Source organism: Bombina bombina, chromosome 5 (genome assembly GCF_027579735.1).
Source record: "Bombina bombina isolate aBomBom1 chromosome 5, aBomBom1.pri, whole genome shotgun sequence".
Classification (NCBI taxonomy): Eukaryota; Metazoa; Chordata; class Amphibia; order Anura; family Bombinatoridae; genus Bombina; species Bombina bombina.
The window spans coordinates 326,093,969-326,166,057 of NC_069503.1; positions in this window are offsets into that span (position 1 = coordinate 326,093,969).

Sequence of the window (72,089 nt, forward strand, 5' to 3'; positions counted from 1 at the left end):
ATTAAGGTCATGCTTAAATTCTGCATGTCCAAGGTTGTATATGAGTCTTTAAAAAAGTTTTACTGGTCTACTTGGACTTTGGAGGGGGTATTTTGTTTGCTGCACATTGGTAACAAGCTGCAACATAGTCTTTCACGTCTTGGGACATGTTTGGCCCTCACACATGGGACATCAAATGTTGCTGTGTCCTTTCATTCCCAGGATAACCAGACAACTTGCTATTAGGAGCCCACTGAAGAATTGATTTTCTTAAACATTGTGGGAAAATGGTTTACTTTGAGGTAAGTCACTATTGAATTGTATTTGGGATTGGACTGTCTTTAGTTGCTGCATGATAGATGTAAAAAGGGTGGCTACTATCTTTCATGGTGGTATTTTAAAGTTGGAAGTCTGGCCTTTAATCTCCTAATGAGAATATTGTGTTGATAGAGCTTTGGCCTTTTTATTCTTAGAACGAGGCAGGTAAGACAGAATAAAGTCGAACTTGGAGAAGAATAAGGACCAGTGGGCTTGTCTAGCATTAAGGGGACAGTAATTGTAAAAAGAGAATGTAACATAATTCTGCACATAGCAGTTGAAAAAAAGCTTTTGATAAATTGTCATTAGTAATTTGCAAATCCAAGAAATCGATCCAAGAAATATACGCCTAGATTTAGACTTTGGCGTTAGCCATCAAAAGCAGCATTAAGGAGTCCTAACACTGCTTTTTAACGCCCGCTGGTATTTAGAGTCAGGCAGGAAAGGGTCTACCGCTTACTTTCTTTCCACAACTCGAGGCTACCGCAGATCCCCTTACGTCAATTGCGTATCCTATCTTTTCTATGGGATTTGTCTAACGCTGGTATTACGAGTCTTGGAAGAAGTGAGCAGTAGAGCCTCTACCGACAAGACTCCTACCGTCAAAAAAAGTCAGTAGTTAAGAGCTTTATGGGCTAACGCGGGAACATAAAGCTCTTAACTACCGTGCTACAAAGTAGATTAACACACATAAACTACCTATGAACCCCTAAACCAAGCCCCCCCACATCGCAAACCCTATAATAAATCTTTTTTAACCCCTAATCTGCCACTCCGGACACCGCCGCAACCTACATTATAGCTATGAACCCCTAATCTGCTGTCCCTAACATCGCCGACACCTATATTATATTTATTACCCCCTAATCTGTCCCCCCCAATGTCGCCGACACCTACCTACACTTATTAACCCCTAATCTGCCGCTCCGGACACCGCCGCAACCTACATTATTGCTATGAACCCCTAATCTGCTGTCCCTAACATCGCCGACACCTATATTATATTTATTACCCCCTAATCTGCCCCCCCCAACGTCGCCGCCACCTACCTACACTTATTAACCCCTAATCTGCCGACCGGACCTCGCCGCCACTATAATAAATGTATTAAGTTAACCCCTAAACCGCCGCACTCCCGCCTCGCAAACACTATAATAAATTTTATTAACCCCTAATCTGCCCTCCCTAATATCGCCGCCACCTACCTACAATTATTAACTATAATTAAATAAATGATTCCTATTTAAAACTAAATACCTATAAAATAAACCCAAATATAGCTACAATATAACTATTAGTTACATTGTAGCTATTTTAGGATTTATATTTATTTTACAGGCAACTTTGTATTTATTTTAACTAGGTACAATAGCTATTAAATAGTTAATAACTATTTAATAGCTGCCTAGTTAAAATAATTACAAAATTACCTGTAAAATAAATCGTAACCTAAGTTACAAATACACCACCAGTGTACAACAGTACACTATCAATAAATTAATTAAATAGATTACCTACAATTAGCTAAACTAAAATACAATTAAATAAACTAATCTATAATACAAAAAAAAAAACACTAAATTACAGAAAATAATTTTTTTTTACAAGAAGTTTAAATTAATTACACCTAATCTAAGCCCCCTAATAAAATAAAAAAGCCCCCCAAAATAATAAAATGCCCTACTCTATTCTAAATTACAAAATAATCAGCTTTTTTACCAGCCCTTAAAAGGGCTTTTTGTGGGGCATTGCCCCAAAGTAATCAGCTCTTTTACCTGTAAATAAAAATACAACCCCCCCCAACATTGAAACCCACCACCCACATACCCCTACTCTAACCCACCCAAACCCCCCTTAAATAAACCTAACCCTAACCCCCTGAAAATCTCCCTACCTTGAGTCGTCTTCACCCAGCCGAGCCAAAATTCTTCATCCAAGCGGAGCAAGAAGAGGTCCTCCATCTGGTAGAAGTCTTCATCCAAGCAGGGCAAGAAGAGGTCCTCCATCCGGTAGAAGTCTTCATCCAAGCGGGGTCTTCTATCTTCATCCATCTGGAGCGGAGCGGAACCATCTTCCATACAGCCGACGCAGAGCCATCCTCTTCAACCGACGGACTAACGACGAATGACAGTTCCTTTAAGGGACGTCATCCAAGATGGCATCCCTTGAATTCTGATTGGCTGATAGGATTCTATCAGCCAATTGGAATTAAGGTAAGAAAAATCTGATTGGCTGATTCAATCAGCCAATCAGATTGAAGTTCAATCCGATTGGCTGATCCAATCAGCCAATCGGATTGACCTTGCATTCTATTGGCTGTTCTGATCAGCCAATAGAATGCAAGGTCAATCCGATTGGCTGATTGGATCAGCCAATCGGATTGAACTTCAATCTGATTGGCTGATTGAATCAGCCAATCAGATTTTTCTTACCTTAATTCCGATTGGCTGATAGAATCCTATCAGCCAAATCGAAATTCGAGGGACACCATCTTGGATGATGTCCCTTAAAGGAACCGTCATTCGTCGTTAGTAAGTCGGTTGAAGAGAATTGCTCCGCGTCGGCTGTATGGAAGATGGCTCTGCTCCCCTCCGGATGGATGAAGATAGAAGACCCCGCTTGGATGAAGACTTCTACTGGATGGAGGACCTCTTCTTGCCCCGCTTGGATGAAGACTTCTACCGGATGGAGGACCTCTTCTTGCTCCGCTTGGATGAAGAATTCGGCTCGGCTGGGTGAAGACGACTCAAGGTAGGGAGATTTTCAGGGGGTTAGTGTTAGGTTTATGTAAGGGGGGTTTGGGTGAGTTAGAGTAGGGGTATATGGGTGGTGGGTTTTAATGTTGGGGGGGTTGTATTTTTATTTACAGGTAAAAGAGCTGATTACTTTGGGGCAATACCCCGCAAAAAGCCCTTTTAAGGGCTGGTAAAAGAGCTGATTACTTTGTAATTTAGAATAGTTTAGGGCATTTTATTATTTTGGGGGGCTTTTTATTTTATTAGGGGGCTTAGATTAGGTGTAATTAGTTTAAACTTCTTGTAATTTTTTTTATTTTCTGTAATTTAGTGTTTGTTTTTTTTGTATTATAGATTAGTTTATTTATTTGTATTTTAGTTTAGCTAATTGTAGGTAATTTATTTAAATTATTTATTTATAATGTAGTGTTAGGTGTATTTGTAACTTTGGTTAGGATTTATTTTACAGGTAATTTTGTAATTATTTTAACTAGGTAGCTATTAAATAGTTATTAACTATTTAATAGCTATTGTACCTAGTTAAAATAAATACAAAGTTGCCTGTAAAATAAATATGAATCCTAAAATAGCTACAATGTAACTATTAGTTATATTGTAGCTATATTTGGGTTTATTTTATAGGTAAGTATTTAGTTTAAAATAGGAATAATTTATTTAATGATAGTAAATTTACTTAGATTAAATTAATTTAGGGGTTAATAACTTTATTATAGTAGCAGCGACGTTGGGGGCGCCAGATTAGGGGTTAATAATTGTAGGTAGGTGTCAGCGATATTAGGGAGGGCAGATTAGGGGTTAATAAAATTTATTATAGTGTTTGCAAGTCGGGAGTGCGGCGGTTTAGGGGTTAATACATTTATTATAGTGGTGGTGAGGTCCGGTCGGCAGATTATGGGTTAATAAGTGTAGGTAGGTGGCAGCGACGTTGGGGGGGGGGGCAGATTAGGGGGTAATAAATATAATATAGGTGTTGGCGATGTTGGGGGCAGTAGATTAGGGGTTCATAGGGATAATGTAGGTTGCGGCGGTGTCCGGAGCGGCAGATTAGGGGTTAATAATATAATGTAGGTGTCAGCGATAGTGGGGGCGGCAGATTAGGGGTTAATAAGTGTAAGGTTAGGGGTGTTTAGACTCTGGGTTCATGTTAGGGTGTTAGGTGTAGACTTAGAGAGTGTTTCCCCATAGGAAACAATGGGGCTGCGTTAGGAGCTGAACTCTGCTTTTTTGCAGGTGTTAGGTTTTTGCAGCCAGCTCAGCCTCATTGTTTCCTCTGGGGATATCGTGCACAAGCACGTTTTTCCAGCTTTCCGCTACAGTAGGCAACGCTGGTATTGAGGGTTGAAGTGGAGCTAAATTATGCTCAACGCTCCCTTTTCTGAGGCTAACGCAGCCATTCAGACAACTCTAAATACTAGCGTTGTCTTAAGGGTGCGCTTGAAAAAAAAGGAGCATTAGCACCGCGGGTCTTTACTGACAAAATTCTAAATCTAGGCGATAATGTAGCCAAGAAAAGGTATTGTGGTTTGGTGAAACAAGCACTTCTCTAATTTTGTTTTTTCTCAAGTGCTGTAGGACTAATTTTACATGCTGAATATGCAGTCACAGTATATGATTGCAAATTTATTTAGATAGTTTCTGAATATGTTCTTGATGAACTATTGGAATATTCAAAATGCCCAAATCAGGTGTTAAAATAAAGGTTGTCTTCCATTCATCCACTTTCTTGATACAAGATTAAAGGCTTCTCTTAAATTTAATTTGGTGAAAACAGTCGTGCCCTGTAAGTTATTTAAAAGGCTCTAAGATTAACAGTAAGGGGTAAGAGTCCTTTATGGTAATTTGGTTAAGAAATTCCACCATCCATTTTCTCAATAAAAAAAAAAGGGAGAATGAAGGTGTGATGTATCCTCGGTCAAGATTTTCTTTTATGTAGGCATAAAATGCTTTGAGTTCTGATTGAGAGATGGAAAAGGTTTTACCTTAAAGTGAAGGTAAACTTTGGTGAATGAAAGCCCGGTTTTTAAAAATACTATTAAAAACAGGTGCACTTGCATTCATCAAAGTTTAGAAAGCAGCCGTTTTGTTTAAAAACGTACTTTTCTTCTTTTCACAGCCAGAGCAGCTTCCCCTACCCAGAGATCCTCTCTTCACACGTCAGCAATGACTAATCCAGCTTCCTCCAATCATGGCTTTCCCCCCAGGGGAGTCTTTGCCTGAGGTCATGCCGTGATTGGAGGAAGCCGGATTAGTCATTGCTGACGTGTGAAGAGAGGATCTCTGGGTGGGGGAAGCTGTTCTGGCTGTGAAAAGAAGAAAGGTAAGTTTTTAAACAAAATGGCTGCTTTCTAAACTTTGATGAATGAAAGTGCACCTGTTTTTAATAGTATTTTTAAAAACCGGGCTTTCATTCATCAAAGTTTACCTTCACTTTAAGGTATGATAGCCCCTGGATACAAATTGATAGCATAATTAAATCCAAGATGAGGGGGTAATACCTCAGCATTCCTCCAAATACTCCAGATAGAATGAAGGTGGTCCTGGGGTTACTGAGACAATTGAGATGATTGGGGATTTGTATTTAGTGGGTTTAAAAAATGAAGTTAATTCAGTGAACCAGGAGAAGGAGGGTTCATGTATTTGCAGCCAGTGCAGTACTAGGATGATTGGAATGTGGGGTGATGTGACAAGATTGAACTGTAATGTTTCAACATGAAGAATCTTCACATGTGTAATAAGAGGTACTGTATGGAATGTGATAAGACCAGATCCCAATGGTTGTCTACTGATAGTGATTATACACCTTGCATAGTTCTTCTGTCATTAAGGTTAGCAAAAGACAAATTCATAAATATATACAAAAAGAGAGAAGTGCTCAACCTGGGAACAAACATTAGCATAATAGTTTGTTTAGTCAGGATCCGACTTATATACTACAGGAAAGTTCTAATATGTGAAAGGCACATGTTGACATGTGGAGCAAAAGAGGCTGCTCCTAGGGTGGTAACTAGCCATAGAACAAGCTATTATGATATTGTTCATTCCAGGTTGAGCTCTGCTCTCTTTTTGTATATGCAAATTATGACCTTGAGGGAATTATCACTCATGGTTATGCAGGAAACCAGGTGTGGACCCTTTGTTCAGTGTGCCTAGAGATATATGGCTGCACCTCACTTACGAGGCCCACACTAGGCCGAAATTAATGTCTGGGGTTTTTCTGTTTCTCTCGTTCAGAGAGGGATTCCCTGGTATTTCGGGACTGCACTGTTTAGTCTGGTGGTTCAGACTGATATACTACAGGAAAGTTCTTCTCTGTGAGAGGCCCATGTTGAGCAAAAAGAGGCTGCTCCTAGGGTGGTAACTAGCCATAGATTAAGCTATTTTGCTATTGTTTGTTCCCATGTTGAGAACCTCTCTATTTTTGTAGATCCATAAATATGCCTGCATCTCCAGAATTTATAAGGGCTTGCTAGTCAATGTTTGTTCCATTAATTGACAAAAAAAATGGGTACAAAAATCTTGGCTTTATTGAAGGCTGTGGCCCATAGTTATCAAGTCTGTCGGACCTGATCCGACAGTGCGGATCAGGTCCGACAGACCTCGTTTAATATGGCGAGCAAAACGCTCGCCGTATTCAGCATTGAACCAGCAGCTCACAAGAGCTGCTGGTGCAACACCGCCCGCTGCAGACTCGCGGCCAATAGGCCGCCAGCAGGGGGGTGTCAATCAACCCGATCGTACTCAATCGGGTTGATTTCCGGCTATATCTGTCCGCCTGCTCAGAGCAGGCGGACAGGTTATGGAGCAGCGGTCTTTGTGACCGCTGCTTCATAACAGCTGTTTCTGGTGAGCCTGAAACACGGGTCATCAAGCTCCATTCGGAGCTTGATACATATGCCCCTGTTTCTGGATTCAGGCTTAATTCTTCCCCTTTGAACAGAATTAAGCCCTGGCTTTTCCCAAACCAAGGCCTAGTTTCCATTGAGGTGGTAAAGTTTTTCTACAATTTACCACCTCAATTAAAACTAGGCCCAAGTTGAACAATCCTTTTGAAGATTAACTTTTTGACCGCAGTATAGACATAGTCCTAAATTGCGGCTTCTAGGCTTTTCAGTCTCAGGCAAATAGACCATTCCCACCTCCATGGGTTCATCAGTATCAGAAGTAGAACGTAAGGTTGGTGGAGGGTTAAATCTTGCTGCCCTTCTGACTGCAGGCCTTTGAGCCCTCCTGGTTCTATCTTTTTTCCATTAGATATTCCAAATGATATGTGTCATGCTTGATGCAAAAGGAAATCAATACCTACAGGGTCTTAGGTAACTTTCTATACACTAATTTTATCATTTCACAAAATCCCCTAATGAATGCAGCTTTTAGGGCCCCTGAGTTCAAGTCAGTCTTTGCAGCCAATGTGCAGAATTTAACCGCATACTAAACTACAGATTGAGATCTTGTTGTAACTCGAGTAAGGTAGACTCTGCGGCAGCTTCCCTCCCAAGCTTATCATATTCTGCCTGTAGAGCTTTCAGGAAGGCTTTTTACATCTTGTAGTACAGGATCATCATCCTCTAGTAAAGCAAACCAAGACAAGGCCTTTCCCTTTAAAATAAATTATTTAGGTGACTTGTGCCTCAGAGAATCATTTTTGATATGAAGCAGGCACTGGTATAGAAAACCTCTACAATTGTCTGGGGAGCCATCAAATTTCTCAGGTGGAGGCAATGTATGCGCTTGTGAAGTTTTAGCTAGAGAAGTAGGGTGATGTGTCGGCATAGCTGTTGGTTGGAATACTTGACACTGTATCTGAATCATCTCAGTCAGGTGATCAAGTTTGGAATCTAAGTTTTTAAATGTGCTGTGTGAGCTCCAAACAATTGGCCTTGGTGAGTAACTGCTTTCATTGCTTCTTCAGTAAAATTTTATGAAGGTGGTAAAGCCTGTAAAGGAAAGCACCCTGTGTTTTTGAAGTGACTTTGTATACACACTGCCCCAGCATGGAGGATGAAACCCAGGATGTGAAAAATCCAGGAAAACAGCGAACTCGTAGTAAAGTCCAAGCCAAAGGTCAAACTGTACAGGTAGAAAAACTAAGCAGAATCAGAATCCAAAAAGCCAAGGTCAGTAGCTTGCAGGATAGAATACAACAACAATTTAGAGTCCAAAGCAGGGATCAAATAACAAGCAGAAGTCAACAGCAGGATAAGTAGATAGTAGAATATATGTAACACACCCAGGAACATGGGCTCTGAGAAAAGTGAGTGCCTTAAATAGGTCGACTTTAAAACACACTAAGCTGACCTAGAATTAGCTCAACTCCCGGGAAGTGGCTGATGTGGATAGCGCGGTTGATAGCGTGGTCAGATGATGTACGACAAGGACAGGACCCAATGAGCACTAACCCTTTCACTAGGCAATGCAATGCGTGCTAAGAACTAAGTATAGCATAGTTGTGAGATTAACTTATTTGATGTCCAGACAAGGAACCATTTGTTAAAAAAAATTCTATCATTCTAAATAATATTTTATTAACAAATATTAATAGATTAGTAAACATATGTAGCATCTGCACAGATGTTCAATGTGTAAATTGTTTATCAAATATGCTAAAAAGTCAACATTAACTTGTAGTAAAAAAAAATGTGTGAATTTTCCCAAAGCATGTTTGAGGTGAATGCTATTGAGAATACACATGAAATTAAACATAAAAATGTTGCATGTAGAATGCTTTCTGGGTGCTGGAAAGTATGAAAAATGATTTTTCAACAAATACAAGTCGAGCTAAAAATGAGTTTTATTTGGAATAGTTATGTTTAATTGACCCCATGTAAAGTAGAAGTGTAATTACATGGGGTGAATGCATTTAAAAACACATGCCAGCTGTATCTGCTTGTCATACCTGCCTATTTTATCTACTAGCAATACATGCCCACTGAATATGTATTATACCTACCTGCTGATCATGCCTGATCTGCTGGCAATACATGATACTGTGTGTTCTGATCAGCCAATAGAATGCAAGGTCAATCCGATTGGCTGATTGGATCAGCCAATCGGATTGAACTTAAATCTGATTGGCTGATTGAATCAGCCAATCAGATTTTTCTTACCTTAATTCCGATTGGCTGATAGAATCCTATCAGCCAAATCGAAATTCGAGGGACACCATCTTGGATGATGTCCCTTAAAGGAACCGTCATTCATCGTTAGTAAGTCGGTTGAAGAGAATTGCTCCGCGTCGGCTGTATGGAAGATGGCTCTGCTCCCCTCCGGATGGATGAAGATAGAAGACCCCGCTTGGATGAAGACTTCTACCGGATGGAGGACCTCTTCTTGCCCCGCTTGGATGAAGACTTCTACCGGATGGAGGACCTCTTCTTGCTCCGCTTGGATGAAGAATTCGGCTCGGCTGGGTGAAGACGACTCAAGGTAGGGAGATTTTCAGGGGGTTAGTGTTAGGTTTATTTAAGGGGGGTTTGGGTGAGTTAGAGTAGGGGTATATGGGTGGTGGGTTTTAATGTTGGGGGGGTTGTATTTTTATTTACAGGTAAAAGAGCTGATTACTTTGGGGCAATACCCCGCAAAAAGCCCTTTTAAGGGCTGGTAAAAGAGCTGATTACTTTGTAATTTAGAATAGTTTAGGGCATTTTATTATTTTGGGGGGCTTTTTTATTTTATTAGGGGGCTTAGATTAGGTGTAATTAGTTTAAACTTCTTGTAATTTTTTTTATTTTCTGTAATTTAGTGTTTGTTTTTTTTGTATTATAGATTAGTTTATTTATTTGTATTTTAGTTTAGCTAATTGTAGGTAATTTATTTAAATTATTTATTTATAATGTAGTGTTAGGTGTATTTGTAACTTTGGTTAGGATTTATTTTACAGGTAATTTTGTAATTATTTTAACTAGGTAGCTATTAAATAGTTATTAACTATTTATTAGCTATTGTACCTAGTTAAAATAAATACAAAGTTGCCTGTAAAATAAATATGAATCCTAAAATAGCTACAATGTAACTATTAGTTATATTGTAGCTATATTTGGGTTTATTTTATAGGTAAGTATTTAGTTTAAAATAGGAATAATTTATTTAATGATAGTAAATTTACTTAGATTAAATTAATTTAGGGGTTAATAACTTTATTATAGTAGCAGCGACGTTGGGGGCGCCAGATTAGGGGTTAATAATTGTAGGTAGGTGTCAGCGATGTTAGGGAGGGCAGATTAGGGGTTAATAAAATTTATTATAGTGTTTGCAAGTCGGGAGTGCGGCGGTTTAGGGGTTAATACATTTAATATAGTGGTGGTGAGGTCCGGTCGGCAGATTAGGGGTTAATAAGTGTAGGTAGGTGGCAGCGACGTTGGGGGGGGCAGATTAGGGGGTAATAAATATAATATAGGTGTCGGCGATGTTGGGGGCAGTAGATTAGGGGTTCATAGGGATAATGTAGGTTGCGGCGGTGTCCGGAGCGGCAGATTAGGGGTTAATAATATAATGTAGGTGTCAGCGATAGTGGGGGCGGCAGATTAGGGGTTAATAAGTGTAAGGTTAGGGGTGTTTAGACTCTGGGTTCATGTTAGGGTGTTAGGTGTAGACTTAGAGAGTGTTTCCCCATAGGAAACAATGGGGCTGCGTTAGGAGCTGAACTCTGCTTTTTTGCAGGTGTTAGGTTTTTGCAGCCAGCTCAGCCTCATTGTTTCCTCTGGGGATATCGTGCACAAGCACGTTTTTCCAGCTTTCCGCTACAGTAGGCAACGCTGGTATTGAGGGTTGAAGTGGAGCTAAATTATGCTCAACGCTCCCTTTTCTGAGGCTAACGCAGCCATTCAGACAACTCTAAATACTAGCGTTGTCTTAAGGGTGCGCTTGAAAAAAAAGGAGCATTAGCACCGCGGGTCTTTACTGACAAAATTCTAAATCTAGGCGATAATGTAGCCAAGAAAAGGTATTGTGGTTTGGTGAAACAAGCACTTCTCTAATTTTGTTTTTTCTCAAGTGCTGTAGGACTAATTTTACATGCTGAATATGCAGTCACAGTATATGATTGCAAATTTATTTAGATAGTTTCTGAATATGTTCTTGATGAACTATTGGAATATTCAAAATGCCCAAATCAGGTGTTAAAATAAAGGTTGTCTTCCATTCATCCACTTTCTTGATACAAGATTAAAGGCTTCTCTTAAATTTAATTTGGTGAAAACAGTCGTGCCCTGTAAGTTATTTAAAAGGCTCTAAGATTAACAGTAAGGGGTAAGAGTCCTTTATGGTAATTTGGTTAAGAAATTCCACCATCCATTTTCTCAATAAAAAAAAAGGGAGAATGAAGGTGTGATGTATCCTCGGTCAAGATTTTCTTTTATGTAGGCATAAAATGCTTTGAGTTCTGATTGAGAGATGGAAAAGGTTTTACCTTAAAGTGAAGGTAAACTTTGGTGAATGAAAGCCCGGTTTTTAAAAATACTATTAAAAACAGGTGCACTTGCATTCATCAAAGTTTAGAAAGCAGCCGTTTTGTTTAAAAACGTACTTTTCTTCTTTTCACAGCCAGAGCAGCTTCCCCTACCCAGAGATCCTCTCTTCACACGTCAGCAATGACTAATCCAGCTTCCTCCGATCATGGCTTTCCCCCCAGGGGAGTCTTTGCCTGAGGTCATGCCGTGATTGGAGGAAGCCGGATTAGTCATTGCTGACGTGTGAAGAGAGGATCTCTGGGTGGGGGAAGCTGTTCTGGCTGTGAAAAGAAGAAAGGTAAGTTTTTAAACAAAACGGCTGCTTTCTAAACTTTGATGAATGAAAGTGCACCTGTTTTTAATAGTATTTTTAAAAACCGGGCTTTCATTCATCAAAGTTTACCTTCACTTTAAGGTATGATAGCCCCTGGATACAAATTGATAGCATAATTAAATCCAAGATGAGGGGGTAATACCTCAGCATTCCTCCAAATACTCCAGATAGAATGAAGGTGGTCCTGGGGTTACTGAGACAATTGAGATGATTGGGGATTTGTATTTAGTGGGTTTAAAAAATGAAGTTAATTCAGTGGACCAGGAGAAGGAGGGTTCATGTATTTGCAGCCAGTGCAGTACTAGGATGATTGGAATGTGGGGTGATGTGACAAGATTGAACTGTAATGTTTCAACATGAAGAATCTTCACATGTGTAATAAGAGGTACTGTATGGAATGTGATAAGACCAGATCCCAATGGTTGTCTACTGATAGTGATTATACACCTTGCATAGTTCTTCTGTCATTAAGGTTAGCAAAAGACAAATTCATAAATATATACAAAAAGAGAGAAGTGCTCAACCTGGGAACAAACATTAGCATAATAGTTTGTTTAGTCAGGATCCGACTTATATACTACAGGAAAGTTCTAATATGTGAAAGGCACATGTTGACATGTGGAGCAAAAGAGGCTGCTCCTAGGGTGGTAACTAGCCATAGAACAAGCTATTATGATATTGTTCGTTCCAGGTTGAGCTCTGCTCTCTTTTTGTATATGCAAATTATGACCTTGAGGGAATTATCACTCATGGTTATGCAGGAAACCTGGTGTGGACCCTTTGTTCAGTGTGCCTAGAGATATATGGCTGCACCTCACTTACGAGGCCCACACTAGGCCGAAATTAATGTCTGGGGTTTTTCTGTTTCTCTCGTTCAGAGAGGGATTCCCTGGTATTTCGGGACTGCACTGTTTAGTCTGGTGGTTCAGACTGATATACTACAGGAAAGTTCTTCTCTGTGAGAGGCCCATGTTGAGCAAAAAGAGGCTGCTCCTAGGGTGGTAACTAGCCATAGATTAAGCTATTTTGCTATTGTTTGTTCCCATGTTGAGAACCTCTCTATTTTTGTAGATCCATAAATATGCCTGCATCTCCAGAATTTATAAGGGCTTGCTAGTCAATGTTTGTTCCATTAATTGTCAAAAAAAATGGGTACAAAAATCTTGGCTTTATTGAAGGCTGTGGCCCATAGTTATCAAGTCTGTCGGACCTGATCCGACAGTGCGGATCAGGTCCGACAGACCTCGTTTAATATGGCGAGCAATACGCTCGCCGTATTCAGCATTGAACCAGCAGCTCACAAGAGCTGCTGGTGCAACACCGCCCCCTGCAGACTCGCGGCCAATAGGCCGCCAGCAGGAGGGTGTCAATCAACCCGATCGTACTCAATCGGACAGGTTATGGAGCAGCGGTCTTTGTGACCGCTGCTTCATAACTGCTGTTTCTGGCGAGCCTGAAACACGGGTCATCAAGCTCCATTCGGAGCTTGATACATATGCCCCTGTTTCTGGATTCAGGCTTAATTCTTCCCTTTTGAACAGAATTAAGCCCTGGCTTTTCCCAAACCAAGGCCTAGTTTCCATTGAGGTGGTAAAGTTTTTCTACAATTTACCACATCAATTAAAACTAGGCCCAAGTTGGACAATCCTTTTGAAGATTAACTTTTTGACCGCAGTATAGACATAGTCCTAAATTGCGGCTTCTAAGCTTTTCAGTCTCAGGCAAATAGACCATTCCCACCTCCATGGGTTCATCAGTATCAGAAGTAGAAAGTAAGGTTGGTGGAGGGTTAAATCTTGCTGCCCTTTTGACTGCAGGCCTTTGAGCCCTCCTGGTTCTATCTTTTTTCCATTAGATATTCCAAATATCTAATATTCCGCAGCGTATTTGTGGCGAGCCTGATTCCCCTTAGTTATCAAACCCTACAGACCGGCAAAAGTAGAATTTTGTGACGTAACATACGATCCGCCAGACTCAGTCTGACACAGATCGATGCTTACGTCATTACAGATGTTCTGAATGCAAATTTGGCACCATCTGACTACTTTTGCTAGCTATCAAATTTCTACCAGGTACGCTTGCCACTATTCCAGCCCAGCTTACCTGGTTTTCATTTCGCTGCCCTGGAGGCTGCGGATGCCATAGGAATCAATGGGAGTCTGAAAGCAGCGAAAGCTCATGTTTGCTGCTGCCCGATATCCCATTGATTCCTATGGTAACGTTTACACCTAACACTCTAACATATACCCCGAGTCTAAACACCCCTAATCTGCCCCCCTACACCACCGCAACCTACATTATACTTATTAACCCTTAATCTGCCGCCCCTGACACCGCCGCCACCTACATTATACTTATTAACCCCTAATCTGCCGCCCCCTACACCGCCGCCACTATATTAAATTTATTAACTCCTAAACCTAAGTCTAACCCTAACACCCCCTAACTTAAATATAATTTAAATAAATCTAAATAAATATTCCTATCATTAAATAAATTATTCCTATTTAAAACTAAATACTTACCTATAAAAAAAACCTAAGCTAGCTACAATATAACTAATAGTTACATTGTAGCTATTTTAGGGTTTATTTTTATTTTACAGGCAAGTTTGTATTTATTTTAACTAGGTAGAATAGTTATTAAATAGTTATTAACTATTTAATAACTTCCTAGTTAAAATAAATACAAATATACCTGTAAAATAAAACCTAATCTAAGTTACAATTACATCTAACACTACACTATAATTAAATTAATTCCCTAAACTAAATACAATTAAATACAATTAAATAAAATTATTTAAAGTACAAAAAAAACAACCACTAAATTACAGAAAATAATAAACCAATTACAAGATTTTTAAACCAATTACACCTAATCTAATCCCCCTAACAAAATAAAAAAGCCCCCCCCCAAAATAAAAAAGCCCTACCCTACACTAAATTACAAATAGCCCTTAAAAGGGCCTTTTGCGGGGCATTGCCCCAAAGTAATCAGCTCTTTTACCTGTAAAAAAAGTACAAATGCCCCCCCCAACATTAAAACCCACCACCCACACAACCAACCCTACTCTAAAACCCACCCAATACCCCCTTAAAAAAAAAACTAACACTAACCCCTTGAAGATCACCTTACCGGGAGACGTCTTCACCCAACCGGGCCGAAGTCCTCAATAAAGCCGGCAGAAGTGGTCCTCCAGACGGGCAGAAGTGGTCCTCCAGACGGGCAGAAGTCTTCATCCAGACGGCATCTTCTATCTTCATCCATCCGGCGCGGATCGGCTCCATCTTCTAGACATCCAACGCGGAGCATCCTCTTCATCCGACGTCTTCTTGAACAATGATGGTTCCTTTAAGTGACATAATCCAAGATGGTGTCCGTTCAATTCCGATTAACTGATAGAATTCTATCAGCCAATCGAAATCAAGGTAGGAAAAATCCTATTGGCAGATGCAATCAGCCAATTGGATTGAGCTCACATTCTATTGGCTGATTGGAGCAGCCAATAGAATGCAAGCTCCGGTAAGGTGATCTTCAAGGGGTTAGTGTTAGATTTTTTTAAGGGGGTATTGGGTGGGTTTAAGAGTAGGGTTAGTTGTGTGGGTGGTGGGTTTTAATGTTGGGGGGTGGGATTTGTACTTTTTTTACAGGTAAAATAGCTGATTACTTTGGGGCAATGCCCCGCAAAAGGCCCTTTTAAGGGCTATTTGTAATTTAGTGTAGGGTAGGGCTTTTTTTTATTTTGAGGGGGGCTTTTTGATTTTGTTAGGGGGATTAGAGTAAGTGTAATTAGTTTAAAAATCTTGTAATTTGTTTATTATTTTCTGTAATTTAGTGGGGTTTTTTTGTACTTTAGATAATTTTATTTAATTGTATTTAGTTTAGGGAATTAATTTAATTATAGTGTAGTGTTAGGTATAATTGTAACTTAGGTTAGGTTTTATTTTACAGGTATATTTGTATTTATTTTAACTAGGAAGTTATTAAATAGTTAATAACTATTTAATAACTATTGTACCTAGTTAAAATAAATACAAATGTGCCTGTAAAATAAAAATAAACCCTAAGATAGCTACAATGTAACTATTAGTTATATTGTAGCTAGCTTAGGGTTTATTTTATAGGTATTTAGTTTTAAATAGGAATAATTTATTTAATGATAGGAATATTTATTTAGATTTATTTAAATTATATTTAAGTTAGGGGTTGTTAGGGTTAGGGTTAGACATAGGTTTAGGGGTTAATAAATTTAATATAGTTGTGGCGTTGTAGGGGGGGCAGATTAGGGGTTAATAAATATAATGTAGGTGGCGGCAGTGTAGGGGGCAGCAGATTAGTGGTTAATAAGTATAATGTAGGTGGCGGCAGTGTAGGGGGTGGCAGATTAGGGGTTAATAAGTATAATGTAGGTGGCGGTGGGCTCCGGGAGCGGCGGTATAGGGGTTAAACACTTTATTTAGTTGCGGCGGGGTCCGTGAGCGGCAGTTTAGGGGTTAATACATTTATTAGAGTTGCGGTGGGGTCCGGGAGCAGCGGTATAGGCGTAAACAGTATAGTATAGTGTGGGTGTTTAGTGACAGGGTACCAATAAAGCTGGGAAAAAGCTGAAGAGCAGCGAGTCCGCTTCTCTTCGCCCCATACTTGGTGCGCGGCTTTTTGACAGCTTTTTTGGTAACTTTGGAGAACATATTCAGGTCCACGGCCGCGATTTTAGGCGATCTTAGGCGAGCGTATTGGTGCCGTCGAATGCAAGTAAGTTGACGGCTTGATAAGTAGATGTTATAGTCCGTATAGGTCAGTAAATAATTTATAATTTTATAAAAAGGTATCTTTACTAAGCAGTATCATTTTATATGCGAAGAACATAATAGTCAATTTAACAAGAGGCGAGCGGACATAATTCACTGTAGCGAATCATGTCCGCCCGACCTCGCTAAATGCCGACAGCATACATTTGGGAAATGCTTGTGTGATTCCACCCCTGCACATTTGTGGCCAATCAATTAGTCGCTAGCAAGGGGTGTCAATCATCCTGATCGTATGTTACTGGAGAAGTTGCGGCTTCAGATGGTGCTACTCTTATACTGCTTGTTATAGCAGAGGCTCTAATCTGGACTGTTGGAAGTTTTTTTTTGGTGGCCTTACAATAGATTTCACAACACCCCTCCCCCCAGTAATCTGGGTAAAGCAGAAGGAATCTGCTAACTAGCTATACTCCTACTTTTAATTTAGCTAGTCTAGAATTACAGCCTCTAATTACTCCTTTTGTCTTCATTATGGACCTGCAAGCATACTACGTGGCTATTAAGATTTACTAGAGGACTTCAAACAGCAAATGTGAGAGTGCTTTGGTGACCTCCTCCAGTTGCTGCAGCCAGGGGACACAGTTAGTGAAGCCAGCTCGAGGGAGCACAAGGTGGGAGTAAACCTACAGAGAGATGCCTCAAACTTTAATACTCAGACACATACTGATCCAGCAACAGGATACACAGAGGATTCATATAGTGGGAACTCACTAAGCCGCAGCTGGACTGTCTACTCTACCCCAGTAACATTGAAAGAGTGCAAAACGGCTGTTTAGCTGCCCTCACAACCTGATACAGAGTCACTGCTTACACCAAAATCTCTGTTCACTGGAGGCACAACGGCTCTGAGGGTAATATCTGCACAGAATCACACATTTACTCAGCTGCATTTGCCTGGATGATACTCAGGTAAGATGGAAAACCTCAGCGATCCCTAATCTTAAGACCCAGAGAGTCATGAATTCTGAAACTAACTTCCTTCCCCACTCCTTCAACCCTCAGAAGACAGGAGTTGGGTAACAATTTATTTGTCTCCTGCTGATAGTCAAGGGCTACTTTTTTTTAACCTTGGACTTGATTTTGTTATTGGTAACCCCCTTGATGCATACTCCTTTGTTTTAAAATATGATTACTTTGCACATTTTACTGCTGCATTGCAGGATATGGATAGTCCCGTTCCATCTATGACAATGACTTCATGCTTTTGTTGTTTCTTGTGATTGTCCATTTTATGTTAGTGCCTATTTTATTTATTATACATCTATATTGTATTATGATTCATACTAATTGAAACTAATGGAGATGTATCTAACTGAATTTCAGTGTGCTGATCCTTATTTCCCCAGTAATCTACCCATTGGGGCCTATCTATCAAGCTCCGAAGGGAGCTTGACGTCCCATGTTTCTGGCGAGCCTGCAGGCTCGCCAGAAACAGAAGTTATGTAGCAGCGGTGTAAAGACTGAGGCTCCATAACCCTGTCCGCCTGCTCTAATTAGGCGGACAGGAATCACAAGAGCTGCTGGTGCAATGCTGAATACGGAGAGCGTATTGCTCTCCGCATTCAGCGATATCTGAGGGACCTGATCCGCACTGTCAGATCAGGTCCGACAGACATTTGATAAAAAGGCCTCATTGTATGCAGTTTTATGAAAACATATACTAGCTCTTACCTCAAATCATTGTGTTTTCTTTAGCACTTGAAACCCTTTATGAAGGCAGCCATGCTTAAGTCTAAGAGTCTTAACATCCACCTTACTCACAAAAGGTTATTACCCCTGTGACCGCTACTATAAATACTAGCTCCAGATGGTGACATTGTGTTTAATCAAATTGGGATATAGGAGCCCTTATAACCAATATCAGGTTCATTAGGCTTAACACTAGACAAATTGATATCTTCTTTAGATTGAGGTATGGATATACTGAAGTTCTGAATTCTATCATATACTACACACACTCTTTATACCTTCTGGGTTTTTGTCTGTTCTGCATTAGAAGTGATGCATATATTTCAATAGTTTGGATGCACTAACCTGTGTTACATCATAAATGTTCTGTCTGCGGCCAGGGCAGCACACCATAATGCTATTACCTACAGCTATCATTTAAAATTTTGCAGACATCCACAATTACTTATTTACAAAAATATATTTCATCCTGAGATTTTCTTTAGTTAGCTTGGTATCTTTTGGTAATATAAATCTAGGTCCAAGGAGGTAAATTATTTGCAATAATAGTTATACACTATATGGAACTTCTTATAGGTTTGCACCTATATATATATCATAAAACAAGAGCAAAGAGGATGTGGTATAAACCAACAACTCTGGGACTGCACTAGGTTACCCAAAACAACAAAATAATAGTTTAATCAATAATTAAATAAATTGTAATGGGATATTGGTAAAGGTTGCTTATTACAACCAATTACACTGTAAACTGTGTCTCTGCAGCTAGGTCAAAAAGCGTGAGAAATATCCCTAACGTTTTTCCAAACTGTAAATTCGAGTAAAGAAAGGAAAATTGACCTAAGTGCATGAAACTTCAGTCCATCTAAAATATTAATTTATAAGACAATGTATAAAATGATCTATAAAAATTACAATTTGGGAAATTTTTGGAAAGCTGCACGGTATCTGTGCACAAGAACGGCGGTTTATCTATAATAAAGCTGGTAATAGGACAAATGTGTATACGTATATAAAGGTTAGTCAAACATATATAGTGCTTACTGCAAGTAGTTTACAAATCATACAATGCAAGTAAATGATGCCGTTATATATATATATATATATATATATATATAGCCCAATGGTTACGCACAATATCATTGAGCATAAAGTGAAAAAGGAGAGGAAACGAACAGTGGCTGGGTACAGAATAAGATTAAGATTGACTATAATTATAATAATAATTAAACAGTGCAATGCAAAAGGTTAAACCATGCAGTTCATATAGATTGTAAAGCAAAGTTCCACAGATAGAAGTCCAATATGCGTATCACAGAGATGTGGGAGTTCTTATCCGTGGCTATGGTGGAAGACAAAGCTACAATAGTGTGATTCCATTTATTGTGAGTAAAAACACACAGCACACAAAATGGTTATACTTACAGGAAATTACCCCAAAGTATAAGGTAAGTACAGGCTCAAAATCGAACAACGTTGCCATACAAGAAAAACTCGTTTCGGCTTCCAAATGGCATCTACCAGGACCGGGTAGCCCACTGCACCACACCTTACGCGTTTCAAAGTTTACTTCAATACAATACTTCTTCGTCAGAGGCTTCATTATAATATTTAATGCGGCTGTTTATCTTTTTTATTTTTTTAAACAACACATTTATGAGAATAAGCTATGTTCATGCACATTATATTCTTGTCAAAGTTATAACAATATTACTCTGTCTTAGATACCGTTTGTAAGGATTAGTTCACTGTAACAATAAGGATCACAACTGCAGTATAAATAATAATATATCTTTCCCTGTAGTTTGTTTGTTACACCTATGACGACAACAGACTGCTATGGAGGAAACAGTATTTATGTGTCAATGGTGTTTTTAATAAAAAAATTAGAATAAATATGCTGATCCGCTTATATAAGCAATACTGAAAATAAATGTTTGGATTTAATTATTTTGCAACAAACTATCTGATCAAGTTTGAAACAGACAGAATGTTTCAGATAGTTGTAACACAATCGCGGTTAAAAAGGGGTGGAGTCAAAGTCCGTAATACACAAAGCTGAAAAGTTTGTTAAGAAAATTTGACAATGTACGGTAATTGATATATAGAAAATGAAATGCTTGAAATTAATGTACCTCCTCTTTAGAGTAATCCGGAGAGAGTTCTAAGGTAAGTAAAGCTGAAGTCCAATCAGGAATTTGTAGCACTCAGCTATGTGAGGCTTACCTGGAAACGCTGAATACAGACGCTGCAGCAGTGGAAACAAACAGCTGAATTCTCTGTAACAAAGGTAATGAGGGATAACTGCAAACAAAACGGAATTCCTTGATATAGGTAAATTCTCAGAATAGAATCTGTAGGCTTGTAGAACAAGGTAGTAATTTTAGCTTGAGACTTCCTTCCAGGAATAAGAAGTAAGGAAATGCTTGAAAATAGCGTAGGTGATGCTTGCTTGCAGAGTATACAAAACAAAATTCTAAGCACCTGAGTGAGGGTGTGCTAAATATTTAAAGGGAAAGTGGAATGTACCAAATGAATAGATGGGGGAACTTGGCAAGAATCCTGACATGACCCCCCCTTCAAGCAAGCTGTCCCACAGCTTGAGGTCGGGGATGATCTGGAGGTCTCCGGTTAAACAAAGAGACCAACCTTGGGGCCAGAAGATTAGAAGATGGTTCCCATGTATCTTCCTCGGAAGTATATCCCTTCCATCTAACGAGATACTGTAATCGAACCTTACAAATTCTGGAATCCAGTATTGAATCTACTTCATATTCCTCATCCTGCTGTGGTGTTGGAGGAAGTATCAGATCCAAAGATCTCATAGGTCGTGGAGGTTTCAAAAGTAAAACATGAAATGTTGAATGTATCTTTAATAAAGGAGGTAAATCAAGAGTGCATTAGAGTTGACGACTTTCAATATGGGAGAAGGACCAATAAAAAGACCTCCCAATTTTTTGCAAGAAATTTGGAGCTTCAAGTTTTTTGTTGATTGCCATACTAGATCGCCAACTTCGTAGGCTGGAGGATTCAGTCTACGAAGATCATAATACTTTTTCTGTGTTATTTGAGCATCTTGGATGTTTTGATGTATAATCTTGAAGATATCAGACAGTGAATTAGATAATTCATCGACCATGGGTGATAAAGAATTCTTGAAGGTGGTGAAAAAATTATCTGGGTGATAACCATAATTGGTGTACAAAGGAGTCATTTTTGTTGATGAATTAATTGAATTATTGAAAGCAAATTCTGCCATGGGAAGATGCCTAACCCAATCTGCTTATAGAAACAATAGCATTTCAAATATTGTTCCAACCTCTGGATTAATCTTTCTGCTTGACCATTGGTCTGTGGATGGAAAGAGGGGCTAAAACGGTGATCTATCTGTAGATTCTCACAGTTTCCTCCAGAAATATGAAGTAACCTGGGTGTCTCTATCTGTGGTTAGTATGGAAGGAATACCATGTAGTTTTACTATGTTGTTTAAGAACAAATGGGCAGAATGATTAAGAACAAATGTCTCAGAAGATGTTGGACATTTATGGTCGGGAATTAAGTTTTAGTTAATATATCTATAACAACCAATATAGTATTTAGATTTTCTGATAATGATAATTCTACAATAAAGTCCATACATAGATGATTCCAAGGTTTATCTGTTACCGGGAGTGGCATAAGCATACCATAGGGTGGTCTTTTCTCTGCCTTTGAAGTAGCACATATATTGTAGGTCTGCACATATTCCTTCACAGATGTTTTCATTGCAGGCCACCAAAATTGTCTTGCTAAGATAGCCCAAGTTCTTTGTTCACCAGGATGTCTTGAAAGAGGTGTGTAATGAAATACTCTAGTATCATTGGTCTTAAATCCAAGGGTATATATAATTTATCTTCATGTTACAACCCATCTTCTTTCTTCTGTAAGTGTTCTGCTGGAATCTTATCATCAGATGCTAGTGAGTCTTTATGTTCTTGCGAAAAACTGGAAGTGACACCAATAAAACATTCAGTAGATATAATATTAGAGGAAGTTATACAAGATTCAGGTTTCTTATCTTTTCTAGAAAGAGCTTCCGCTTTGCAATTCTTGGAGGCTGGTCTATACATAATTTGGAAATTAAATCTTGTGAAGTACAAGCTCCATCTTACTTGTCTGGATGATTGTTTTATTGTTTTGTAGGTACTGTAAATTTTTATGATCAGTATAGATTATAATGGGTAAATGTGTGCCTTCCAAGAGATGTCTCCAATGTTCAAGGGAGCGTTTAATAACTAAAAGTTCTTTATCTCCTATGGAATAATTCCTTTCCGCTGGGTTCATTGTTTTTGAAAAATAAGCAACAGGATGAATTGGTTCTGTTAAAGAAATCCTTTGTGAAAGTACGGCACCAAGAGCATAGTCCGAAGAATCCACCTCCACTATATATTGTAGTTTGGGGTCTGGATATAGGAGTATGGGAGCTGTAGTAAAACATTGTTTTAATTTATTGAATGCTAGGTTAGCTTCTGGTGTCGAAAGATATGGTATGGTAGAACTGGTCAGGTGAGTAAGAGGTCTTGCAATACTTGAAAATATCTTGATAAACTTTCTATAATAATTGGAGAACCCAAGGAAGCATTGAAGTTCTTTCCTATTTGTGGGAACTGAACAATTGGTGACTGCATCTACCTTTTTATTCTCCATACTAATCCCTTTTGGACTAATATGATAACCCAAAAAAGAGATATCTGTGGTATGGAAAACACATTTTTCTGGTTTTGCAAATAAGTTGTGAAATCTAAGCCTGGATAACACCCAACGAACATGTTTTATGTGGTCTTGTAAATTGTTGGAAAAAATGAGAATGTCATCCAGGTATACCACCATACAGACATCAAGTAGATCTCTGAACACATCGTTTATAAAATGTTGAAACGTTGCAGGGGCATTGCATAGCCCAAATGGAATAACCAAGTATTCGTATAGTCCAACCTAGTCCTGAACACAGTGAGCCATTCATCTCCCTCTCTGATATGCACCAGATTATATGCACCATGTAAATCCAGTTTGGTGTAAATTGTTGCTGAATGCAAATGCTCAATAAGTTCTGGTTGTTTAACTCTCTATAGTCAATTATTGGACACAAGGATGAATCCTTATTTTTGACAAAAAAGAGTCCAGCACCTGCTGGGGAGGTAGATAGTCTGACTCAGCTACGTATATTTTCGTCCAAATAGGGTTTTAGATGGTCTAACTCAGGTTGACTAAGAGGATATAAATGCCCATAGGGAATCGTGGCACCTGGCTGTAAGTCAATTGGGCAATCGTATATGCGATGAGGTGGAAGAGTCTCTGCCTCTTTTTTACTAAACACATCTACAAAATCAGCATATTCATCTGGCAGAATAGTATTAGTTTCAGGTAACTGTAGAAGAACATGTTGAGGGAAACAAGTCTGACGACAGTAGGAGGAAGTAAATGAAATATGTAGTGTTGTCCAATTAATAGTAGGTTGGTGTAACTGTAACCATTCCATTCCTAGAACTATAGGGAAAAGGGGAGATGGTAAAACATCAAATACAATGTATTCAATATGCCCCTCAGGAGTTTTGACTAACAAAGGAATCGTTTCATGAGTAACAGGACCAGTACTAATAGTGGACCCATCAATAACTCTAATAGACAGTGATTTGTGCTTCAAAATCAAAGGTATTTTATTTTTTTAACCAAAGTGCTATCAATGAAATTGCCATATGCTCCTGAATCCAGTGGCGTCACTAGGGGGGTGCGGGGGGTGTGGGCCGCACCTGGGTGACACCCTCCAGGGGGTGACACCCTCCAAGGGGTGACACCACAAGAATTTTTTTTATTTTTTTTTTATTTTATTGAAATTCAAAGAAATACAATGTAGAGATGCATATATTTTTTTATTAGAGGGGACATCATTTGTGAACATTAGTGGGACTGGGGAAGTTGTAGACACTTCATTTTTTTGCCCCTTGAGCCAGCGCTGCAATTTCCACAAATAGTTTTCCCGGCTGCTTTTGCTTGTTTGTACTTTGTTCCTCCCCTGCCCAATTTCACTATGAATGTTGTGGGCGTTCCGTGGGGCTTGCAAAGTTGCGCTGGTAGCCTAAACCTGCCTGCCTATCTGTGCTCACTGCTCAGTGACGTGTGGAGAAGTGGAGTCACTCACTGCTGTGCTGTCTCTCTAAACGGGAACTGGGAAATCATGAAGCGGATGCCTGGCACCTGACCGCATGACTGTCTGACACTGTCTCTAAAGTGAAGGAGCCACGTATGATGCCCACCAGACCGGTATGGTTATGGTACACTAAGTTCACACTGAAGAGGTGGGAGGGGAGGGTGGACGGGGGTCTGGGGGTGGGCAGAGAGCAGAGGTGCTTGACCATAAGAAGCGGTAGGCATGCGGCCCGGGGCTGTGCACTGACAGACTTGGAACAGAGTCAGAGAGCAGAATTTTCAGAGTTTGCGTGACTAAACCTTTTCTTTAGTGATTTATTTTTATAGTGCTCTGTTTATCTTTCATTTGATGCTCTGCTGAGCGAGGGAGCAGCTCTAGGCATGAGCTTTATAATTAATGCAGTGCAGTTTAAATATTTTGTATGTGTGTGTGTGTGTGTGTGTCTGAGTGTTTTTGTGTGTGTTTCTGAGTGTTTTGTGTGTGTGTGTCTGAGTGTTTTTGTGTGTGTGTCTGAGTGTTTCTGTGTGTGTGCCTGAGAGTTTTTGTGTCTGTGTGTGTCTAAATGTTTGTGTGTGTGCCTGAGTGTTTTTGTGTGCGTGTCTGAGTGTTTTTGTGTGTGTGTTTTTGTGTGTGTGTCTGTGTGTTTCCGAGTGTTTGTGTGTGCATCTGAGTGTGTTTTTAAGTGGGTCTGAGTGTGTCTGAGTGTTTGTATATGTGTGTGCCTGTGTTTTTGTGTTTGTGTGTGTCTGCTTTCTGGGGGGAGGGGGGGTGAAACCATAACTTACCGCACCGGGTGACACTAACTCTAGTGATGTCACTGCCCGAATCCAATATGGCCTCAGTGGTCCACTGTAAGGATAAAAACAAAAGACAGTAAAAAGTTGTCATGTCTGAAGATTGGGAGGAGCATATAGATAAAGACTTACTTTTCTTATTCCTCTGGAGGATGGGACACTCCTTTACGGTGTGTGAGGGACTGGCACAGTACATGCATAATTGTTTATTTCTTCTGTGGTTTCTCTCTTCAGCACTCAAAGATCCCCTTATAACTCCAATATCCATGGGTTCCTCAGTGGATCTGGGAGAAACAGGTGATTGGGAGGTAGTTGTATGAGTCCAATAAGTTGGTTCAATATGATATTGTTCAGATCTTCTTTCTATCAGTTTCCTATCAATCTGAATGGTGAGCTTCATTAATGACTCCAAGGAGTTTGGCATTTCTGTTCGTGCAAGTTCATCTTTAATTGATTCTGCGAGACCCAATCTAAATTGATTCCTAAGAGCAATGGGATGCCACTGGGAATCTGTTGCACACTGTTTAAAGTCAGTAATGTATTCCTCGACAGGTCTTTTTCCTTGTCTTAAACTACGCATAGTAGCTTCTGCTGTCATTTGTAGATTGATATCCTGATAAAGTTCATCCATGCAGCTATAGAAATCATCTAGTGAAGCTAGGATTGGGTTATCATTCTCATAAAAAGTGTCTGCCCAGGCTCTTGGCTCTCCTCTAAGAAAAGATATTACAGTCAATACCTTCACCCTTTGTGTACAATATGTTTTGGGTTTTAAGTTAAACAGTAAATGGCAGGCATTTTGAATTGCCTATACTTTTTTCTGTCTCCTGAAAAAAGGTCTGGTAGTGATACTCGAGGTTCTGGGGTAGTTTCAAGGTGGTTACCTTTTGTTGCAATTGAATCTTTAATTATTTTATGCAGAGACTGATTCTCTATTTCTAAATCTCTTAGGCCTTGACCCATCTGATCAACCTTTTGAGCTAGGTTGTATACATACTGAGGTAGTTCTGCTGGATCCATTTTTATTGGGCTTAGAATTATGTAAGGATTAGTTCGCTGGAACAATAAGGATCACAACGGCAGTACAAATAATAATATATCTTTCCCTGTAGCTTGTTTGTTACACCTATGACGACAATAGACTGCTTTGGAGGAAACAGTATTTATGTGTCAATGGTGTTTTTAATCCAAAAATTAGAATGAATATGCTGATCCGCTTATATAAGCAATACTCAAAATAAATGTTTGGATTTAATTATTTTGCAACAAACTATCTGATCAAGTTTGAAACAGACAGAATGTTTCAGATAGTTGTAACACAATCATGGTTAAAAAGGGGCGGAGCCAACATCCGTAATACACAAAGCTGAAAAGTTTGTTAAGAAAGTTTGACAATGTCCGGTAATTGATATATAGAAAATGAAATGCTTGAAATTACTGTACCTCCTCTTTAGAGTAATCTGGAGAGAGTTCTAAGACAAGTAAAGATGAAGTCCAATCAGGAATTTGTAGCACTCAGCTATGTGAGGCTTACCTGGAAACGCTGAATACAGACACTGCAGCAGTGGAAACAAACTGAATTCTCTGTAACAAAGGTAATGAAGGATAACTGCAAACCAAACAGAATTCCTTGATATAGGTAAATTCTCAAAATAGAATCTGTAGGCTTTTAGAACAAGGTAGTAATTTTAGCTTGAGACTTCCTTCGAGAAATAAGTAATAAGGAAACTCTTGAAAATAGCTTAGGTAATGATTGCTTGCAGAGTATACAAAACAAAATACTAAGCACCTGAGTGAGGGTGTGCTGAATATTTAAAGGGAAAGTGGAATGTACCAAATGAATAGATGGGGGAACTTGGGAAGAATCCTGACACCGTTTGAGTATTTTGCTAATTGCATATTCCATAACTTACTAAACCTTCTACAAATCTTAAGCTAAACAATATATAGATCCTAAAAAAATTATATCAGAAATTTGACTACCTTAAAGGGACATGAAACTCAAAAATTTTCTTTCATGATTTAGGTAGAACATACAATTGTAAACATTTTTCCAGTTAACTTCTGTTATCAGATTTGCTTAATTCTCTTGGTATGCTTTGTTGAAGAAGCAGCAATGCACTACTGGTTTCTAACTGAACACATTGGTGAGCTAATAACAATAGGTATATACATGCAGCCACCAATCAGCAGCTAGAACCTAGGTTCTTTACTGCTCCTGAGCTTTCCTAGATAAACCTTTCAGAAAAGGATAACAAGAGAAGGAAGCAAATGAAATAATAGAAGTAAATAAAAAAGCTTTTTTAAAATTGGATATTCTGTCTAAATCACAAATGTCTAATTATGACTTTACTGTCCTTTTATGTTAAAGGGACATTAAACCCACATTTTTTCTTTCATGATTGAGGCAGAGAATATAATTTTAAACAACCTTCTAATTTACTTCTATTCTCTAATTTGCTTCATTCTCTTGATATTCTTTCCTGAAAATCATATCTAGATAGGCTCAGTAGTTGCTGATTGGTGGCTGCACATACAGTAGATGCCTCGTGTGATTGGCTAACCCATGTGCATTGCTAATTTTCCAACAAAGGATATCTAAATAATAAAGCAAATTCGATAATAGAAGTAAATTTGAATGTTGTTTAAATTTCTATTCTATGTCTGAATCATGAAAGAATATTTTTGTGATTAATGACTCTTTAATCAAATGGCCCAAAAGTGGCCTTCACTGTAACTACCAGATGATATAATTCTAATTATCCAGGAGGTCCATGAGCAGCCAGATCAGCAGTTACTACAATTCTAAAGTTCCTTTAAAAATGGAGGTTTCTGTTGTTTGTGTCCTATTTTTTATTGACTTACCTATTATTTAGAGATTAGGTTGCTCGTCTGTTTTGAAAATTGCCTTTATGACTGTTATTTCTGTAACAAGACATTTGTTGTTTGCTACATGGTTCTAAAATCCTCAATAAAAGATTATTAAAGAAAAAAAAATGTGTATTTATGGAACATTTCCAAGTACAAAATGTGTAAACCATATCTCTTAAAAAGCTTTCTTCAGTGCATAAAATCATTTAACATACCATGGTGTCAAATAAAAAGAAAATGGTATTATATTTTTTCACCTTTGAAGGGAGAGGTATTTTCAGATCACAATGATTTCATCCAATTTCTTTTTTAGAGTGATAATTTTGACTCTTTCAAATGTTTCAAGATGACCTCTTGTCACAGTAATCAAGTATATTTCAATCCAGGTTGAAGTGATACATAGTTTCTAAATGATCTTATCCTGGATAACCCACAAATGTGAACAAGATGTGTTACTGTATACTATTCAGACAATTTTTTTAACTTTTACATTTTAATAAGGAGATCTAATAATTTACATAATGAGCCTTGGTTTATCTTCATTTTACCAGAAATAAAAATAGCACAGATAATTGCATAAACGATTCAATTAACAAGATTTAAAAATGTGCATTTTCTCAGTGACTCTAGTACAAGTATGTTACTGAGCAGCACTTGTAAACTTGTTGAAATGATTTAGATAAAAGTGTTAGTGAAGACTGTCTCACAGCTGCCCTGGCATGTAAGCTTGCTATTTAAACTGTTGTAAAATAAAAGCATGGTTTAATCTTTTGAAACCTTTAGCGCAGTTGCTAGGATTTTCATTCATGGCATCAAAGTACAAGCACTGATTTTAATGATGTCTTTGGGGGGCTGTTTTATGTACTTTAAATGTATATTTATTTTTTTTATATTTTTTAAACATACACAATTGTTAAAATAATTAATTCTGTTACAATTATTTTATTCATTTTATTGTGACCAGAACAATCTACTGATATTTTATTGTGACTATATTTACACTCACTGAATGAATTGGGAAAAAATAGCTTTCAATAAAATCATCTAACAATAAAATCGATATAAAACTATTTTTACACATTACAAATGGTAGCCACTGACGTATTACACTTGCATCATTAGAATAATAAAGAAATGTTAAAAACGTAAATTGTATCACTTGGTAAATCTGTTTTATTTATTATGTGTTATTGATATATTTGATTCATTGTATTTTTATACATCCCATGTATGTGGGTTTCAATTTATCTTAACTTATTTTAAAATTAATCTGTAACGTATGGCAGAAACGCTATACTCAGCTTTTGTTTCCTTTATTCTATGCTATGCTTTTATCAATAGACTGGTTGCCTGGAACACTAATAAAACACTTATGTTGCCAGTTACTTTAATGAAAGTGTTATACTTCAACTCACACAGATGCCACAGCAGACCCTACATTCACCCAAGCAAATCCCTATTTCACCTGGAGTGTAAGATCTGCCAGACTCTAACTGGATAATAGCCCAGCTGCAAGCTATGGTCTGTTCTCCGCAGCTGCATTTCTGCCTTTGAGCTCCGTCTTAAGACAAATTCCTGCACCCTAAAAGTCCACCCATTATAATATTAAGAAATCCAACTAAAAACACAATAAGCATTTCATTTTCAAAAATCATTTTCAAAAATCATAAAATCCACTTAAATACTGTTAAAAGTGCTCCTATTTATTTATATAAAAAAAAATCTCAATTGTATGAAAGAGATTTTATATTGAATACAATTGTCAAATGCATTGGCCTTTATAAAAGAGACATTTTCATATTTTTCGTGTTTTACATTTTCAGATGTCTAAATCCATGTTGACTGTAAAACGTTGCCTCTATTTAATCACTTATTTTACATAACCAGTTTAATGTAAATAGATTTTCATTATTTCATGATTTACTGCTGGAAAATACTCCTGCTCATGTACAGATTAAAATGATGGTAAACTTTACATGTTTTAAAATCAGGTCCAGAATCTAAGCATATATTTACAGGAACTTTAATTGATCACTTGTAATAAAGATGCGCTATAATCTAGTCATGCCATAATAATAACAGGCGCTCCAGCCGCCCACTTTAAAACTCATATTTTTTGTGATCTAAGTTTGAACTGTACTCTGATCTGCACTTTAGCTTAAAAAAAGTGCTGCACAGCTAGAGTGTAGATTCAAGAACAGTTCAAACCATTTGATCACAAAACATATGAGTTTTGAAGTGGACGTCTGGAGCACAGGGTATTAGAATGGCACAGCTAGATTAAAAAGTAAGTTACCGCATATCTTCATTAGAAGTGATCAATTAAAGCGCCTCTAAAATATTGCTTAGATTTCAGGCCTGATTTTAATGTATAGTTTACCATCACTTTAAGTGATCAATCATAATCCTTTGGAAAAACTAAAATTATACAAAAAATTCCATAGAGTTTAAAGGGACAGTCAACACTAGAATTTTTGTTGTTTAAAAAGATAGATAATCCCTTTATTACCTATTCCCCAGTTTTGCATAACCAACACAGTTATATTAATATACTTTTTACTGCTGTGACTATCTTGTATCTAAGCATCTTCTGACCGCCCCTAATCACATGACTTTTAGCTATTATCTATTGACTTGCATTTTAGCCAATTAGTGCAGTGTCTGCCACAACCCACGGGCGTGATCACAATGCTATCTATATGGTTTACCTGAACTACTCTCCCCTGTTGTGAAAAGCAAATACAAAACCATGTGATTAGAGGCGGCCTTCAAGGGCTTAGAAATTATCATATGAGCCTTCCTAGGTTTGCTCTCAACTAGAATACCAAGAGAACAAAGCAAAATTGTTGATAAAAGTAAATTGGAAAGTTGTTTAAAATTACTTGCCCTATTTGAAAAATAAAAGTTTTTTTTGGCCTTGACTGTCCCTTTAAGTATGGTTTTCTGTTGAAAACATTAGGTAATATAAACAGCCATATGTTAGCCAAATTAATTTAAGCATAGCAATGATGTCTTCTAGGTGTTATATCTCTTCAACTATTATAAATCTTCATAAATACAAGTGTATTTTTAAAATATGTTAAAAAACAACTAAGTAGATATTAAACTTGTGCAGTGACAAAAAATTCAGTTTGTCCGAATCTTTCAGAAAGAATATTCGGTTGTGATCCGATAAGATGTTGATCATATTTTTGTCCTGTTAGAGATGATCGCTCTTACAAGTATCACTTTACTTATTATTTGGCTCTCTTTTAGGGGTTAGTTTGTATCTTCAATATAGCGTGTTCTATATTGGTGGTATCCCTACCAATGACGTGTTGATACTTTTATCATTAGCATATTGGAAGTCAGGGATTACGATCCTCTCTTCGCGATTACGTGACCCAGTCTTTGCTGATTTGTTGAGAATAATTAGGAAGTGATTGACAACTTATCGGATCACAACCGGTTACTTCACTACCGATTGTGAGATCCTTTCAGGTAGGGAAATTTATTTTTATTGTTTATATCAATGAACTCAAACATGGGTTTTATTTATTATATTAGACCATACATATTATATTGATGAATTTGAAGGACCACTAAATTGTGGTATTTGTTTATGCCATGAGTAGACACACACCTCTCAATAAGAGGATACTAGTTTGTGATTGGCTATGGCCACTGCTGCATATTTAAAGACCAGTAATAAACAGTCAGATATGCCTTATGAAACGGCTGGAGATATAGCAGAGAAACGCATTACATGATTACAGGGGGCTGACTTTAACCCCCATAGTTTTTATAAATTAATTTTTTCCCAATCATTAGTACTTTCATACATTTGTGGATACAGCAGTAGAGCTTTCCTGCTGTACAAGGTGGATCACTTTGAAGTTTCAAATTTGGGATATAGTAAGCTGGTACACTGTAAAATACCAGCATGCCTCTAACAGCACAATAGGTTGCTTTTTACAAATATGAGTACCCTAGCATTTGAGAAACATAAACACGACTTAGCTGTTTCACACGCACATGCAGTGCCTCTTTGTTTGATTGAGGATTACAGCCTCTTAAAGGGACAATTTACTGTAAAAAAATGATCCCCTTTAATTTGTTTCTAATTATCCATTTTGCCTGCTGGAGTGTACTAAATTGTTTATCTTGGCAATTCAAAAAAAAAAATGCGGTATCCATGCATATACTGGAGATTTAAAAAGAAAATGTATATGCTATAGAAAGACTGTGTAAACATAGCCAGCATAATAAATTACACTCCCTGTAGGGTTAGGAAACATAAGTAATAAAATGTTAATTTAAAGTTGTTCTCTCTAAGGCCCTTATATTCAAAACATCGACAAACCAACAAGAAACTGCCTGTTTGGGTTCACCAGGCTTGCAGTCCGTCTGGTGATTAATTGAAAAAAGCAGTCTGAACCTCACTGTGCCGACGAGTGGCTATGTGTCTCCCATAAGAAATAATAGGGATCATGGATTCTGCAAAAGTCCACCAACATTACCACTCCTCGGCACTATGAGTGTGGGGGGGGCTGTATTTGAATTGTTCCTACACAGCACAGACAGTGCATTTGCTGAAACAAAAAGAGGTTTCAAATAATGCATAACTAAACTTAATTTTACTAAACCTTCACTACTTGCCTCACTCTGGAAAATCAAGCCACTGAAAAGGTGGTAAGACAAATATGGCTGAAAAACCTATACCTAACCTGTATTTCACCATTAAAATGCAAGTTATTCCCCGGAACGTCCATCAAACTTCCACAGGACGCTTTTCTCTACATCATGTCTGCTATCTAGCTTACTAATAAAGACAAAACACCTTCCTATCAAAACTATATGTCGATAAATGTATACAATGTTTCATGTATATGCATTTCCTTGTATAATGCATATTAATTTAATATGAAATCAAAGAATACTTAATATTGTAAATAGTAACAAGCATAGGTGTAGTGGTCCTACTAACCTTTTTATACTTATGTAGATTTTATGATATAATTTTCAGGACTTTTCACTGTTGTTATTCTCATTTTACAATCACTGAGCAATTCATAGGATCAATTTCATGATTATTATGTATTCAAAATTGTTTTATAATGTATATGAAGGTGAAGCAGTTAATTAGGCATGTTCATTAGGCAACTTCGTTAGCTGCCAAATGAGGAAGGCTTATGATCATGGCCTTCGCCTCTTTTCAGAGACGGATTTATTCTTGTAAAAGTGAAACACACTAAGGACCAGATCACAAGTGGCATGATATTTAGTGCTTTCACTTGCTCGCAAACACCCCCAGAAGTAAAATGGTAATGGGTGCGGGTTAGCGTGTGGTTTACAAGTTGAAAGTAAAATATATGTGCCCGAGCAAAAGTCGATGCGTGCTAACGTCAGAATTTTGGATATCGTGACCATGTTAACAATATATATATATATATATATATATATATATATATATATATATATATAAAAATATACATATTTATTTTTTTTGTCATATACAGTATCTCACAAAAGTGAGTAACCCCCTCACATTTTTGAAAATATTTTATTATATCTTTTCAAGTGACAACACTGAAGAAATTACACTTTGCTACAATGTAAAGTAGTGAGTGTACAGCCTGTATAACAGTGTAAATTTGCTGTCCCCTCAAAATAACTCAAAACACAGCCATTAATGTCTAAACCTCTGGCAACAAAAGTGAGTACACTCCTAAGTGGAAATGTCCAAATTGGGCCCAATAAGGCCACCCAGTACAACCAATCCCAGTTATCCCCTGGAGCCTGGATGTGTGATCGCATCACTGAAGCAGGGTAGGTAGAGTGTTTCTACAATCTTGCTGACAGGTGCCACTTCGGGCTGTGCTTAAGTGTTCAGAGGGCCTAAGGAAATCTGCTTCTGAGAACACTGCCCAGACTGTGCCTTATGGGGTAACCGATCCCAGCTGAGGATTGTTTCCAATAAGATTTCCTCAAATTTTCACTGTAGAGTGCAAATAATTTTCTATATAAGCACTTTGGGAAGCATTTTAAACAGGAGCTCCCCAAGTGAACTTTCGCTTGCATCCGCCCCGTCTTGTTAAATCACACCTATCTGTTCCTGTTTAATAAAATATACAATAAATACTAATTGTTCCCAAATACATAGCATTCTTCCAGCCATGCTTTAGCCCTCGCTTTGGCAGATATTCCATCATCTGCCAAAGGTCCATAAGAGTTTGGATAATGTGAAGGGGCACCCCATAGTCTTGGGCATAGGGTCATTGATTAGCCCTCTGTCAGAGTGGCTTGACTCTATTCTACAGAGGACAGTAAAGGGACTCTACAGCTACCTAAGATACACTACCCATGTCTTATCTCTGTTTCAGGATTTCCAATGGTTGGAGGGATATAGCTGGCTGACAATTGATGTCACATCATTGTACGCAAGTATACCGCATGACAAAGGCCTACTGGCCGTTGGTTATTTCTTAGATCCTGACAGAGACATGGGTACGGAGGAAAATAAATATATTTTGTGAGTTACACGATTCCTCCTGGAGCATAACTTTTTTATGTTCAAAGGTGTCTTTTACTAGCAACTACTAGGCACAGTGATGGGGGAAAAATTTGCCCCCTCGTATGCCAATATTTTCATGGGTTGGCTAGAGTGCAAATTTGTATATTTTGATACTAATCCCATGCGGGATGGTATCATTTTATACAAGCGTTACATAGACGATCTGTTGATCATCTGGGGATCAGTGAATCAAGAAGCTGAACAGTTTGTTCAGTACTTAAATGCACAGGACACAGGTGTAATGTTCACCTACGAATGGGACAAAGAAAAGAGGCTCTTTTTGTATATTGAATTGTCCGGGTCTTTAAAGATGGGACAAGTCAAAACAAATCTCTATCGCAAAAAGATTGCAGGTAATTCTATTTTGCATGCAAAAAGTGCCCATCCCAAGCATGTCTATAAAGGAATCCTAAAAAGCCAGTTCATCAGAACAAAACGTCTTTGCTCAGATAACAATGACTTTCTTGAACAGAGTAATGATCTTAAGGAGAGGTTTAAAAACAGAGGATACAGAATGAACCAAATCAATAAGATCTATAAATAGACAAGCACCCTCAATAGAGAAAGTAGAAACCTTGTCACCAAAACTTAAAAACACACAGACCAAGCAGCCACTTTTTATCATAAAATATTCATCAGAATATCCAGAAATCTGTACCATCATTAAAAAGTATTTTCCATTACTGTATGGTGATAAAAAACTGAAAAAAGTGGTAGAAGATGACTGCAGGTATGTGTTCTCAAGAAACCTAACCATTGGTAACATTCTTTCCCCAAGCAATCTAAAGCCCCCCAACAGTGCCAGTTCTTAGTTGTCTACCAATGGTACTTATCGGTGTGGTCATCCACGCTGTAAATCATGTGACTTCCTAATTGTGGGCAAGGAGTTTTATTCCTGTGCAACAGGACATACATTTCAAACTAAAGGTTGCATGATCTGTTCCACTGCCTATGTGATTTACCTTATAGAATGTACTGAACACAAATTACAATATGTGGGAATGACGAGTAGGTACGTGAGAACACATATCAGAGAACATCTAGGTGTTCCGCACTCTCTAGACACTTTTTAAATGTACACCAGCAAAATACCAACACTTTCAAATGGAGGGCAATAGAACATGTGAGAACACCCATTAGAGGAGGAGATAGAGATCGATTACTCTAAAAACAAGAGGTTTTTTTGGATTTTTAAATTAGATACACAAATTCCCAAGGGATTCTATTCTGAATTCGATGTAATCAACTATTGCGAATAACATACTATTCAAACATGTTTATTCATGTCAAGATTTTATAGAGTTAGTAGTGTCACTTAACCCATACTTTCAGAGAAGAAATCTTTAGGAAATGTTTCCATCACTATCCCAAATAATTATATTTTAATTTCTTCACTGGTTGTCAAACAAATCAGTATATATACTTATTTTTACATTAAGGGGGTATCTACTTTATGAGTTGTTATATTCTTATGCCTACCATCTTTTAGCCATCACAATATCTTATTGGGTTTTATTATCCTATTTTGGTTTTAGATTTAACTATCTTATGCTCATTTTTTTAAGTGAAAACATAACTATCTCAGTATACTTAGAGTGTTTATATATGTTCGGAGATAATGTACAGGGAGTGCAGAATTATTAGGCAAGTTGTATTTTTGAGGATTAATTTTTATTATTGAACAACAACCATGTTCTCAATGAACCCAAAAAACTCATTAATATCAAAGCTGAATAGTTTTGGAAGTAGTTTTTAGTTTGTTTTTAGTTATAGCTATTTTAGGGGGATATCTGTGTGTGCAGGTGACTATTACTGTGCATAATTATTAGGCAACTTAACAAAAAACAAATATATACCCATTTCAATTATTTATTTTTACCAGTGAAACCAATATAACATCTCAACATTCACAAATATACATTTCTGACATTCAAAAACAAAACAAAAACAAATCAGTGACCAATATAGCCACCTTTCTTTGCAAGGACACTCAAAAGCCTGCCATCCATGGATTCTGTCAGTGTTTTGATCTGTTCACCATCAACATTGCGTGCAGCAGCAACCACAGCCTCCCAGACACTGTTCAGAGAGGTGTACTGTTTTCCCTCCTTGTAAATCTCACATTTGATGATGGACCACAGGTTCTCAATGGGGTTCAGATCAGGTGAACAAGGAGGCCATGTCATTAGATTTTCTTCTTTTATACCCTTTCTTGCCAGCCACGCTGTGGAGTACTTGGAAGCGTGTGATGGAGCATTGTCCTGCATGAAAATCATGTTTTTCTTGAAGGATGCAGACTTCTTCCTGTACCACTGCTTGAAGAAGGTGTCTTCCAGAAACTGGCAGTAGGACTGGGAGTTGAGCTTGACTCCATCCTCAACCCGAAAAGGCCCCACAAGCTCATCTTTGATGATACCAGCCCAAACCAGTACTCCCCCTCCACCTTGCTGGCGTCTGAGTCGGACTGGAGCTCTCTGCCCTTTACCAATCCAGCCACGGGCCCATCCATCTGGCCCATCAAGACTCACTCTCATTTCATCAGTCCATAAAACCTTAGAAAAATCAGTCTTGAGATATTTCTTGGCCCAGTCTTGACGTTTCAGCTTGTGTGTCTTGTTCAGTGGTGGTCGTCTTTCAGCCTTTCTTACCTTGGCCATGTCTCTGAGTATTGCACACCTTGTGCTTTTGGGCACTCCAGTGAAATATGGCCAAACTGGTGGCAAGTGGCATCTTGGCAGCTGCACGCTTGACTTTTCTCAGTTCATGGGCAGTTATTTTGCGCCTTGGTTTTTCAACACGCTTCTTGCGACCCTGTTGACTATTTTGAATGAAACGCTTGATTGTTCCATGATCACGCTTCAGAAGCTTTGCAATTTTAAGAGTGCTGCATCCCTCTGCAAGATATCTCACTATTTTTGACTTTTCTGAGCCTGTCAAGTCCTTCTTTTGACCCATTTTGCCAAAGGAAAGGAAGTTGCCTAATAATTATGCACACCTGATATAGGGTGTTGATGTCATTAGGCCACACCCCTTCTCATTACAGAGATGCACATCACCTAATATGCTTAATTGGCAGTAGGCTTTCAAGCCTATACAGCTTGGAGTAAGACAACATGCATAAAGAGGATGATGTGGTCAAAATACTCATTTGCCTAATAATTCTGCACTCCCTGTATGCTTCAATTTTTAACCCTAGAAAGTTGTTGGCTAATGAACTGCTAAAGAGTATCTTCCTATTATATTGTAAAGCAAACATTTAGCATCTCACAGTTTATTTTAGATATTTAGATTAGCAGATTAGCTAATGGTAATAATACATATCATGAAAGCCTTATGCTTATAACTTTGCTTATAAATGGATTGTTTAAGTGGTATTATAATATGTAATATGTAATATATATATTATATATATATGAGCTTATAACACCACTCTAGCATATTCAACACTCATAGCTTTAACTATTCTATATTAGAATTAACGTTGTATTATAACCCACTTTTGTAGTAAAACACTTGCAGGCAGTTGTATTCCATGAGGTGATGTCACTTTAAGAAATTAACATATGTTGATCACCTATCCAATGGCTGCAGCCCCTTTTTAATGTTGGTTGACTTAGCATTTTGCAGGTCTATGAATACCACTTGGTTATTCTATGATGATGTTCTTGGAATCCTTGTTCTTGACCTCCCTTTTCTGTTGTGACTACTTCTTGTTTCCTGGACTTTGCTTCTTCTCTGCTCCTTTGCTGTAATGCATGTTCCTGACTGACTAACTGGCTACTGACCTTGGGATCTACAGGGTTTTTTGGTTTCTGGTTCCTCCCTATGCTTCACAACCTAGCTACAGACTAATTTATTGTTTCCTGACATCATTCTGAAACCTAACTTTTCTTCTTTTTACTTCTCTGATACTGACACCTGGTTTCTGATAACGTCTATGACTACAGACCTTGGCTTGATCCAGACTACTTCTTCTAGTTCATCTCCTGTGTACATGAATCCAGTGAATAAGAAAGATATTTCCCTTAAAACTTTACATAATTGCCAAACTATATAGATGTATTAAATGGAGATGTCATGCATTTTCAGCACTCTGTCTCAGCATCTAACAGTGTAACTCATTCTATGCAACAAATACAAGCTTTGTAAATTGCTGTGTTAAAAAGAGTAGAAGGATTACAAGCTCAGGACCAGGCTAACACTGGATCTTCTGTTGTCTTAACTGTTGCGGCATCATCTTTATTCCTGGGCCCCTCGCTTTTTTAAAGCCAAGTCTCCAGCAAAGTGTGGGGGGGGGGTGAAAGACAGCAGTTTGGCACTTTCATCACAGCTTGTCAGATCCTGTTCAAAGTAAAGCACCTACACTACAAACTGCTATAGCTTTCCTAACAGGGGAATACCTTGGACTCCTTTGTTAGTGCTATGAGGCTTTTATAAGATGATTCCCATCAAACTTCTTTTGCTCAGTCTGGCCCATTTTCATCACATTGTCAGAGACACTAACTGCTTTCCTTGTCCAGTTTTGTTTAAGCCTTTCTGAGACTTTAAAGAGGAGCTTGCTTGTGTAGGTCCACAAACTGAATTAGAAAGTATAATCATTATGGCAATCTAAATTGATAGAAGATGTCAAGGGAGACAACAACAGAGTCTTGCTTCACAATTCTACTTCAGCACCTGCTTTACTTCCTTAAACGGTCATTAAACCCAAAATTTCTATTTCATGATTCAGATAGAGAAAACAATTTAAAAAATACTTTCTAATTTAATTCTATTATCTAATTTGTTTTATTCTCTTGGTATCATTTGTTGAAGGAGCAGCAATGCACTACTGGTTTCTAACAGAACACATGGGTGAGCCAATGACAATTGGTATATATATATATATATATATGCAGCCACCAATCAGCAGCTAGAACCTAGATTCTTTGCTGCTACTGAGCTTTCCTAGATAAACCTTTCAGCAAAGGATAACAAGAGAAGGAAGCTAATTAAACAATAGAAATACATTGGAAAGTTGTTTAAAATTGTATTCTCTTTCTGAATCATGAAAGACAAATTTGTCCTTTTAAGTCGTCCTCCAAGATTAGACTATGCAGACTGGAGCTATTAGAGGGCCAAGTTCTACAGAACACACCAAACCTAGGAATCTGAAATTATGTTTCTACTGTAGAAAGGCTGGTAATTTCTTACGTTCCATTGATTCTGAAATGTCTTTGTCTTAGATCCTGTTATAATCCTGTTATAAATTTGAGCACAGGTAGCAACACTTTTGCTTCTGTTTTTTGTCACTCCTCTTGTCGTTAGCAGTTTGCTGTGCTGTTGAGTGTTGGTTAAATATAATTAATGCTAGTCCTGAACAATATCAGGATTTTTATGATGTTTTTGATAAAATTGTAACAGATAATTTTCCTCTGAGATGTCCTATTGATTTGGCTCTGGGTGCAGCAATTCATTTAGGAAGAGTATTTTAAAAACTGTGACTCTAAATGTTTTAAAAACTGTGACTCTGAGGACAAAGGAAAGTATCTTGAACAAACTTGAGCTTAGATCTCCCTGTTATATTTTTGTAATATTTGCAGAATTGTCATGTTCAATGTTACCTATTCTTAAAGGGACACTAATGTCAAAATTAAAGGGACAGTCAAGTCCAAAAAAAACCTTTCATGTTTCAAATAGGGCATGTATTTTTAAACAACTTTTCAATTTACTTTTAGCACCAATTTTGCTTTGTTCTTCTGGTATTCTTAGTTGAAAGCTACACCTAGCAGGTTCATATGCTAATTTCTTAGACCTTGAAGGCCGCCTCTAATCTAAATGCATTTTGATAGTTTTTCACCAATACAGGACATTAGGTCACGTGTTTCATATAGATAACATTGAGCTCATGCACGTGAATTTACCATGGAGACAGCTCTGATTGGCTAAACTGCAAGTCTGTCAAAAGAACTGAAATAAGGGGGCAGACTGCTGAGGCTTAGATACAAGGTAATTACAGAGGTAAAACACGTATAATTATAACTGTGTTGGTTATGCAAAACTGGGGAATTGGTAATTAAGGGATTATCTATCTTTTAAAACAACAAAAATTCTAGTGTTGACTGTCCCTTTAAACTTTCATGACGAAAACATTTGAAATTTAAGGCTCTAACTCATACATAAATTAAACATCTAGGGCTATATTACAAGTGGCAAGATATTGTTAATGCAGGTCTCGATAACCCATATTGGGACCGCACTAGCATGCGCTCATATTACAAGTTGAAAGTACATGCATTTGCTCAAGCACAAACTAATTTAGTGCATCAGGTTTGTGTGAGTGAAGACCTAGGGGCATATTTATCAAGCTCCGTACGGGCTCGCCAGAAACAATAGTTTTGAAGCAGCGGTCTAAAGACCGCTGCTCTATAACCTGTCCACTTGCTCTGAAGCGGCAGTAAGAAATCAACCCGATCGAATATGATCGGGTTGATTGACACCCCCTGCTAGCGATTGGCTGCAAATCTGCAGAGGGCGGCATTGCACCAGCGTATGCTGTTGGCATTTACCGATGTGCAACGGACATGATCTGCTATATCGGATCATGTCCACTCGCACCATAATAAATAGGCCCTCTAGTGTAAATTGTAAGGGTTAAAAAAAATATATAAACATAATATATTAAAATAAAGTGTTACACTCATATTTAAACTATCTAATAAAAAAAATATTAATATAAATATTAATTAAAGTTTAATATGTCTAAATATGTGTATGGGTGTATATATATATATATATATATATATATATATATAAATACCATCCATTTTACAGTGTTACCCTCCTATGGACATCCGCCTGGGTGCAAGAATGCAATGAATATTCCTCCAAATAAAATGCACTCGCAGGTCTTTTGTAAAGTAAAACAAACTCTGTTTATTGGAACGTTTTCAGGGACATCTTCCCCTTCATCAGCATGATGAAGGGGAAGATGTCCCTGAAAACGTTCCAATAAACAGTTTGTTTTACTTTACAAAAGACCTGCGAGTGCATTTTATTTGGAGGAATATATATATATATGTGTGTGTATTTATGTGTTCATATATGTACAGAATCTCACAAATGGCTAATTGGGCCCAATTTGGACATTTCCCCTTAGGGGTGTACTCACTTTTGTTGCCAACAGTTTAGACATTAATGGCTGTGTGTTGAGTTATTTTGAGTGGACAGCAAATTTACACTGTTATATAGGCTGTACATTCACTACTTTACATTGTAGCAAAGCATTTCTTCAGTGTTGTCACAGATATAATAAAATATGTACAAAAATGTAAGGGGTGTACTCACTTTTGTGAGATACTGTATATACATACATATATACACATATAAACACACATATATATACAGTATATATACACTTTGGAGGCTTTTCCACTCAAATACCTTAAAACTTGATTTTTTTTTGAAAAAATTTAAAATTTTATAAAGTTTTTACTGTTTCTACTATACATATTTTACATTCCAATGTTATTCACATGGTAGAAAATGTGTTTAATGGTCTGAAGATGGGGGTTAAACCTTGATACATCACTTAAATAAAGAAACCAAGTTGAAGTTAGAACCCGGAGAGTGCCTCCAATACCTATGGATGAGAGAGGGAGATTTTACAAAAAATAATCACATATTTATAGAAATATATATTTAAAAATAAAAAGAAGCTTTTAATCAATGTGAAGAGCATTGGAATGTAAATTATGCATAAATATCTTACGATTTAGCAATGTAGGGCTAACGCTATGTCAGGTTAGCGTGCGATTGCTGCATTGAAGTCTATAGGGAGAATAAGTTAGTGCAATCACAATATCCAAAGTCCTGAAGTTAGCGTTCATCGAAAAAATATTTAGCGTGCCGCTTGTAATCTGGCTCCAGGCAGTTTGCTTGAACTTCTCTGTAAAGAAAGGGCAGTGCTTCCTGATGATTCAAAGACTCTGCTTAAATCAGTGAGCAAGCACATGCAGTTCTTTACTACAGTTGTATACTATATATATATTTATGTATATACCATTATGTGCCTATCAATAAACAATAAAACAAACTGTTTATGCACATTGATTGGCATATTCCCTTTAATATCATATCCCACCTTGCTAGCGAAGGGAATTTAACTGATTTTAAAACAGATGCACAATATCTAATTTACCTAATATCATGTTGTGGAAAAATACTAAAACCTTTTACATTTATGAACAAAAGGGCATAGAGAACAAAGCCATAAAGCTACTATACCATAACAGGAAAACTATTAAAATATCATATCGCAAACTCTTTGTAGTTCCTGTGCAAAGACTAAGCTTTGTACCAAAATATTTTCCCTTATGGGAAATAATGTTTTAAAATAATTCCAGATGTATTCATTTCTAAAACATTTGGTTGCTGGTATCAGATAAGCATGGAAAATATTTATTTCAGTTCTATCACATTGTACCAAAAATGTTATTTTCTCAGATATATGGCATAGATTTATTTTTTCATCTACATGGAATGCTGAGCTTTGATTGGAAGGATTATATAGGTTCCTTTTATACGTATATACAATATTTAAGCCTTAATGAAATATAAAGAAAATCCTCGGACTGAGAGGAAAGCTGACTATAGACAGGTAAATGACAAACTTAGTATACAGGTTTTTTTTAACATAAATAAAGAAAATGTTTAATTTTATTATGCCATTAATCCATAATTTCCTTCAATTGCAAATGTTTGGTTGAGCAAAGATCAGAACTCTTGGATAACAAAAACATTTCAAAAGTCTTCTTCCTTTTTTTACATCTATTTACTTATGTTAAAGGGACACACAACTTTCATTATTCAGATACAGCATGTAATTGACTCCTGTTATCAGATTTACATAATTCTCTTATCTTAACACATTTTAACACATCAGCCGAGCCAACAACAAATGACATATATGTGCAACCACAATTCAGCAGCTAACTCCCAGTATTGCATTGCTTTCATGTCCCTTTAAGATTAGAATTGCACAGTGCACGGCCATATTATTTATATTTGTTTTGTTTTGTTTTAATTTTGGATTTATTTCAATAAAATTAGTAATTTTAGAAGAATTTTTTTTTGTATATTCCCCACAATAAAAAATAATAAAAATACGATTAACAAAAATAAAATATTGATTGATGCAATATATGCATTCCTAAATTATAATGCTGCACATTAAACTGTCCAATAAAATTTAAATTATACTTACATTTAAGTTTCAGTTAAAATTAGAATAATTCAAAACAAACATAAATAACTTGAAAAGACCATTTTTAATGCAGTAGAATTTACATAATCTGGGGCGCGATCCGATATACGGCGTAGTTTTCGGCGCAAGCGAGGGAACCCGCGCCTCCTGTAATTTCACCAAGGGCTGGGCCGGTCGGGCCGGGGCGCGAAGCGGGGCTGGGCCCTCGCCACGGCTGGACGAGGGCTGCCCCCGCCTCCCCCCCCCCCCCCCCCCACCCGCGTCCCTGCCGCGCTCTCTCCCTTCTCCCCCTCCCCGGGGGGGGTTGGGCGGGGGTTCCGTCAGATGCTAAACTGGCGTAAGTATGAAAAACCGGCGATCAACTAAAATGTGCGCAAATACAAATTTTAGTTGTCGCAAGTACTTACGTCAGTATTTTTTTCACGTAAAGTCTCAATAAAGAGTAGTTTTATGCAAATTAGGCTAAGAATCGTAAAAAATAACCGCCAGTTCTAAAAGATGCGCCACGTAATTATGCAATTCAAAATTCATACATAATCCCATGCGCAGCCGCCATTTTCTTTAGTGTGTTTGGTTGGTTCTTGGAGCTACAGCACACTACAGTGAGTTCAGTTATTTAGTAAGAGCAGTGAGAGAGGCGCAGATGATAAAAGTTAGTTAGGTCGGATTTTTGTTTGGGTAAGCCTGTACATTTACTTACACTTTTTTTTACATATTGCACACATTTTGCATACATACATATACAAAATACACAACACTTTTTTTTTCTAACACCTCACACATTTTATTTATATTTTACAGTGTGATAGGCTGAGTGTTTGGTTGTGATTGTGTGTGATTGAAGTGTGAGTGAGTGTGAGTGTGTGAGTGTGTGTAGTTTGAGGATGGCAGGGAGAGGTAGGGCGGAGGGGAGGAGGGGAGCGGAGTTGCAGGGAGAGGATTATTGTAGTGGACAGGAGGAGCAGCAGGGTCCCCGTCAGGGAGTAAGTGGAGTGGGGAGAGGGAGAGCCAGAAAGGATGATGGGAGTGGGGTTGCCCCGAGACCAGGCACACTTAGAAGAGGGACAGAGGGTGCACATGGGGACAGAAGGGGGAGGAGGGAGAGGATAGGGAGGAACCCACACCAGGGACATCCCAGGGAGGAAGCCAGGCGGCCACAGACGATGAGCGCATGAGATGCCCGAACTTCTCGTTCGATGAGAATGTTGCGCTAGTCCAGGCCGTCATGGACAGCCACAGTGACCTCTTTGGCCAGGAGAAGGGCAAAGGAGTTGCCCGAAGGCGTAAGGATGCATGGCTGTTGGTCGAGGATGCAGTAAACAGCGTGGCCCCGCAGAGGAGGACTGTCGAGGGCCTTAAAAAAAGGTGGAACGATTGTAAGAAGCGGGTGAAGGAGAAGATGGGCCAATAAGCCATGCACCAGAGGGGAACAGGTGGTGGTCCACCCCAGGAAGCTGAATAAAACGAATGGCAGGAGATGATACGCAGGTCCCTGAGTATCACAGCAGTCCATGGACTTCCAGGGGCTCGTGACTCAGGGGCTGCAACATCAGCACAGCATGCTGGTGAGTAACATCCCACACACCAGTAGTATATGTTTTTGAGATATAACATCCTTTAATGTCACACATTCATGTACACAATGAGGAGCATGGTATTTGGCCTACTAACAAAAACATCTACAATTATATTTCAAATTATAGGGACATTAAACCAAATCTTTTTATTTCATTATTCAGATAGAGAATACAGTTTTAAACAACATCCCAATTTACTTCTATTATCTAATTTGCTTGATTATTCTGATATCCTTTGTTTATGCAATATCAATGCACATGGGTGAGCCAATCACATGAGGCATTGATGTGTAGCCACCAATCAGCAGCTTCTGAGCCTATCTAGATATGCTTTTCAGCAAAGAATATCAAGAGAATTAAGCAAATTAGGTAATGGAAGTAAATTAGAAAGTTGTTTAAAATTGCATGCTCTAGCTGAATCATGAAAGAATAAAAATGGGCTTAATGTCCATTTAATGCTACTTAATACATTGAAATTCATGATATGAGGTGGAATAGGGAAATACTAACATGTCTCAGAGTAACACAGGCCACAAGCCACAAGCCATGTAGAGTTTTCAGTAAATGGACACTTTCGCCATCACAATACTTTTAGCTCATCAGGCTAAAGGAAATTGTGTGACCATAGTGTCACTTAAAGAACACATTTTCTTCATCACTGACATGTACACATAACTATTGTATGAAACACATACATGTATACTTTGCATATTAAAATCCCTCATATCACAAATCACAATGTGCACATGCATGTTATAGAGTTTGACATGAGAATGAGTATAGGCCCTAGCATGTATCAATGTACATTGTATGCCCACATGGACATTTATATGATTGTACTAATCCCTCTCATCATTTGACTCCTCCACAGAACCTCCTGTCACCAGGGTGAAAACAGGCATGCATCCACCTCCACCACCAGTCTGAGGAATGCATCCACCTCTACCACCAGTCCGAGGAATGCATCCACCTCCACCACCAGTCCAAAGAATGCATCCACCTCCGAGGAATGCAGCAACAAGGACAGTATGCTCCCAGGCATGAGCTGGGTTGGATTGCCTCTGTTGAGGACACAGACGTGATGCCCCCCCCCCCCAATATCAGTCCAGTCATGGCTTTTACGCGCAGGAAATGCAAACTGGACAGGCTGAGTGGTTGCACACTAGTCATCAATGGGACTACCAGTCCACCCGGAGAGCTCCACCATCCTCTTCCCTTGGAAGAGCTCCACCATCTGAAGAGGAGCATATAGCTGTAGTTGTCCCTGATGCCCCAGCAGATGTAGTTGTCCCTGATGCACCAGCAGCTGTAGTTGTCCCTGATGCACCAGCAGCTGTAGTTGTCTCTGATGCACCAGCAGCTGTAGTTGTCCCTGATGCACCAGCAGCTGAGGATGTCCATGATGCACGAGCAGCTGAGGATGTCCATGATGCACCAGCAGCTGAGGATGTCCATGATGCACCAGCAGCTGAGGATGTCCATGATGCACCAGCAGCTAGAGCTGAACCTGCACCTACAATCCCTGCTGCTCAAGAGCCTATAGATCCAATGTATTCTCCCCTGGGAGACGAATACATTTCACTACAGAGGAGGCTCATAGCAAGCTGCGAGAGCAGACAGAGAGACCAACACAGGTTTCACAGGAGCCAACAGAGGTTACTCCAGCGTACCATCGAGTTGCAGAGGGACATATATAATTGTCATCCACATCCATGTAAGGTGTGTTTTAGTACAGTAATATTGTTAAAACGTATAATAATACCTGTGTGGAAATGTCCAAAAAAATTATTATTATCATGTTTATGACATATTCATGTTCTATAAACCACATCACATAGTTGTGTATGAAGGGTACATATAGTAATATTCACTTATAAGATGTAAATCAAGGTTTCTCACATACAATATAAATTGACACATGGGTACAGCTAACTAATAATGTATTTACAGAAGGTGTGAACATAAGGTATAAACATCCATTTTCATCATTCTTAATGATAGTCAATAAATCATAGTGACCTAAACATGAACTAAACAAATGAGAAATATACAGTAATTAGGGTGGTTAAGGGAAGGGGGTTGGGATGTACTAGTTTCACTTACATGCAGTGGAAATCCGCAGTATGTAATTCTGCAAGACATGATATATACACATGCAATGGTTGGTGAGGTACAGTCAAACATCATAATACATGTGAATGTTACGGTTTACTGTACTTATGAACAAGTAACTTACAGGTGAAGTATTCCCGGATGAAAGAATCGCTCATTTCATTCCCCCTCAGTGTCCCCCTGTCCACATCCTCAGGTAGAGGAACCAGCTGCTGCTGCTGCTCTTGGTCTGGTTCCATGTCCCTCAATATACGTGTGTCCACAGCAATGTTGTGTAGAATACAACATGCATTGACAATGGAACATACTTTGTTGGGGTTATACTGTAAAGCTCCGCCTGTAACATCCAGACACCTGAATTTGGTTTTTAATAGGCCAAAGCTCCTTTCGATTACATTTCTTGTTCGTATGTGGGCCTCCTGGTACCTGAGTTGTGGCTCTGTAAGGGGGTGCACCAAGGGGGTTAATAGCCATGGTCTGCAGCCATACCCTGTGTCACCTGTCATGTAACATATGTATTCTGATTACTACAGGTACATCATGTGCTTAAAGGGACATAATATAGATTGCATTTAAAAGATATATTTAAACAAAACATTAAATTGGTGCATTGTAAGCAATCTACTTTTATGCCAGGATTAGTCTAGACCAAAATTCTATTTTAAAGGGACATGAAATACAATTTTTTTATTTCATGATTCAGATAAAACATGCAATTTAAAACAACTTTCCAATTTACCTATATTACCTGATTTGCTTCATTCTCTGGATATCTTTTGTTGAAAAGCATATCTGAATAGGCTCAGTAGCTGCTGATTGGTGGCTATACATAGATGCCTTGTGTGATTGGCTCACCCATGTGCATTACTATTTCTTCAACAAAGGATATCTGATGAATGAAGCAAATTAAATAAAAGAAGTAAACTGGAATGTTTTATTTTATAACTGAATCATGAAAGAAAAATATTGGGTTTCATGCCCTTTTAATGATTCAGATAGAACATGCCATTTTAAGAAAATGTCCTTTTAAGTGAAAAACTATTTATAGTATACTGTCCCTTTAAAGGGACATGAAACACACATTTCTTGTTTCATGAGTTAAAAAGAACCTGCAATTTTCTTCAACTTTATAATTTACTTCTATTATGTCATTTGCTCCATTCTCTTGATATATTTTGCTAACAAGCATATTAGATATGCTCATTAGCTGCTGATTGTTGGCTGCACATAGATGCCTCATATGATTGGCTCATCTATGTGCATTGCTATTTAACAAAGGATATCTAAAGAATAAATCAAATGAGATAATAGAAGTGAATTGTAATGTTGTTTAACATTGTATTCTCTATCTGAAACATGAGATAATTATTTTATGTTTAGTGTCCCTTTAGTAGAAATATACAGACAGAATGAAGGTACTCACCAAGCAGCCATCCTCCCAAGAGTGTTCCATTTTCAAACAGCTGGAATAAGGAGGTCTGGCGCAGGATGTAGGAATCATGGGCACTCCCTGGAAAGCCTGCATACACATGTGTGAATCTCAGAGTGGTATCGCAGACCATCTGGCAATTCAATGAGTAAAACCCTTTCCTGTTAATATAGAGGAGTGGCTCCTCATGTGGGGCCACGATATGCACATGTGTGCAATCAATTGCCCCCATGACATTGGGAATACCCCCCAGTCGATAGAAGCCTTGTTTAAGACGGTTCCATTCCTGGGGGGTACGGGGGAAATTAATGTATCGCTGTGTCTGGTTATCTAGATCAGTCAAAACCTCCCCTAGAATCCTAGAGAAGGTAGACTGTGCTAGGCCAGACACAAGCCCCTCTGTTGACTGGAATGAGCCGGATGCCAGGAAGTGTACAACACACAACAGCTTCTGCATACCAGTCAGAGCTCGTTTCCTATTCCCTTGAGGGTCAATATCATCCTTTAATACCTCATATAGGTCAATAAGGCTTGCAGAAGTCAAGCAATATTTTTCCCTGAGCTCCACTTCTGTCATCCCAAACAGGGTGACCTAACCCTGTGTATCCTTGGTGCTCTTCCCCTCTGCTGATGCCTTCGTCTTATAGGCCCTGCTGGCCTATGGCCAGCTGCAGCAACAGCAGCAGGGGCAGCACCAGGAACAGGGACAACAGCAGGAGGAGCAGGGACAGCAGTAGCAGGAGCAGGGACGGCTACAGCACCATGACCAGGGACCTCAGCAGCAGGTATATCATCCAAAACAGGGGCTTGTAGGGCTTTCAGCACCCCTTGTGCCCCACAATGCTGTCTCTCTAGGTATGCAATATAATGCAGGGGAAACATGGTGGCTAATGAGGGTGTGCATTGGCAGGTGTTTTAAGGCTGCAGGTGACAGGTTGTGCTGTTTGTGATTGGTTTGACACACTTGCAGGGGGAGGAATTATGAATGCTTAGAAGAGGTTTAACTGTTTGAGATCTGCTGCTGATATGTATGTGATTATGTATGTGTTTGCTAAGCCCTCAGAGAATTACGTTGGTTTGTTAGCCAGTGCAAGGGTTACTGCGCCTGCAATTTGTGGCGAGATGGAAATGGAGTAGATTTTCAGAACTCTGCGTGCGTAAGTCCTTACACTGTATATTGGATACCAAACTGTGCGTGTTTTGTATGTCAGACTATGGGCCAAAAAACTATGGGCGAAGGCAGAAATATACAAGCGTAACTTCTATATTACGCCGTATATGTGATACCAAACCCGCGCAAAATTTGGCATCGACGCTGCATATCGGATTGGATAGGGCCCCAGATCTCTTTATCCAATATTTTTTTTTTCATTATTTTTTTAATATTTTGAGATAGATTACAAGTGGTGCACTACTTAGCACTCCCGTAATACATTCGGTAGAAGTAAGCTTTTTGCACACCTCAGGTAGCGCACTTATAACAAGTTGAACGTTTTTGCATGAGCGCTAACCCAGAACCTGCAAAAAGCTTAACTTGAAATATCTCTACCACATTAACGTATTCCCCCATAGACTTCAGTGGAGCGTGAAAGTAGGAAAAATCTAACACCCATATTCGTGCACAAACTCAATCTTGTTTAATCAAGTGCGCTAACCCAAAATTTAATATTAATATTTCACATTTCAATGTTCTTCACATAGAAGAATATATTCTATTTATTCTTAAATACATATTTCTATATATATGATGTTTTTTTGGTGAAATATATCCAGGTGCACTCTCTATAACTTATTTAGAAACAGCCAGGGTGCTGCGTACAAAACATACAAACATCCTTTAATCCTCTTCAGAAGAAAAAATCGCTGCACTCACCGGTCTTGAGAATGATACTTTTTATTCAAAATCTCATCAGCTCATAGCCACATGAATACCCCCAGACGTTTCGGTACCAAGCTGGTACCTTTTTCAATGGGTAGTGTCAAAGTCTGCAAATGTTCCCTAACAATAAATCACACCTGTTCTCTATTTATACCCTAATGTGCTCTACATTTCCGGGTCAGCCAAACCCATGTGATTACACCACGTAGGCTCTGGCGTACATCTGATACTTCTCCGCAAACACATGGCTAATTATCATAGCCTCTCCCACTCATGACAAGTAGCTGCTATGTCACCATTGGAGTAATCCAGCAGTGAAACACAATGGCGTGACTGAACCCGGACTAGTCTAAAAACATTACACCTCCACTATACAATCAAGTCACTAAAAAAATACTTAAAGCCTGTCCCTATATCACGGACAAGGCTACAAAACCTAAGACACACACTAATCGAATTAGAACAAAAAATGTCATTGTGCCTGCCGTAGCATGGTAGAAACATATAAGGAGGATAACACACTCATCTGTTGCAATCACATATTCTGGTATATATGAATTCTGTAGTTGTCCATCTTCAACCAGGGATCATATTCACTTTATGTTCAATTAGGATGAGACCTAGATCATCCAATCATAGCCACATCAGGCTAAAGGAAAACCTTATAATCCAGCTGGACATTTAAACCTCTTGGGGCTACAGTATCCAAACGATAAATCTATGAAGCCTCCAACTGAAGGAGCTTCTTGTGCCTATCCCCATCCCGACTCAGTGGTGGCACATAGTCAATTAACATGGTCCTTAGGCTGGCTGCAGCATGACCTGCTAGCATAAAATGCCTAGCTACAGGTTGATCTGATTCTTGTTTGTCGATAGCCACCCTTATCGCGTGGCGATGATTGGCCATCCTCTCCATAAATGTAGTTGAGGTCTTTCCTACATATACTAAGGAACACGGAAACATCAAAATATAAACCACAAAGCTCGTTGTACAGGTCAATCTATGGAAGATTTTATAGCTTCTCCCCTTTCGGGGGTGGTGGAATTGGGTACCTGTCAACATGCTGTTGCAAGTGGTACAATCCCCACACTTAAAACAACCCATTTTCCTTCTGGTATCCATCCAGGTATCCTTCTGATAACATTTCACTGGATCGTTATGGACTAGAATATCCTTTAAATTCGGAGCCCTCTTGTAGACAATGCGGGTGCATCTGTCTGTGTAAATGGGAGTGACCTATCAGTCTTCACTAATTCCCAATTGGTCAAAATTGATTTCTAAAGTGCCTTATGCAGGGGGGTAAATGTAGTAATGAGATTAACTTTATTGGTGTTATCATTCTCATTTTTTGTTTTAGTTAAGAGTGCCCTTTGATCGTGTTGTAACATTTTTTCTTGTATCTTATCAATGTTCAAAGACCTATAGCCTCTCTCCTTCAGTTTCAACTTCATTTCAATTTCTTGGGTGTCTCTAGTCTCTGTGAGTGTGTTATTGTGTGCTACTTGCATGAGCTGTGAGGAGATCACATTCCTTTTCTGATGTTCAGGATGAAAACTAGCTGATAAGAGTAAAGAATTCTTATCAGTAGGTTTAGAATACAATGATGTAGCAAATCTAAAACCATCATCAACTGTCTAAAAAAGGTATGGTTGTAGTGTTGAACTCATATTTAAAGCAAATTGGTGATTCCAACTTATTTAAATTGTCAATCCAATTCCTAAGTGAGTCTGGTGTGCCCCTCCATACCAAAAACACATCATCAATGTATCTAACATAAAACTTTATGTTAGGTACAGACAAAGTCATCATGATAAATGTTTCATACCACAACATGTATATGTTGGCATATGCTGGAGCCATATTCGATCCCATAGTAGTCCCTGCTATTTGAATAAAATATTCCTTTTCAAATTTAAAATAATTCTTCTCCAAGCAAAAGGTAAGTAATTCAAGCAGGAACTCTATGGGGGGTCCCGCATATGCCAACAATAAGACTACCATGGACTTGACAGCCTGCACACATGGGATAATGGTATACAGGCTGTCAACATCCATGGTAACCAATAGATCACTCTCATCCAACCAATCCAGATCCAACAACCTTCCAATGAAGGAGGGGGAATCCAAGAGATAGGAAAATGATTCCTTGACTAAAGTTTGTAAGTGGTTATTAATAAATTCTGCCACTTTTGAACATAGTGAGCCCCTGGCAGACACAATAGGTCTACCCGGGGATTGATCAGAGTCTTGTGAATTTTGGGGAGTAGATACAGAACTGGAGTGATCGGAAAGGAGACAGTCAAAAAATCATATTAACCTTCATTAATCATACCTGCCTCAAAACCACATTTTAAAATGAGGTCTAAAGATTTTTTATAAGACATTGTAGGATTACCTCACAGTCTACAGTAAGTGGTACTATTAGATAAATGCCTGTAGGCTTCATTGTGATAATCAGAATAATTCTGAACTACTATTGATCCCCCTTTATCAGCAGCGTGGATGATTATGGAATGATCATCCTTTAAACTTTGTAGGGCTCTTTTTTCTTCCTTACTAAGATTAGAGAAATATCTATCAGGTAAAGTTTGTTCAAAAGAATTCGTTACCATTCAAGTGAAACTCTTGATGGAAGGTTTATGGTTAACTGGATCAAAATTACTTGGGGATTTGAACTTGCCTGTAATGGCTTGTGATTTGTCCTTAAAAAATCCTTTATCCTTAATTGTCTCTGCAATTTATAAACATCCACATTCATGTGGAATTTGTCAACTTTAGGGGTCGGGACAAAAGACAAGCCCTTATTTAGCAACCTCTTTTCCATTTCACTTAGGGGACGGTCACTGAGGTTCTATATGATGTCTATTTCTTTTCGGGGGGCTTTTTCTTTGTACCCTCCCCTTCTGATATGTTTCCTGTGTCATTTCTTTTTACACTTGGTAGGGGGGGGGTTGTTTGTAGACCTTGTTATAACACCTCCTAAAGGCAGTTCACTACCACTTGCGCCACTAGGTATCTCTGTATCTACTTCTGAAGAATCCCCACCACTACTGTCTACTGTGTTGAGGTTACGTCTGTTTCTAAATTGTCTTCTACGTCTAGATGGAAAATTAGAATCGTCTTTCCCATATAGCCACCTATATACCCCTTTCTCCCTATAATCTGCCTCAACTGTAATCAGTTTGTTATTCTTGAACAAAAGCAAATCATTGCGGTATTTATTCACTTGTGTCTCCAGTTTCTTAATCCAATTCTCACTCACATCATTGACCAAGACATGAGAACTCTGTTCTTTAACCTCATTTATTTCTAATTTGATTAAATTGTACAACCTATTTTATTCCTCCACCACCAATAAAATCAAATCATGTGAGCACTTGTTCAAAATTGAACACCATTTCCTGCAGAAATCAGGATTGGATCTCCCTATTGTAGGGATATTTTTAATGCGGAAACCTCTCGGTATAGATTTGTTTTTATGGTAGTTGGACAAGTAAACTGTATGTACATGATGGCCAATCTCACTTTTTTGTAAGTTTAGGAGCTTATGATACACATCTAGGGGTATATCCCCTCTCAGCTCATGTAAGTCCGCCACTACACGTATCCTCTCCGCGTCCTCCTCTGTGAACATGAAAGATTCCTTGTTTACAGAGTCATCATAAGTATTGAACTGAATCTGTTGAGTATCCATTATGATGATATAATTCAGCTGCTGTAATCAGACCACAAAAACATCTCTAAGTCCTGCTTCAAAATCAGTGTACTAGGATTGTCAAATTTCCACTTTAAAATCCACACTTTAATGTTGCATATAAACCAACAAGTCTACATTAGTAAACAAAAAAAATTGTACACTTTAAGGAGAAAAAAACTTTGACACTACCCATTGAAAAAGGTACCAGCTTGGTACCGAAACATCTGGGGGTATTCATGTGGCTATGAGCTGATGAGATTTTGAATAAAAAGTATCATTCTCAAGACCGGTGAGTGCAGCGTTTTTTCTTCTGAAGAGGATTAAAGGATGTTTTTATTTATATATATATATATATATATATATATATATATATATATATATATATATATATATTTATATATATATTTAAACATATGTATTTATGTGTTTATATGTGTATATATGTATGTAAATACATATATACACATATAAATACATAAATATAGACACACATACAGTATATATATATATATATATATATATATATATATATATATATATATATATACATACATATCTTTAGAAATGTGTATGTATGTATCTCTAACACCTGAGACCTCATATCTTTGAGCCCTTATAACTTTTTTTATGCAATTTTTTTTAAATAATATGTATTAGACAGTATTGTTATGAATGTAACTTTACTTTTCAATGTATTGCGTTTTGTTCCACTTTTTGGTCTCGCGTAACAGTTAACCAGAGCTCTGAAATCACACCATCCAGATGCATATTAAATTCAATTGCACTCAATTGCGATAAACCCCTTATTGCTCAAACGCAACAGTTATCGTGCCACTCGAAATCTAGCCCCTTGTGGGGTGGTTGTATGTTTTGCATAAACATCAACATATCTGGTTATTTTTCAAATTTAGTGGTCAACAATTTTGATTTTGTAATGTTTAAATATGTTACTCACAATAGCATACGGTATTTGCATGACAACGCTTTCAGATGAAGTCACGTTAGGTCTGTCTTTTGCAAAGTCTTCTTATAAGAAAAAAAAGTTTGGGTTTTGTGTAAAGTGGTAGTATTTCTCTCTGTTAACAAGCTCAGGGCTTTGAGGTGTTAGTAGCAGAAGAGAAGACATTTGAAGGTGAACGAGGAAACACATGAGCTGTCCTTAGAGGTATTTATACCTATAAATTAACACCCCACGCATGTTTATATGACACATGGCTCTATTGGTGTTGATATATGAAATCCTATTTATAACCTGCATATTCCTCCATTTTTTTTACATGGTACTCAACTCCTCCATCTGTATGATTGTCTATCTTGCAGTGCTGGATGTGCCATTTCTATAGCATCATCATATGACTAGCTGCCCTTTAGAGGTTTCATGTGCAGGAAACAATGACATTTTTTTGTTTGCTGGGCCAAGGATTATCGGGAGCTGGGGGCTCAGTTCCTAAAAAAATGAAAGAGATATGAAACCCAAATATTTTCTTTTGTGATTCAAACAGAGCATACATTTTTTTAAAAGTTTCCAATTTACTTCTATTATCAAATTTGCTATGTTCCTATGATATCCTTTGTTGAAGAGATACCTAGGTAGGAATGGCAGGAAATAGTGCTTTTGCAAATGGATAACATTCTTGCAAAACTGCTGCCATATTATTCTCCAGAAATAGGCCGGCTCCTAAGGTTTTGTTCCTGCTTTTCAACAAAAGATACCAAGAGAAAGATGAAAATGTTATAATAAAAGTAAATTAGAAAATTGTTTTAAAATATGATGCTCTATCTGAATCTTGAAAGAATTGTTTTGGGTTTCATATCCCTTTAATGACGGGCTAAAAAGATTCTTGTTGCTGAATACATTCATTTTAGTCTTATTGCTGCCTTTCACTCTACACAAATCCTCTCCAGCAACTACAGTATTCAATTCTTATATAAATGAATAAGCTCATCAGTCCCTTACATTTTCTGATACACCTCTCAGTTCGCCACCTCTTTGGTTTAGACTATAACATTTAATTGTGTTCAAAGAGGTGGTAAAGTTCTTCCCTGTGTTAAAGGGACAGTATACTGTAAAATAGTTTTTCCCTTAATGTGTTTACAATTGCTTTTTTTACCAACTGCGGAGTAAAAAATGTATGAAAATTAGCTTTTTAAGGTTTATTTGTTTATATTAAAGCTCTGATTTTGAGTTTTGAAGCCACAACCTAATAAAATGGGTTGAGCTTGTAGGTATAATCGGATCTCATTACTGTATCACATTGTGTACCTAAACATGTTTCTTTATTTTATATCTGTCCATAAAACCATCACCAGTACTTGGAGAGAACAATGGAAGATCAACATTTTATTACCTTATCTCTGCTATATCCCACTGGGAGTATAATTTATTCTGCTGGCTGTGTTTACAAAGCTTATCTATAGCTGGGACCTGCGGCCACAAACTTTCAGAATAGGTGGGGATACCACATGCTAAATGAACTATTTAAAATGCCAATATAAGGGTAAAGGAGCTACTTGTAAACAATTTAATACACTCCAGCAGGTAAAGTGTATCATTGGGAACAAATTAAAGGGGAGAACATTTTTGAGTAAACTGTCCCTTTAAGTGTAGATGTGTGTGAAGTAACACACTCTCATTAAGGGGCCCATATTATGCCCCTGTTTCTGCGCAAGCCTTCAGGCTCGCCGGAAACAGAAGTTATAAAGCAGCGGTCTAAAGACCGCTGTTCCATAACTTGTCCGCCTGCTCTGAGAAATCAACTTGATCGAATACAATTGGGTTGATTGACACCCCCTGCTAACGGCAGCAGGGGCGGCATTGCACAAGCAGTTCACATTTATCGATGTGCGGCTGACATGATACACTACATCGTATCGTGTCTGCTTGCACTATGATAAATTGGCCCCTAAGTGAATATCTGTCCTGACAACTAGGGCTGCATCCATCAACAAACACTCACACAGAGAAGTGCGATGGATGTGCTCCAGTTATTCCTGTTTAAAATTGCATGCTCTATCTGAAAATTTGGTTTTCATATCCCTTTAAAATGTTTCATTATTGCAAGTGAAACAGTATTGCAATATACATTCAATATTTATTTTGCTGCATTTGGCTGTAAAATATATCTAAAAATTCTGCTTGTTTCACTTTCTCCCAGGGAGGTTTGGGTTAATACTTTTAGGCAATTTATATAAGCTTTTGTTTACTTCACCCTCAACCCTAAAATTCTCAGCAGTCACATGTTTGTAAAAGGTGGATTATCAGTTTTGCATCAACAATCATGATAGGAGAAGCATTCTTTGCAATAGTAACTAAGTTGAATCAGTGCTAAACCACCTTCATGGAAGAGATAAGGGCAAGCTGCCCCAGTCTCTCTGAACAGAGTTTGTGCTTTATCTGAATATTAGTTTGTGATTGGTTAGCAAGGATTATTTTGTTCTGGGGACAGGGAAATCATGTAAATGAATAAACATAAAACAAAATACTAATTTGAGAAAATAAAGCTGCAGTTTTCATTGCACAATTATTCTCAGATATGAAGGTTCAAAATCATGTAACTTAGAATTTGTGTTTAGTGGTCATTTAAAAACAAATGTCTTCTGGTAAACATTTTTAAGAACATTGTAATACATAGTAGTTTTACTAATGTGTTTATTTGCTGATTTAAATATTTTTTTAAATGTAATCCAGCTAATAACTTCATATTGAATTATTTTGGACTGCATATTAATTTGAACTGTGCTTTTTAATGTTTTTTTTTTTATTATTATTTGTCGTCGTCGTCCCCCCCCCCCCATTTCATGCAATTTTTATGGCTAGTTTAAATAAAATATGTTTCTGTTGTTTCACAATATGTTTCTGTTGTTTCACATGCAATTCCTTGCAATTTGTACCATGCTTAGTATGCAGAACTTATAACTTGTTTAAAATTATAAAAGCAAACTCATAAATTGTCTCTGAAAAAGGAGTTATAATTTGAGTCACTTAGCAGTGATACAGTTACACCAGATGTATTAAAGACAAGTATTTTAATAGGAGTCTTTTAAAATTAACACACTGTTGACATGTAACAACAGTTTTATCATTTATCCACAGGCTCCATTAATCTTGCTGACATCATAGGATTTTTAAGACAGCTAGCAATGAGTTCAATAAACCAAATACCTCATAAACACACATAATAGAAATTAATTTGGCTTTACCTTGTCGGAACAGCTTTAAAGTGTACACTGTAAAATTATCACTTAATAAAGAAATGCAGTATTCAGCAATTATTCAATGTGTAAAGATTTTTTTTCAAAATGATGCAAGGATGTAAATTACACTACACCTTGAACAGCTACTACATAAACACATAGAGACTGTTTTTACATTTTAATTACATTTTATTTTATAGTAAAATTTAAAACAACCAAAAAAAAATGGACCTGGAATTTCAGTAAGACAACATATCTTCAGCGTTTCAATCTGCTTACATTATGATTTTTTTTTGTCGTTTAGCAAATGAAGCCATAATATAGGAACCACAAAAATATAGCCCACCCTGAATGCAGATTATAATCATAGTTTTTTTAGATACAGGGTTGGTCAAAACAGATCATAATGTCGACTGCTTGAAGGGAAGTGGTCAATTTAAGGATCCTGCTGGTATTTGCTACAATGATGTTTGCAAAAACACCTCACAAGTGGAACTGTAGTTGCCTCATCCAGAAAATGTGGGAAAGATTAATGTGGCATGTAAAACAAATCACTCCTGATCTCAGCTGAGAAAGTGGGTATTAAAAGCACTCTAATCAAAAGCGCTTTAGTGAAAGAGTCTTAGTGATATACACTCAACACATGTTAGCCTGGTAAAGCTGCAGGGTGTTTGGAAATGGTAATGGGCCATGGGTGTAAATTCTTTCAAGACCTTTTTAAAGGCACAGCACAGATGTTCCTTTAGAACCTACTATAGGAACTGATATAAATTAAATACATTGATTTTGTTGAAATTGATTTTACATTTTAATGATTTTCATGGCATGCTGCTTTAATTTTGGCATTTTTAACAAGCTGCATTAAAAATGTAAAACTTATTCTGGAATTACCATAAATAGGGTTATTTTACCTTTATAAATAGCACAGCTTTTTATGTATTTTCTCTTCATATAAAATTATTTTATAAATTCTTTGGGTGTTTGCACATGCAACCTTTTAGGAATACTAATGTAAGTAATCCACAATCAGAGATCTCTCATACTAAGTTTAGACACGGGTAATTCCTTTCAGATCATTATTTTACATAGTACCAGTGTCTGTTTTTAGGATACAAAGGCTATTTGGAAATGTATTTGACCAATATAATAATACATGTTTCTAAAAAGGAAAATAACCATCAGAATTTAATTAAATTAGTGAAATTAATTTATCTTTTTAAAGTATAAGACCTTTTATACCCGTAAACCACTAAATGCCTGATATTCAAAAGCTCACCTCTCAGGTGAGATTATCTAAGACATCTCGTTAGTATGGGGAAGTCCATAAAAATTTGAAAGATATTTATCTCGCTATGCAGTGTTCTGTATGTGAAGGAGAAACACCTACATTACAATATAAGGTCTAAAAGAAATCAGAACGATTTTGCATGATTTCTCTCCATGACGGTGAGGTTTTGAATATTAGGCCCTAGGTAACAACAAGGTCAAATCTAACACCTAGATTATGTGTTATGCACACTATAGGGAAATTAATGAACGCAACAAAAGATGTGTTATTTAACCCCCTATAGCGCTGCCATTACAAGTTTTCAAACAGCCGGCTTGTGCGTGCGATATAGCTGTGTTGAGCTCCATACCGCACAAAATACAAGCGCTGTTTTGATGTGCTTGTGCACGCTTTCCCCATAGATAGACATCAATTATCAATGGGGAGAGCGGATCAGAAAAAAACAGATCTCGGAATGAAAAGCTCTGTAACGCAGCCCCATTGATGTCTATGGGAAAAAATTAAGTTATGTTTAAACCTAACATCCTAACACAAACCCCACGTCTAATTTCATTAGCTCTCATCCTATTAGTTGATTTGAACAGCCAATAGGATTTCAGTAGCTCTTATCCTGTTGGCTGATTTGAATTTCCAAAATCAAATCATTCAATAGGAATGCAAAGGACGCCATCTTGAATCGCGTACCTTGCATTGAAGATTCAGTGTACGGCGGCGACCGTATGAAGAGGATGCTCCGCACCGGATGTCTACCGGATGTCTTCAGAATGGACCTGCTTCGCGCCGCCGGGATAAAAATAGAAGATGCCGCCTGGATAAAGATAGAAGAGGCCGTCTGGATTAGGACTTCGCCGCCTAGATGAAGATCGTTCAAGCGGAACTTAAAAAAACTGTAAGTGGATCTTCGGGGGCTAGTGTTTTTTTGGGTGTTATTTTTTTTTTAGTTTAGGCTTTGGGCTTTTCGTAAACTAGCTAAATGCCCTTTTCAGGGCAATGCAAAAGAGCTAAATGCCCTTTTAAGGGCAATGCATATACAAAGGCCCTTTTCAAGGCAATGGGTAGCTTAGGTTTTTGTTAGAGTTAGGTTTTTTTTATTTTGGGGGGTTGGTTGGATGGCGGGTTTAACTAAGGGCAATGCCCTACAAAAGGATATTGGTAGTTTATTGTAGGCTAGGGTTTTTTTGTATTTTGTGGGGCTTTTTTCTTTTTATAGGGCTATTAGATTAGGTGTAATTCTTTTTTATTTTTGATAATTTCGTTTGTTATTTTTCGTAATTTAGTGTTTGTTATTTTTTGTAATTTAGATAGATTAGATAGTTTGAAATTTTTAGAGTAGTGTTAGGATTTTTTTAATGTGTATTTTAGTTTAATTTAATTGGTAGTTAGTTTAATATTATTTTAGTACTTATGTTATTTTAATTGTTAGTTTAAACTTAGTTTTTTTTAATTTGACAGCTAAGTTTTAATTTAATTTAAGATAGGGAAATTGTATTTTTATTTTTTATAAACAATTTTTATTGAAGTTAAGAGATATGAAACAAGAAAGATTCGTCCATAGACAATATTCACATAGAAATAAGATGTACACTCTTTTCACAAAAACATAACAAAGTAGTAGTTAGATTACGGTTTTGGGAATTAATTCTGTGCTCCTAAGGAGCAATATATAAAAGTAATTGATATTGAAATAATAAAAGGGTGTGTAGCTAGAGAAGTGAAGGGGCTATACCCATAAAGTATAGAGCTATGTTTCGTATTATAATTGTTTGAGTGAAGATAAGAAAATCTGCAATATGAAATAAATATATAAGAGTGAAAACTCAGATTATATTTGACATATGTGTCAGTAAAGAACTTGGACACAATATAATGTAACTTCAGTTTTATATTATGTAAAAAATGGAAATATGGTCCCCATAATGCCGTAGAGTATATTCTTAGAGCTATCTGGTCAAGTAGAGGTAGAGCAAGGGGAGTTAGCTTTTCTTGTTTTGGTCACTTATGGACCACGTTATATAAGGAGGAGGGGATATCAGCAGACGAGAGCCGTTCTGAGTAAAATAAGGGAGGGGAGGAGGGGCGGAACCATCTAAAATGACAGAGCAATATGGTGAAGGGAGCAGAATGCACGTGTGTGGAAGAAGGTCTATATGGTATTCTGACAAGCAAGATACACATAACCTCAGAGATAAAACTGAGTCAGAGGTCCTCCTGGTTATGAGCAAATCAGAGTGTGCCTATCACATCTACCCTCAACAACTCATATCAATATATATGGAAAACCTGCTGACAAAACCATTTTAGTATCACTGATATAAGTCCTGCTTGATACTACCAAGAGCTACAGACATTAAACCCTCATGTCTTGGCCGTTGACACAAGGGCCACCTACAGGCACATTGGTATTTTGTGGCATCAATTATTAAAGGTAATGGTAAAAATATTACGTTATAGTCAGATGCAGCTAAGGGTAATCAGAATAGTATATAGGAGTGCACTTACGACCATTTGCATAGCGTCGGTAAGTGGTTATAGATAATGAAAATATATAAATCTTAGGTGCTGGGAGTCAAAGGTAAATTGTGGGTGTCCTATAGTGGAGTTGCATAATTGTGAGTCCAATTTCTTACACAGTTGAATAAAGTATGAGAAGGGGAGTTACAGTAGCCAGTTATGTAAATAACCATATCAAACATATAAGTCAACGTATTAATAGTTTGGGGGTGGATTAAGACCCTACATATGTTGAGTATTATGGCTTTTGATAAAACAACTACAGTAATTACACCCCATCAGTTCAGTAAGGTCAGCTATTACATCAAGTAAGGGTTCTTGGTAAAAAAAAAATTACCTTAAATACACCTTATAATTCTAGTTCTAACATAAATGGATAATGTTAATGGATAAGAATTTAAAATTTTGAAAAGTCCCAAAGGGTGATCATGCGAACATAGAAAATATAGGGGACAGAGGGTGATTTTAAGCAGGTGGGTTAAAAACTGTAAGTTGCAGTCTAGGGGACTCCAAAAAAAAAACAATTTCCATTTGTTAGTTTAAATTCCGTACCCCGAGTGAGACATGAGAGACGGGGGGGGGGGGCATTTATTTGCAGGAGTAAGGGTTTATTACAAGGGTGCATGTGAGTAGTGACCATATGGACTGTGTCAGTTAAATGAGCTGTAAAAAGGGACTCTTCATTCTCTAATAGAAGTAAAATAATACCCATAACATATACTATATGAACTAGTGAATATTGCAGGGCATACTGTTGGTAGGGAGGGAACATCAGTCATTTCTCTGGATTAATATTTTAAGGAAAGAATAGAAGGGCTTGTATAACCTAAATATAGAACATCACCATAGATCACATGAAATATGTTAGCATATATGAACAAGTAATTAGGAGAATACCTTATATATAAACATCTAGTAAAGCGCAGGACAGTGAAACAGTAATACAAAAAGTAAACACGCTTGGCATGTGAGTATGTACAGTCTAGTTGTTTATCAGAGTAGGATTCTATTCATAATCAGCCTCCAAATTACAGCTTATGCAATGCAGGCAAGCATGCCAGTTAATTATGTTCTATGGTATTAAAGAATAGTAGTGAGCCTCTGTGTGCAGAAATGTCCAGTGTTAGGTTTGGCATTCAGGTAAGTAACCATCATAAGTTCTACCATATGTCATACTATCTGGAGGTATCAATAGACTTCCTATAAGGGTATCATTATGGTTTTGGCTTAGTACTGGTGCACAGTGAATACAAATCAGCAAAGGACCTGGGATTGAGGTGCACTATATAAAGTCTCTCTTTAACCCACACCAATGGTGTCAAATCGAACTGCCATCTTTGCAAATGATGCGTGGTTGCTGGATGTTAGAGCAGATTGTGTGTCAGTTATACTACAGATAGATGATTTAAAGTTCATCTCTGGGGTCTCAGTCGACTGCTGAACTGATGCACTTGTGAGATCTCTGCTGGTGTTTGTTACTGTAGCCAGATCACACAAATTCATCTCCATATATGGTGTCAGCAGTCCAGAAACGATCATATCTTTAGATATCTCTGGGCCCGTAGCACTCTGTGTGGTAACAAACTGAGTTGTGTCCCACTGCTGTAGGTCATCGATTAGTACCTTCAATGGAGGAATATGCACTTGTGTAGGTGTAGTACCCTTTGAGCGCTATTTGTTATCTGTAACTGGCAAGGGAAACATGGCTGAGATCTCTCGTCTAAGGTCTTGGAAGTGCTCCTCTATGCTTGTTAGTATGCCTGTTAGAGCATTTTTAATTGCCTCTATTGTATCCATGGTAGACACTAAGGAGCTGGCTAAGCATGAGGGCAGTGAAGTGTACAGTATGTGAATGCTATTTTTTTTTCTTTACTTTTCCCCCTTTACAGGCTGAGAGGCCATGGTGCTGCCGTTCGCAGGCTGTGCGTGAGTGATCACTTAGGCAAGATGGCGACTCGCGCCACACAGATTCGGTCCATCACTAAACACCGATGCTGGATCTCGACTCACTTGGGATGTTGCGGATAAATGCCTCCCGGTAGTCACTTCCACCGATTCCAAGGTGAACGCTAGGATTATGAATGCCCTAAGTGAGATCTGTTGGGCCATTGTTGGTCCCCATGGCATGTCGCTCTAAACGGCGACTGTTATTGTTGTGGCGCCTCAGTTCTTAATGACTGAATTTGATCAGACTAAGCCTGTGGTGCTTCTATGTTCTTTTAAGAGCAGTTCATGTCAGATATTTTATAGGCTAGTAGCTTGAATTAGTTAGGCTGCTGCAGAGCTACTAAGATGTGTGACTATTCTTGTTGCCTGCTGGCTCCACCCCACGGAAATTGTAATTTTAATATAAAGTTAGGGGGGTGTTAGGTTTAGGGGTTACTAGTTTAAATTTGTTTATTGTGATGTGGGGGCTTTCGATTTAGGGGTTAATAGTTTAATTTAGTATATTTCGTTGTGGGGGGCTTGCGGTTTAGGGGTTGATAGGTTTATTATAGTGGTGGTGGTGTAGGGCTTAATAACTTTAGTATAGTGGAGGTGATGTGGGCGGACGGCAGATTAGGGGTTAATAATATTTAAATAGTGTTTGCGATGTGGGAGGGTGGCAGTTTAGGGGTTAATAACTTTATTATAGTGGTGACGATGTCAGGGAGCGGAGGAATAGGGGTTAATAAATGTTATTAGTGGCGGCGATGTTGGGAGCGGCAGCTTAGGGGTTAATAAGTTTAATATGGTATTTGCTATGTGGGAGGGTCTCGGTTTAGGGGTTAATAGGTAGTTTATGGGTGTTAGTGTACTTTCTAACACTTTAGTTATGAGTTTTATGTAACAGTTTTGTTGCGTAAAACTCATTACTACTGCTCTCAGATGGCGGTACGGATCGTGTCGGTATAGGCTGCAACGCAAACTTTTTAGCCTCACTGCAAAATGTAATGGCAACGCTATGGAAGTCCCATGAAAAAACGTAATTTTTACGAGTGTAGGACTGACGTTGCGTTACAGGCTAAAAGGCTTGCGGTACAGCTATACCGACAAGACTTGTAATGGCTGCGGTGCTGTTTTAACACTGAAATTACCATTTTTTTTTCAGTGCTAAAATACGAACGCACAACTCGTAATCTAGGTGTAAGTTTGATAAGGAACTAGAGATAAGAGAGAAACTAGGAAACTTGTAACCCTTAGTTTTTAGAAATAGATAGGGAATTCAGCACAATTTGTTCAGATAAAACCTATACTTGGTTTTTATTCATTACGTTATAATGCGCACAGAGGTAGAACACACATACAAAAAACACACATTTAAAATATTGCAGCAATAGAACTCATACAGGTAGCTGTAGAAGTCTCCATAAAGTTCACTGAATTAATCACATATGGTAGGCATATTATTCTTCCAACAATCATCCAACATAGATTAAAGTTAGTTCATGCATGAAAAAGCCGGCAAGCTTATTAATTACACTGCAGTGTTTTGGAGATTAAGGAAAAGCAGCCAATGTTCCACAATAGTTGCAGTTGCAACTGATAGAGACAGAGTAGCTATGTATAAGTGTGTATGCAGGCAGAGCAGGATTTTAAGAAAACCAAAGTTCTGTATAGCATATCCATCAAACACACAGACAAATCAACAGGAATACAATTGTGGGGCTTACGTGGTTACTTTCCTCTGATATACAGAAAACATCCCCCCACGTACCTCAAAATCAGCAAGGCTTCAACTGCGGCTTTTGCCGCAGTTTAGGTCAGTTACCTTCACAGCTCGTCATGCTAGAGAAGATTTACTCTAAAAAAAAAAGAACAATATAAAATATGGAAAATACATTTAACTGTCACTGGGACAATTTGTATTCTATCCTAAAAGATAACTGGCACTGTCTAGCTATAGATGAAGGAATCAGGGAATTAGTAGGGGGACGTCCTAGCCTAACAGCAAGATGAGCACCCAGTTTAAAAGATTCCATGGTAAGAAGCAATTACATCAAATCACAGAAATCATATACCTGGCTTACAGCACACAGTACGGTAGGGAGCCACCCATGTGGAAAATGCGTATATTGTCCATTTATGCAAAGAACAAAAAGTTTCAGCACAGGAAAAAGAAACTACTATATAAAACACTTTCACCTAGATTACAAGTTTTGCGTTCGGGTTTTAACACTGAAAAAATGTGTTAAAACAGCACTGTAGCCATTACAAGTCTTGTCGGTATAGCTGTACCGCAAGTCTTTTAGCCTGTAACGCAACATCAGCCCCGCACTCGTAAAAAATATGTTTTTTCATGGGACTGCCATAGCGCAGTCATTACGATTTTTGCGGTGAGGCTAAAAAGCTTGCGTTCCAGCCTATACCGACACAATCCATTTCGCAATCTGAGTGCAGTAGTTATGAGTTTTATGCAACAAAACTGTTACATAAAACTCATAACTAAACTGTTACAAAGTACACTAACACCCATAAACTACCTATTAACCCCTAAACCGAGGACCTCCCGTATCGCAAACACTACAGGGAGTGCAGAATTATTAGGCAAGTTGTATTTTTGAGGATTAATTTTATTATTGAACAACAACCATGTTCTCAATGAACCCAAAAAACTCATTAATATCAAAGCTGAATAGTTTTGGAAGTAGTTTTTAGTTTGTTTTTAATTATAGCTATTTTAGGGGGATATCTGTGTGTGCAGGTGACTATTACTGTGCATAATTAATAGGCAACTTAACAAAAAACAAATATATACCCATTTCAATTATTTATTTTTACCAGTGAAACCAATATAACATCTCAACATTCACAAATATACATTTCTGACATTCAAAAAAAAACAAAAACAAATCAGTGACCAATATAGCCACCTTTCTTTGCAAGGACACTCAAAAGCCTGCCATCCATGGATTCTGTCAGTGTTTTGATCTGTTCACCATCAGCATTGCGTGCAGCAGCAACCACAGCCTCCCAGACACTGTTCAGAGAGGTGTACTGTTTTCCCTCCTTGTAAATCTCACATTTGATGATGGACCACAGGTTCTCAATGGGGTTCAGATCAGGTGAACAAGGAGGCCATGTCATTAGATTTTCTTCTTTTATACCCTTTCTTGCCAGCCATGTTGTGGAGTACTTGGACGCGTGTGATGGAGCATTGTCCTGCATGTAAATCATGTTTTTCTTGAAGGATGCAGACTTCTTCCTGTACCACTGCTTGAAGAAGGTGTCTTCCAGAAACTGGCAGTAGGACTGGGAGTTGAGCTTGACTCCATCCTCAACCCGAAAAGGCCCCACAAGCTCATCTTTGATGATACCAGCCCAAACCAGTACTCCACCTCCACCTTGCTGGCGTCTGAGTCGGACTGGAGCTCTCTGCTCTTTACCAATGGCCCATCCATCTGGCCCATCAAGACTCGCTCTCATTTCATCAGTCCCAAACCTTAGAAAAATCAGTTTTGAGATATTTCTTGGCCCAGTCTTGACGTTTCAGCTTGTGTGTCTTGTTCAGTGGTGGTCGTCTTTCAGCCTTTCTTACCTTGGCCATGTCTCTGAGTATTGCACACCTTGTGCTTTTGGGCACTCCAGTGATGTTGCAGCTCTGAAATATGGCCAAACTGGTGGCAAGTGGCATCTTGGCAGCTGCACGCTTGACTTTTCTCAGTTCATGGGCAGTTATTTTGCGCCTTGGTTTTTCCACACGCTTCTTGCGACCCTGTTGACTATTTTGAATGAAACGCTTGATTGTTCGATGATCACGCTTCAGAAGCTTTGCAATTTTAAGAGTGCTGCATCCCTCTGCAAGATATCTCACTATTTTTGACTTTTCTGAGCCTGTCAAGTCCTTCTTTTGACCCATTTTGCCAAAGGAAAGGAAGTTGCCTAATAATTATGCACACCTGATATAGGGTGTTGATGTCATTAGACCACACCCCTTCTCATTACAGAGATGCACATCACCTAATATGCTTAATTGGTAGTAGGCTTTCAAGCCTATACAGCTTGGAGTAAGACAACATGCATAAAGAGGATGATGTGGTCAAAATACTCATTTGCCTAATAATTCTGCACTCCCTGTATATTAAAGTTATTAACCCCTAATCTGCCACTCCTGACATCGACGCCACTAATAAAATTTATAAAACCCTATTCCACCTCTCCCTGGCATCGCCGCCACTATACTAAAGTTATTTAGCCCTATTCCCCCGCACCCAAAGACATCACCGCCACTATAATAAACCTATTAACCCCTAAACCGCAAGCCCCCCACAACGAAATATAATAAATGAAACTTATAACCCCTAAACCGGAAGCCCCCACAACGAAATATACTAAATTAAACTATTAACCCCTGAACCAAAAGCCCCCACAACATCGCAATAAACTAATTTAAACTAGTAACCCCTAAACCTAACATCCCCTTAACTTTATTTTAAAATTATAATTTCCCTATCTAAAAATAAATTAAAACTTACCTGTCAAATTAAAAAAGCTAAGTTTAAGCTAACAATTAAACTAATATAACTAATAAACTAAAATTAAACTAACTACCAATTAAAGAAAACTAAAATACACATTAAAAAAATCCTAACACTACTATAAACATTACAAAATATCTAATTACAAAATATAAAAATACTAAATTACAAAAAATAACAAACACTAAATTATGAAAAATAACAAACGAAATTATCAAAAATAAAAAAGAATTACACCTATTCTAATAGCCCTATAAAAATAAAAAAGCCCACCCAAAATAAAAAAAACCCTAGCCTACAATAAACTACCAATAGCCCTTAAAAGGGCCTTTTGTAGGGCATTGCCATAAGTAAAACAGCTCTTTTACTTGTAAAATAAACACAAAGTTCCCCCAACAGTAAAACGCACCACCCAACCAACCCCCCAAAATAAAAAACCTAACTCTAACAAAAACCTAAGCTACCCATTGCCCTGAAAAGGGTATTTGTAAGGGCATTGCCCTTAAAAGGGCATTTAGCTCTTTTGCATTGCCCTGAAAAGGGCATTTAGCTCTTTTAAGAAAAGCCCAAACCCTAAACTAAAAAAAAAAAAACACCCAAAAAAGTTGAAAAAATCCTAACACTAACCCCCGAAGATCCACTTACAGTTCCTGAAGTCCGGACATTCAGGCGGCAAGAGGTCTTCATCCAGACGGCTCCATCTTTATCCATTGCGGGACCAGCATCTTCTTCATCCCTGCGGAGTAAGAGTGGTCAATACGCGGAGGCAGAGGTCCAGGCGAAGGTCCAAGGCAGAGGTCCAAGCAAAGGTCCAAGTGGAGGTCCAGGCAGAGGTCCATCGATCTGACATGGAGGTCCTCTTCATGCGATCGTCCGCCGCACACTAAGGATAGAAATGCAAGGTACCCCTTTTATACTGGGGTACCATTGCATTCCTATTGACTGAAAAATTTGATCCGACATGGAGGTCCTCTTCATGTGATAGTCCACCGCACACTAAGGATTGAAATGCAAGGTACCCCTTTCATACTGGGGGTACCATTGCATTCCTATTGGCTGAAAAATTTGAATCAGCCAATAGGAATTAGGGCTGATAAAATCCTATTGGCTGTTTAAATCAGCCAATAGGATTTAAGCAGCTCTCATTCTATTGGCTGATTCGAATCAGCCAATAGAATGAGAGCTGCTTAAATCCTATTGGCTGGTTTGAACAGCCAATAGGTGTTTAGCAGCCCTAATTCCTATTGATTTAAATTTTTCAGCCAATAGGAATGCAATGGTACCCCCAGTATGAAAGGGGTACCTTGCATTTCAATCCTCAGTGTGCGGTGGACTATCACATGAAGAGGACCTCCATGTCGGATCAATGGACCTCCGCCTGGACATCCACCTTGGACCTTCGCCTGGACCTCCGCCTTGAACCTTCATCTGGACCTCCACCTTGGACCTTTGCCTGGACCTCTGCGTTTCGCCACTCCGCCTCCGCAGGGATGAAGAAGATGCCGGTCCCGCGATAGATGAAGATGGAGCCACCTGGATGAAGATGCCGTCTGTATGAAGATGGAACCGCTGGGATGAAGATCATTCAAGCGTGACATCGACAACTGTGAGTACCTAAAGAGGGTTTAGTGTTAAGTTTTTTTAAGGTTTTTTGGGGTGGTTTTTTTTTTTTTAGATTAGGGTGGGCACTCTTAAAAGAGCTGAATGCACTTTAAAGGGCAGCAAAAGAGCTGAATGCCCTTTTCAGGGCAATGCCCATGCAAAAGCCCTTTTCAGGGCAATGGGTAGATTAGGTTTTTTAGATAGTTTTTTTATTTTGTGGGTTTGGGGGGGTTTGTATGTTAGCGGGTCCTTGTATTTTTTGAGAAAAAGAGCTGATATCTTAAGGGCTATTGGTAGTTTATTCTAGATTAGGTTTCTTTTATTTTTATTTTTTTTATTTTTTTAAATGGGTATTAGAATAGGAATAATTTTTATTATTTTGGATAATTTGTTTGTTATTTTGTGTAATGCATTTTTTTCATTTTGGGGTGGGTTTTTATTTTTAGATTAGGGGTTGGGCATTTCATAAAAGAGCTGAATGCCCTTTTAAGGGCAGGAAAATGAGCTAAATGCCCCTTTAAGGGCAATGTCCATACAAATGCCCTTTTCATGGCAATGGGTAGATTAGTTTTTACTTTATTTGTATTTTGTGTGTTTGGAGGGGTGGAGGTGTGTAATACTGTTAGGGTTTTTTTTTAAAAGAGCTATGCCCTACAAAAGGCCCTTTTAACGGCTCACAAAAAGGGCCATTTAAGGGCCCTTGGTAGTTTATTATAGATTAGGGTTTTTATTTTGGAGTGTTTTTTTTAAAAAAAAATTTTAAAAGGTTATTAGAATATGAATAATTTTTATTATTTTGGATAATTGTGTTTGTTATTTTTTGTAATTTTAGTGTTTTTTATTTTTTGGAATGTTTGGTTTTAGTGTAATTAAGGCAGCTTAGGTTTTATTTCACAGGTATTTTTTTTTTAACTAGGTAGTTAGTAAATAGTTAATAACTATTTACTAACTAGCCTACCTAGTTAAAATAAATACAAACTTAACTGTGAAATAAAAATAAAACCTAAGCTAGATACTATATAACTAATAGTTATATTGTAGCTAGCTTAGGTTTTATTTCACAGGTAAGTTTGTATTTAGTTTTAAATAGCTATTATTTAGCTAATAATTGTAACTTTAATTTAGCTCCATTTTAATTATGCTAAAGTTAGGGGGTGTTAGGTTTAGGGTTAGGTTTAGGGGTTAATAGTTTAATTTAGGTTGTCACAATGTGGGGGGCTGGCGGTTTAGGGGTTAATAGATTTATTTAGGTTTATTGGGAGCGGCAGATTAGAGTTTAATAACATTATGTAGGTGTCGGCGATGTCAGGGGCAGCAGTATAGGGATGTTTAGACTTGGGGTTTTTATTAGGGTGTTAGGCTTAAAC